At 39.8% G+C, this 72,089-nt stretch overlaps 1 protein-coding gene and 1 long non-coding RNA gene across 5 annotated transcripts; both read left to right on the top strand.

Annotated features, from left to right (window-relative positions):
- The first annotated feature begins 47,563 nt into the window (after positions 1-47,563).
- Positions 47,564-50,920, top strand: LOC127129105 (uncharacterized). 4 transcript variants are annotated; one of them, XR_007806167.1, is made up of 6 exons: positions 47,564-47,913; positions 48,691-48,869; positions 49,240-49,511; positions 49,621-49,952; positions 50,078-50,545; positions 50,642-50,920. It is a non-coding gene; the product is annotated as an uncharacterized LOC127129105 (long non-coding RNA). The 4 variants fall into 4 exon arrangements; XR_007806166.1 differs by having other exon boundaries at positions 49,621-50,342; positions 50,414-50,545; XR_007806164.1 differs by having other exon boundaries at positions 49,621-50,545.
- Positions 50,921-52,498: 1,578 nt separating this feature from the next.
- Positions 52,499-67,271, top strand: LOC127130579 (uncharacterized). Its single transcript, XM_051059560.1, has 2 exons — positions 52,499-52,889; positions 66,955-67,271. The coding sequence occupies exons 1-2, from the start codon at positions 52,529-52,531 to the stop codon at positions 67,269-67,271; spliced, it is 678 nt and encodes a 225-aa protein (XP_050915517.1). The 5' UTR covers positions 52,499-52,528.
- The last annotated feature ends 4,818 nt before the right edge of the window (positions 67,272-72,089 follow it).

The following is a 72,089-nucleotide window of genomic DNA, read 5'->3' as shown; positions in this document are numbered from 1 at the left end:
GAAAACGGTCAAGGTGATGTCAATACATGTATCTAAACCGGAGGCACATGTATCTTATGGGCATAAATCTGGCATTTATGACATGTTTGCACGCGATGGTGGCAGTCAACCTCCACTTTCATCCAATAATAGGCCTCCCTCAAGATCTTTTTAACTGTGGTGTGCCCACTAGATTTCGTCCGAAAGGAGCCTTCATGTATTTCAATTATGATTTGGTCTACTTCATGTCTATCCACGCATCTGAGCAGGACTGGGTCGTAATTCCTCTTGTAAAGAACATTTCGTGTTAAGAAGAACTTAGCCGAGAACCTTCATAGGTATTTATTATCTGTGATGGATGCATTCTTTGGATATTCTTGTGTGGGCTGCAAGCTAAAAATCTCACTTAAGTGTATGTGGCCCATATCTTATGATATGCCAAAATCACTTAAGCATGTGGTACCTTACCATATTTCGTATTCTACTTAAGTACACCGTACCTTATGATGTTCTACAATTCACTTAAGTTCATTGTACCTTATGGTGTTCCTTAGTTACTCTATCTCTCATCGATCCGTCCTTTTGTGTGTGACCTTGTAGGTTTTCGCGACATTAGCAGTTATATTAAATCACGTATTTAACATAATAAATAGTGACCGGTATCTAGCAACACATCACTGCTACCCAAGACACGAAAATGTCATGTGATATGACAAATCCTTTTTTGATAATACTTATGTGTATAATTACCCTTTTTCCCTTATGTCTATATTGAACACAAGGCATAGACTGTGTCATCCTTGTCCAGTTCAATATTGGGCCCGTAGACATTTATCCTGTTACGCAGGATGGCCAAATTCCATCTAGGTCACTCATGTCCCTTAGCATGCTTCGTGAAGTACCCATCAACTGTCTTTATGGTCATCCAGTTACGGACAATGTTTGATCAACAATAAGGCACTCGACTCTACATCTAGGGTACATAGTGGTTTCGGGTCAAAGGATGGTTTACACTATTATCACCATGAGAATAAATAATGACACTTAGCATAACATTCTATATAGTATTCTCATAGCGGGTCAATCCAGTATAAATATTACTCTCAATATTCATACTTATGTTTAAGACATGATAACTCCTTATCCATGATCCATGAGATGTGATCATCAATCTATATACATAATAGTCTTAATGCTTTAATGTTATCGCACTTCACAACAAATCTAGACTATGAATACTTTAAGAATAGTGTCCTTATGTTTAATGGGATCTCATGATTAAGTCACACTTGATACATTAAACGGACTAGCTATTCTATGGACTTTATTAAACAAGCATAATAAAGAAAAATTCTTTTATTATTAATAAATAATTTGATACAAGTACCAAAAGTATTGGCCTCTAGGGCTTACACCAATAATCTCCCACTAACACTAGAGCCAATCATGCATACCCCTAATGCCCATAGATCTAGTATGACCATCATGCTTCTGCTGCACAAGAGGCTTTGTCAGTGGGTCAACAATATTGTCAAGTGTAGGTACTCTGCATATTTTCACATCTCCTATATCGATTATCTCTCGAATGAGGTGATAACGCCTAAGTATGTGTTTGGATCGTTGGTGAGAGCTAGGTTCTTTAGCTTATGCGATAGCACCATTGTTATCACAATAGAGACCAATGGGATCCATAATGCTAGGAACTATGTCATGTTCACTAATGAACTTTTTGATCCAAATAGCTTCCTTTTCTGCACTTGAGGCAGCAATATACTCGGCCTCAGTTGTAGAATCAACAACTGTATTTTGCTTTGAACTTTTCCAGCTCACAGCGCCACCGTTTAAGCAAAAACACATAACCAGATTGCGATCTAAAGTCATACTTATCTGTCTGGAAGCTAGCATCGGTGTATCCAATTACAACAAGCTCTTCCTGACCTCCATATATCAAGAATGAGTCCTTAGTCCTTCTCAAATACTTAAGGATATTCTTGACAGCTGCCCAATGAGCATCGTCGGGATCAGATTGGTACCTACTCGTTGCACTTAAAGCATACAAGACATCTAGTCGAGTACATAACATGGCATACATGATAGATCCTATTGTAGATGCATATGGAATCTTATTCATGCGATCCCTTTCTTCCTTAGTTGAAGGGGATTGTTTTTTTGATAGACACAAGCCATATTGCATATGTATGAATCCTTTCTTGGAATCATGCATATTAAAGCGTCTCAGCACTTTGTCTATGTATGTACTCTGACTTAGGCCAAGAAGTTTTTGTGATCTATCTTTATAGATCCTGATTCCTAGTATATAGGTTGCTTCACCTAGGTCCTTCATAGAAAATCATTTCCTCAACCAAGACTTTACTTGTTGCAGGGTAGAGATATTGTTTCCAATGAGTAACATGTCATCTACATATAATACCAGGAAAACGATCATGCTCCCACTAACCTTCTTGTAGACACAAGGCTCATCTTCGTTCTTGATGAATCCATATTATTTTCCTGTTTCATCAAAACGAAGATTCCAGCTTCTGGAAGCTTGCTTCAATCCATAGACTGATCTTTGTAACTTACATATCTTTCGAGCTTCTTTTGGTATGTCAAATCCTTCAGGCTATGTCATGTACACATCCTCAAGAAGATTCCCATTAAGGAAAGAAGTTTTAACATCCATCTTCCATATTTCATAATCATGATATGCAGTGACAATAAGTAAAATCCGAACAGATTTAAGCATTGCAACTGGTGAAAAGGTTTCATCACGGTCAACCCCGTGAATTTGTTTATATCCTTTTGCAACCATTCTTACCTTATAGGTATGTACCTTACCGTCCATGTCAGTCTTCTTTTTGAAGATCCACTTGCATCCTATAGGGTTAACTCCTACAAGAGGCTCTACCAAGGTCCAAACTTGGTTTGTGTACGTGGAATCCATTTCAGATTTCATGGCTTCTAGCCACTCCTCAGACTCGGGACCAGTTATGGCCTCTTTGTAGGTCATAGGCTCATCTTGATCCATGAGTAATACATCACCTTGATCAGTTATGAGATATCCACATCTCTCAGGTATGTGACATATCCTGCTTGACCTACGTTGGTCTTGTTCTACTTGAGCGGGTTGCTCTTCCACGACTACTTATGTTTCCTGCTCTAATTCCTCCATAGGTGTATCAATGCTTTGTGATTATTGAATTTCTTCAAGCTCTACTTTCCTCCCACTGATTCCTTTGGAAATAAAATCCTTTTCTAGGAAAACTCCAGTTCGAGCGACAAACACTTTGCCCTCAGAAGGATTGTAGAAGTAATACCCTCTTGTTTCTTTAGGATACCCCACAAATAGGCATTTGTCAGATTTGGGCTCAAGCTTAGTTGAAATTTGTCGTTTCACATAAACTTCACAACCCCAAATCTTCATGTAAGACATATGTGGTTTCTTACCATTCCATATCTCATATGGTGTCTTCTCAACCTTTTTGGATGGAACACGGTTAAATGTGTAAGTTGTTGTCAATAGTGCATGTCCCCAAAATGAGTTTAGAAGATCGGCGTGACTCATCATGGATCGGACCATGTCTAACAAGGTTCCATTTCTTCTCTCAGATACACCGTTCCATTGGGGTGTTCCAAGAGGAGTAAGTTGGGATAGGATCCAACACTCTTTCAGATGGTCATCAAACTCTAGGCTTAAATACTCACAACCTCGATCTGATCAAAGATTTTTAATATTCTTACCTAGTTGGTTTTGTACTTCATTCTTGAACTCCTTGAACTTTTCAAAGGACTCTGATTTGTGTTTCATTAAATACACATAACCATATCTACTGAAATCATCAGTAAACGTGATGAAGTACTGAAAACCTCCTCTGGATGGAATGTTCAGTGGTCCATATACATTAGTATGTATGAGGGCCAAAAGATCATTAGCATTTTCACTTTTTCCTGTGAATGGAGACTTTGTCATCTTTCCAATTAAACAAGATCTACATGTCTCATATGATTCACAATCAAAAGAGTCCAAGAGTCTATGTTTATGGAGTTTGGAAATGCTTTCTCATTTATGTGGCCTAATTGACAATGCCAAAGGTAAGTTGGATTTAACTCATTAGATTTCATCCTTTTAGTATTAATGTTATAAATAGGCATTTCAAGATCAAGGACATATAATCCATTGTTCATATGTGCAATAGCATAGAATATATCATTCAAATAAATGGAGCAACAATTTTTCTTTATTATAAATGAAAAACCAAACTTGTCTAAACAATAAATAGAAATAATATTCCTGCTAATTACAGGTACATAATAACAGTTCTCTAACTGAATTTTTAAACAACTACGTAAAGTCAATACATAAGTTCCTACGGCTAAAGCAACAACCTTTGCTCCATTGCCAACTCGTAGGTCAACTTCATCTTTTTCCAAATCTCTACTCCTTTTTAGCCCCTGCACATTAGTACAAATGTGAGAACCGCATCCAGTATCTAATACCCGTGATGCAGAAGTAGATAGATTAATTTCAATAACAAAAATAGATGAAGTTGAAGTCTCTACTCCATTCTTTTTATCTTCCAGGTACTTTAGGCAGTTTCTCTTCCAGTGTCTGGTCTTACCGCAATGGAAGCAGGTGCCTTCCTTTGCTATACCTCCACTAGGCTTCAATGCAGGAGCAGTGGGTTTGGGTTTGGCAACTTCCTTGCCTTTCCCTTTATCAACCTGCTTAGTGGGTCTTTTTGTTCTGTCCCTTCCCATTTCTGAGCATCAGAATGGACTTCCTTTTTTACTTCAGATTCTGCTCAATAGTTCTTAACATGGCAAGCAGTTCAGGAAGAGATTTGTCCATATCATATTCAAATTGAGGACAAATTGACTGAATCTATCTGGCAACGATTACAAGATCAAATCAGTCGCTAGTTCCTTTCCGAGGGGAAAACCCAACCTCTCAAGGTTCTTCACATACCCAATCATCTTGAACACATGGGGACCTACAGGGGCTCCCTCATCTAACTTGCCTTGAAAAAGGGCTTTTGAAACTTCAAACCTTTCATTCCTTGCTTTCTCTTGATAGAGCATCTTCAAGTGTTCGATCATATTGAACACTGCCATGTTCTCATATTACTTTTGCAACTCTGAGTTCATGGTAGCTAGCATGAGGCAAGCAGTTTCATTGGCATCATTGACATGCTTCTTATAAGCATCTCTTTCTGCCTTAGATACAGAACTAGGAGGTTCGTCTTCAGGAACAAATTTCTCCAAGACATACAACTTTCTATCATGTTTGAGGACAATCCTCATATTTCGGTGCCAATACAGAAAATTTGTCCCAAACAATTTTTCCTTGTCAAGGATTGATCGTAAAATGTTGTTAGAGGTGTTTGTTGTCATGGTAATCTATATGAAAATAATGAAAATATAAGTATCAATAACATATTTAATTAGGCCTTTAATTAAATATGCTCCCACTATTTTACTCAAAACAAATGACCCTCATCATTTGATTCGAAAAATCCCGTTGGAAGATTTTCTAGTGGGTCGAGATCCATATTTCACTTTGTTTTAAGTCCGCGTAGGCGGATTACACAAAACTAGGTTATTTAGGTAGGAACTCCTTCCAATTGTATCTAATACAACTCTCAAATATTTTAGTTGGGTGAATAACTCCTTATTCCAATCCATCACATGGATCATTTCTAACTCTTTCTTTTAAACATATGTAATCTTATTATAATTTGTTTAGTTAAGTTTGACCCATTGTTTTAGCAATTGGATATTACAATTATCCCCTTGCACCTTATTAATATAGAATATGCACCTCGCATAGGCGGAACCTACATTATTCGATACTAGTCTCGATGAGTGCTAAAACTTGGAAAACATAAACTTAATATTTAATTTGAGGGAATTTGCAATTATTTTGATCTCACCGGCTTATTTATCATATAAATCGTCTCTCACATGCATCAATATACATTCACATGCATCAACATACATAATGAAACAGTTATAGCCCCTAGCACAATTGTTCTCCCAAGCCAATGAGAGAACCTAAGCTAACCTAATAACGATCTAAGCTTCTCCAAGCAAGACCTTCAAGGTTGTCCTACTTTGATATTGTATTCTTCTTTTTCTTCATAACATTACATTACATAAAAGAAACTATCTTTACATACGAGGGAGTGAGATGAGAAAAGAATTTACATTAAGAGATTAAAAGAGAGGCACGACACGCAAGTCGTATTTAAAAATCCCAAAATAAAATAAAGGAAAACTAAGGTCATAACCGATCACCACAAGACAATAATAATAAACACATTATTATTATTAATTTAAATTCTGTTAATTAATTAAAACCAAATTAAATTTCGGCGATCGATCACACTACGCAGAGTTAGCCAGGGGTTCCGTATAACTCTTGCACAGTCATGAACCCTAATGCACCAATTTCAAACCGTCAAACACACCTCGATTGTTAATTTAGTATGATTGATCAACACGTCATTGCTTCACCATACTAATGTCGGATCAAGAAGCGAATGATCATTGATAGTTCAAAGGAAAACAACCATTAAGTGTTTGAATGAACGAAACAGAAACAATATATCATATATACTGTATTTTGCATCAGGATAACTTATATCATATATATAACTTGATCGATCTCAATTGCGTAACCTATGGGCGATCGATGTATCACCATACTAACGTCAGATTCCTAAGCATAGTCAACATCAATCATCCAAATCGTACACACATGATGCCAAATTTAATGACTAATTTATTCTTTGATTCATTTTGTCTTTTAATCGTATTAATACAGAAAAAAATAGAAAATAAACAGCTTAGGATCTGATACCACTTAAGGAAAAGAGCGATCCAAAACGCAGCGGAATTTTAAAAAAAAGTATCCTTTAGTGATCCTTATGAATGGGCATGATCAATGATAAAATCGATACCTCTTATGGCGATTGAAATCTTTGATGCAGATCTACGGAGCGATCACGGAAGTTGAATGGTGACAACGCCTCTACTCAGTCCACACGAACGAATTCCTTAAATCTCATTGCTAGATGCTACGAATGAAGGCTTTGAGTGAGAGAGAGAGAGAGAGAGAGAGAGAGAGAGAGAGAAACAAAATTGCAACTGCATAAATGCTTCTGCATAAGGGTTCTATTTATAGAACCACTTGTGTGGGCTGCAAGCTAAAAATCCCACTTAAGTGTATGTGGCCCATATCTTATGATATGCCAAAATCACTTAAGTGTGTGGTACCTTACCATATTTCGTATTCTACTTAAGTACACCGTACCTTACGATGTTCTAAAATTCACTTAAGTGCACCGTACCTTACGGTGTTCCTTAGTTACTCTATCTGTCATCAATTTGTCCTTTTATGTGTGACCCTGTAGGTTTTCTCGACTTTACCAATTATATTAAATCACGTATTTAACATAATAAACAGTGAACGGTATCTTGTGACACATCACTGCTACCCAAGACACGAAAATATCATGTGATATGACAAATCCTTTTGTGATAATACTTATGTGTATAATTATCCTTTTTCCCTTATGTCTATATTGAACACAAGGTATAAACCGTGTCATCCTTGTCCAGTTCAATATTGGGCCCGTAGACATTTATCCTGTTACGCAGGATGGGAAAATTCCATCTAGGTCACTCATGTCCCTCAACATGCTTCATGGAGTACCCATCAACTATCTTTATGGTCATCCAATTACGGACAATGTTTGATCAGCAATAAGGAACTCGACTCTACATCTAGGGTATATAGTGGTTTCAAGTCAAAGGGAGGTATACACCATTATCACCATGAGAATAACTTATGACACTTACCATTACATTTTATATAGTATTATTATAGCGGGTTAATCCAGTATAAATATTACTCTCAATATTCATACTTATGTTTAAGACTTGATAACTCCTTATCCATGATCCATGAGATGTGATCATGAGTCTATATACATAATAGTCTTAATGCTTTAATGTTAACCCACTTCACAACAAAGCTCGACTACAGATACTTTAAGAATAGTGTCCTTATGTTTAATGGGATCTCATGATTAAGTTACACTTGATACATTAAACGGACTAGTTATTCTAGGGACTTTATTAAACAAACATAATAAAGAAAAAGCATTTTATTATTAATAAATAATTCGATACAAGTACCAAAAGCATTGGCTTCTAGGGCTTACACCAATAGTTATTATGGATAAATGGTGCTTAATTCTTCCACTTAACCTTAACCATGGATGCCAGAGTGGCTAAGCCATCTGCGAGTTGATTTTCCCCTCGAGGAATATGGTGGAATGTAATCTAATCAAAATATGGGATTAGCTTTAAGACATGCTCCTTATACAAGATCAACTTGTGATCCCGAACTTCCCAATCTCCCCTAACTTGACTGATTACCAAGGCTGGATCTCCATAGAATTCAAGGATCTTTATCTTAAATCAATGGTTGCTTCTATATCGAAGATGCATGCTTCATACTCTAACATATTGTTAGTGCATTCAAAGCACACCCTTGCAGTAAATGGTAGACGAAAACCGGTGGGAGAGGTGATAATTGCCCTAATTCCATTTCCTTGGGCATTGGAAGCACCTTCGAACACGATCGTCCATCATGATCCTAGCTTGGGTCCTTCCTCAGGGAATGGAATGTTATAATCTCTAATGAATGTAATGTATTCATCAGGGAAGTCGAAACTTATATATTGGTAATCCTCCATGGGATGATGGGCTAGATAATCAGATAACAAAACTACCTTTGATGGCTTTCTGCGTGCCATGCTGAATGTCATATTCTGTTAGTGCCATCTTGCAACGGGAAACTCTTCCTGTGAGAGCAGGCTTTTCAAAAATGTACTTGATCGGATCCATGTTGGAGATCATGAGAGTTGTATGTATCAACATATATTGCCTTAAGCATTTGGAAGCTTAATCCAGTGCACAACATGTCTTCTCGAGCAGTGAATACCTACTTTCGTAGTCTGAGGTAAAGGTGTCGTCATTGTATCTACTTTTTATAGTAGTGGTTGTTATTGTTGAATATGTATGAGACACATTTGCTATGTTTTTGTATGTTTTTGTTAAGATTGGTTTGATGTTTATGTTGTTGTTATTTTTGAATGTATATGAGACACATTTGTTATGTTATTATATGTTTTTGTTAAGATTGGTTTAATCTTTAAGTTGTTGTATTTTTAACATAGATGGACTTTTCATTTAGTGAAGATATCATACAAATGAAACTCGTACTAATGAATCTCAAACAATAGAAAGAAGAACAAATGGATGAAACTGTAGTCGGATATTGAGTTTACTGATGATGATAAGTTGAAGAACAAATGGATCACTTATGCTGGTGAGCATTGGAGGGGCTTCAAGTCACAACTCACGGGTGACTATATTACGAATCCTAAGGATTATCTTGAGCATCCAATTGTAAAAATATAATTATATTGGAAAGAAGGTTTGGGAAAAGTTTGTGAAGTCTCGCAGTTTTGGTTATTTCTTGGTTAGTAGTAATCTTATAATTTTATGCTTATGCTTTATAGATATTGTCACATCTCGAATAATATGACCTCGTGAGCGCATTGCATGCTCGCGTAACAAAGACATTGCCAAATATTATTTATCCCTAAGGAAAGGGAAAATAACGATAAAATCCTAAGAGAAAAGAAAAGGATAAGATGGACATCACAATAAAATATGGGTTCGGAAGTCGGTTATGTAAGGTGAAGAAGGTATTAGCACCCCTCACATCTGTTGTACTCAACAAGAACCTCCTATAGCTTTAGGGTTCAGGGTTTTCTAAAGGTATGTCTGCCAGTGTTTTATTTAAGATATTTTAAAAAAGATATTATTTACAAAGAGAAAAGGGAAAAAATATGTTTAATTAGTGTGCTCGTCAAGGTTCTGAAACCTCGTGCCTACGTATTCTCAAAGTGAAATGAGAAAATCAGAGCATGTTAGTTCGTAAAAAATAATGTTTGTTGGTTGATTTTATAGGATGAGGTTTAAGTCAAGGTCTTGCATTTAAACATTGGCTTGTATTCTCGCACGATGAAGGTTTAAACGCTCATTTGTATTTTGTGTCGAAATGACTTAACCTGATCTTTTATGAAAAAGTTTGAATAAGCACACAAGGGCATAAAAGACATTTTAATGGGTTGTGTTAATTTTAGGTGTTTTGAATTTGGGTAATTGATCAATGCAGTGTGCGCCAACCAATCATTTACTCAAGGATGTGGCTGATGTGCATTCACCTATCCTATTATTTGCAAAAAGAATTGAACTAATTTGATTTATAAAAGAAGTATGATTTATGCATAAGGTTATGAACAATTTACAAGTGAATGATTGAGGACTATTATTCTAAGCGGTTATGTACAAGTTTCGTCTTTGATTAATTAAATATTTTTCACTTTTATTTTTCATGATATTTGTTTTTTGGGAATTTAATTAAATATCTTAAAGAAAATTAAAAGATTTTTTTTTGTATTTTTTTTATAATTACTAATAGCAAAACTAAAAAAATGAAATATCAATAACTGAAAAAATAAAATAAATAAAAAGGAAAAGTGAAACTAGGGATGCAGTTTGTGTTGAATAGGCAAAGTAGGGGGTGTGTATGCAAAATCAAGAATGCCCAAGACCATCACTAAAAAAACTTAGCAATGATAATAATAATAATGAAAAAAAATAAAAATAAAAAACATCAAGGAAAGTTGGCGCCGCCATCCTTTTTTTTCCAAATTCTCTCACTTTTTTTTAAATCTCCACTTAATTCATGACACATGGCCACTCTTAATTGAAATGATAAAAAAATAAAAACAAAATAGCATCATATTAAAAATTGAAAGAAAAAAAAAACAAAAGTCAGTAAAACAAAAGAAGTAAAAAAACAAATCTCTCATATCTCTCTCTCTTATTTATTTTTACATAACAACAATAGAATAAATAAATAAATAAATAATTTCTATTTTTTTTTAAATGGAGGTTTTAATGAGATATTTATATGGTTGTTAAAGACTAAGGTGTTGTTGTTGGCGAGATTTTGAATTAGAATTGATTATGGTGTAAGGTTGGTGATGAATGTTAAAATTATGATGGTGTAGAGTTTGTGTTGGATTTGTATCAAGATGGTTGAATTTGTGAAGGTTTTGATATGGAGATTTTGATTGGTGTGTATGAGTTTTTTTTTTAAAATTGGTGTATTTTTTGGGTGTTGAATCAAGATAGAAAATAGGGTTTTTTATGTGTTAGAAATTGTGTGTAATTGTGTGAGAATTACTTTTTAAATGGGAGATAATGTATGAGAGGTTTTTTAGGGGAATTTTAATGTCAAAATGTGTGAAAAATGTTGGTATATTTATAGTGCAAATTAGGTTAAATTGAAATGAAAATATAATCAAATGTAATCAAACAATTAACAAGACCAAAATCAATAAACATGGGTTTCAAACCCTCTACTTTGCATTTGACATCCTTGCCTAAGTACCAACTAAAATGACAGACACTTTTGATTTTTTTTACATAATAAAAATAAAATAAAAGACATATAGGAAAAGTTTAGGATATGACAGATACAACCACGCAAATTATTATTTTAATTATTTTTATAACATGTTAAAAGTGAATCATGAAAGCTAAACAAGGTAAAAAAAATACCCCCATAGGTTATGTTGTGAGGTTTATAGGAAACTTGATAAAAAATTGATTAACAAAAAAGACAACAAATGGGAGATGAGGACTCCATGAGTTGTGATCGTTGCCTATATCCACCATCGTGACATAAGAACTGGAATATGGCTCAAAAAATACAAACTTGAGAGTTTACTTCACATGCCTCACGAGTTGTCGTTGAGAAAATTGCTAGTAGGATTTGTTGTGCCTATGATTTATTATGTGTAACTTAAATCTCTTTGGTAATAATATATCTTATTCATGTTGTGTAGGATTTGTTGATTGATTTTCCTAGTAAAGGTACTTTTGTTCCATAACCACGACATGATATATTAGTAGAAGCAATTGGAATAAAGGAGCATGGTTGTCGTGTACGTGGTGTTAGAGAAGGCATCAGCCTGAGATTGTGGTTTGGTATATTGAGAAAAAGGACACACATGAAAAAGAAAGAGATGAACAAGTTTGTTTAGAAGAAGTTAGCAAGTTGTAAGACCCCAATTTTGGCCCTAAGATCCCTCATGGCCCATATCATATCATATCATGGCCTCAAGGATCATTGCATACCCTAGCTTCCCTCCTAGTGGGTGGGATACCTTGTGAGTGTGGTTCTTGATCACCAAGCATGTATTGCATTTGTATATCATTGCTTTTCATTTGTTTACTAACCAAAAGTACAAAAATATTGTCATCTAACCATGTTACTTGCAGATGAAGCTAACTAGGTCAAAACAGTCAAATCAGGCATTGAGCAATGGATGGTGGCCATTCTTGAAGAATTTGGACACCATGATCATTCATAAAGAGTTCATTTAAGTTGTGATATCATTTGGAACCAAGATCTCAAGAGAAAGAGGCTTGGAATTCATCAGAACATGGCTCAGTCAACCAAAACCCTAGAAAAGTCAACTGTGGTCAACTGTGCATTTAATCAGGAATTGGAAAGTGTGAGATGGTTTGAAGTGTCTCATTCATGTCCATATGCATTTGGCATTTCAAAGATCAAGGTTGAAGGAATTGAAGTCAGACAAAAAGTTTCCAAAAATGGAAATGACCTGTAATTCTCACCTGCCAAAAATGGAAAGTTTTTCTCCTCAAAATTACTTCATCATACAAGATTCAAATCAAAATTTGTCCAACATGAAAGTTGAAGATCTTGTTCTTACCTTTCCAAAAAGTCCAAGAACATGAAATTCCCATGTGTGGTTGGCAAGATATGGTCCAATCATTTTCAGAAAATGCCTAAATTCAAAGTGGCATAACTTTCACATGGAATGGCCAAATTGGATGGTTCTTCTTTGAGCAAACCACATTTGATGTGTACTATCCAAATCCATCATCACATTTCACCAAAAGCCTTCACATAAAAAGGTCATTTTTCAAGTGGACAATTTAGAAATTGGTGGGAAAAAAGGTCAAATTTCAAAATACAAGGAGTTTTCACATGAAACCAATTCCAATCATTTCCAAATGAGATTTATGGTTTGCCTCAAGTGAGAAACTACTGTTACATTGGTTCAAGATGCATAAGGGCAAAATTGGCCAAAATGGCATAATGTGCACATTCACTAATCATCAAATTTTGCTTAATCATGATTAAAGGATGGATTAAGAGCATGTATAAAAGCCTAATTCTAACAGAATTGAAGGGATCGATAATCACAATTCGGATCAAATCACAAACATTCTCAAATTCTCTCACTTTTCTCCATTTTCACAAAAACTCTTTTGCATCAATTCATCAAGAATTCACCAATTTTTTTTGCTAGTTCTTTGTTGAATCATCATTGGCAGGTAATTTGGAAGGACTGTTGAGCAAGATTGAGGAAGAAAACCGTGCCAATTCTCACTGTGAAACCTTGAGCTCTTCAATGGCAATTGGCAAATTCTTCATGTTCGTGCATTGTTGAGCTGAGAAATCATCACCAATCATCTTCCTGAGCAATATACTACATCTGTTTTTACAATTCGAGGCAAAACGAGCAAGGATTCCACACTGCACATCAAGAAGGTGAGATTTTCGCATCCTCTAATTGTTAGAATTGACATGTGGTTTAGATAGATCCTTGAACATAGAGTAATTTGGTGTTTGAATCGCGTGATTTCGTCCATTATTCATCAAGATATTTGGAATCAAAGATTGCATGTCAAAACATTTTTTGATCGTATCTCTTTGTGTGTGAACTTCTGGACATTTTCATTACCATATCCATGATCTACGTGGAAAGACGGAGAGAACCATATATGGCATGCGCGTTTTGGTTGAAATTTGTTCATGTTCATCAAGAACATGAAGAACAATGATGAAGCTCGTGAAATTCTGGAAAAAGAGGCTGTTTGATCCTGTATTCCTTGGCCTCGCGTTTGAATTCCGTTTACCGCTCAAACCGACCAATAGCAACGCGCCATGCAGTTTAAGGAAACTGCAGCGTTTTAGTCCCTGGTTCAAGTAATTACGAAAATGCCACTGCGCTTAATTAAATTCATTTTAAACTTAAATAAATATTTCACTTCTTAATCAATCTTCCAAAAATCATATTTAATTCATCCCTAATCCAAATTGGATGGGAATTTTTTTGTTAATCTCCAAATTTCCTCTAGTTTTTTTTAGGCATGGTAATTAAAGTTGTGCCTGGTGAATTTTTGGTTTTGTCTAATGATCTTTGACATGTGTGCATTGTATGTATGTTTTGCCATATTGATCATAAAATAATCATGCTTGCTCCAAAATGAATGAAATTTCACATGCTTGTTCTTGACTCATGCCTGGTGATTTTGATGTATAGTTTGTTATTTTTGAGTCCCTGGTTAGAGAGATATGATGTGATCTTCATGAGTGTGACAGTATGTGTCACACTATGTTATGCTGTGTTCATGATTTTATTTTTCATGCTTATGCTGTGCCTATGGCTCTGAATTTTTGCATGTGATATCATATGCATGTTTAGTTTCACCATGATGTTTTGTAGGATTTGTTGATCCATTTCCTATTTGATTGGTATTTTTGTTTGCTGTTTAGTCTTTTTAGGGCTTTGCTTGAGTAGTCAACTTCCATGACTTGTAAAATTCTCATACCTTATCATATGAAGATGAAATTTAATGGAATGTTTCTTAACATGTTTAGCTTCACTGTGGCTTTGGTCCCATTCATTTCCCATTTGTTCTCACTGTTTTACAATTGCTTGAAGCTAGTACATAAATTGTGACCTAGTTTGGGTTGGTTTTTGCATACCATGACTTTCTGAGTTTCATTGACCTACTTCCTCTTGTCAAAATAGCATGAAATTTGATATGATGCTCATTGAATGTGTTCTGTTTAGACTGGAATTTTTGTGGAATTTATTGAGCTGTTTTGGTATTTGTTTGGATGTGATCATGCTGTTTGCTCATATGTGCTTCCATCTTGCCTACTTTGACCTAAATTGTGCATGAAATGAATTTGGTGCATTGTTTTGCTATGAGACCAATTAGACTTTCTTCTTAATTGATTAATCTTGGTTTTGATCATTTTTTACTTGCTGTTTTAAATTTTTTACCTCCTTTTGACCCTAGGCTTGGCCTAGTGGTCTTGTTACTCATGTTTGAGCTTGCTTTTCAGGTTGAAGAAGCATTTGCTTTAAGGAGATTAATGCAAGTTATATGAGTTGTTTCATTTGATGTTAACTAACTTGTCTTGTTTTTGTAGGGCTTGGCTCACTTGAGCTTTGAGCTTTCTGCTTTACATTGTTTGATTGTACATTGTCTGCTGCTTCTTATGTTGTTGTTTAGATTTTGTGATTGGGATGCTGATTATATTTGATTGATTTCAGGTATCCTTAGTTGCTCAGTTCTCTTAAGAACTTGCATTGCTTTGCTTGCTAAGCATTAGCATTGAGGTAGACTCTCTTGTCTCCATGTAGTCTGGAAGACCTGGCTTGTTACTTAGCCAGGCAACTGTCTGAAGTCCTCCTTAAGAGGCGATGTTTGTGCTTGTTTATGTTTGTCCTAAGCAGGAAAAGTCCTTCTGAATAAGGCAATTGGTAGAACCCAAGAGATATGTAACCTATCTCCTACTATTCTGTGAGTCTCTCACCTTGCTCACACCACATGTGTTGATGCATAGTGAGTAAAAGCCCAAGATCTATCGAGTCAATAATCTGTGGAGAGAGTTCTTACTTTCTGAACTCCCACATCTTCTTTCATCCAATGCTCTCCCTGACCAGGGATAAGAGCAATGAGGCACACCCCTCATGCCCCTTCATCTGCTTCACCTTAGCCCCTCAATGGCAAGGTTAAGAGCACCCTTAACCCTATTACAGTTGGCTTCAATGCCTTACCCTTTGTATGAGCCTGATTGTTTGGTTATAGAGTGTGCTAAATGACTTTGTTTGATTGATTGTTCAATTCATTTGTACATGTTGGCTTGCATGCTTGGTGCATTTATCATTATTATTTGCCCATTAGTGCATGATCACTTCATTTGTCCTTGTGACATATCTATGTTGTTTGCCCATGGAGGACAATTGTAAGACCATCCTTTGGCCATTGTTCCTATGATATGGAAGTGAGTCTAAGACCATCCCATTAGCTACTCATCTTCTTTTGTTCGCTTGATGCATTTGTTGTGGTATGTGAGGATGCAATTATAAGTCCCTGTAAGTTGGCATTTGCTTTCCTATGATCGTATGTTGGATATTGGTATAAGCCCAGATAGATTGGCATCCAGTATCCAAGTTTCATTTTGTTTTAGGAGATTGGAATAAGTCCATCTATTGGCTTCCGACATCCTTTGTGAAATTCTGGCGTAGTCAGTGTTCAGATGTTCTACTTCAAGTCATGACATCTGATCTAACTTTGTACATAATACAGCAAGACAGTTATTACACTCTGTACTAATGTGCACACTTTCCCAGTTTCACTACCTCTCCTTCTATGTCATCCTAGAACGGAGGAACACCTAGTTATGTGCACCATAGCCTTTTCTTCTGTTGTTTTCCTACACATTTATCAGCACGATGTCTCAAACCTGTTTTGGACATCATCTGTTACATTGTTCCAGTTTGTTGGTCATGTACTTGTATTTCCTAAATTAAAGGTTGTAACAAGTTAAACTAATCTCCACTTATTAAGGAGCTAACAAATAGATTGTTTGCTAGGTTCATTAATTGTAGCTTAGTTGTTAGTTTCCTAGATTTTAGATCAGGTGGTGGATTCCTGAAGAATAGCCTGAGAAAAATCCTGAAACTGAAAAACTAACCATCCAACAATTCAGCATATGCTGTCAGTAAGGGATGTCACAACATTCCGTTTGACATCCAAGTCCAGAACCATATGCTAAGTCTGTTTAGTTCCTGGAAACAGACTGTGCTAAATTTGTTGTACTGTAAAAGACCAACCAGTCTCTACTTCAGTATCAGCTTACTGGAAGAACTGTCAAGACATCCAGTTTGACAGTTACACACTGATCTTTTGGGCATGTCTGTTATGCTTTTGAAATCCAGACTTCACTACATACTGAACTGAAATCATCAACTTATTATACAGTATGTGCTGGTGTTGATGAATGTCAAAACGTTCTGATTGACATTCCAACAGAAGGCTATGTATCAGGTCTGTTGGTATTTTGTTTGGCAGGCTGAAATACCAGATCAGTTGTGGCAGACATGATTATAACATACAGAAGGAAAACAAACACAGGAAATTGTTAACCCAGTTCAGTCCAACATGACCTACATCTGGGGGCATACCAAGCCAGGAAGAAGATCCACTATTAGTAGTATCAATTCAGAGTTAAACTCACCCGTTTACAACTCATCACTTAATCCCTACCCAATGCAATCTATACCTAGGAACTCCTAGATAGAAACCTCCAGTTTCCATTCCTATCACTACAAATACAATGTAATGTTCAACCACCTTGAACTTGCTTCACAGCTTCATTCAAGAACATAATCACTCTTGCCTACAGGCTTTGAGTTACAAATCTCTCAGCTTTTACCACTGAGAAACACATGGCAACCTTCCCACAGATTGGGAGGTTTACCTTACACACACCCCTAAATTTTCATTCTAAGAGGCTTACAAAAACTAGGTTACAATCAGCTATTTATAACCTAATTACCCAACTGGATTTGGGCCTTCAGAAATCGCAGCAGACTTGTTCTTTGCTGTTACAACTTCAGCAGAAAAATTCTGCTACAAACAAGGTCTTCAAGTTCCTAAACTCTCTCCATATATATCTCCATATTTAGAGCCTATATATATTCTGATTTAGTCTTCAAGACCTTCACAAGGGAGTTAGGATATTCACCAGATATCCTTGCTGATCCCAGAACATATACTGAATTAATTAATTCAGTTTTCTACACATGTGCGATGTCACAGACCTGATGTCGTGACATCGTACATGACATGTTGGTCCAGATGTTGAATTTCTTCAACCCAACATATTAAAACAACAGAGGTGATTCCATTATTTGTTAGCTTAAATTAATGCCAATCCTGAGGTATTAACAATCTCCCCCTTTGGCAAATTTTAGCTAAAACAAATAATCCTCTGTCATTCTCTCCCCCACCATGAACACCAATGATGGTGTACATGAGGAAGAAGGGGTACAGGGCACAGCTGCTTCACAACCCTTCCCCTCAACAGGGAGAGCTCCCTGAAGAGTATGTAATGCTGAGTACATAGATAATGTAACTCAGATCACAAGACACAACTGTCTTCTTAACTCAGATCACAAGACACAAGTGGTATACCCAGTTGGTGGATTTTGTGCCTGATACCAACTTTTGTTTGCTACCACAACCACAGTTAGCTTGCTTCTGGTACATTCTCAACCCCATGACCATATTTCTCTCCCCCTTTTTAGCTAAACATTTGTAAAGGCATCCTTCACAAAACCAGATCCAGGCGCAGCTTGCCCAAACCTTAACATATCCCATGATTCTGAGAATGGAGTGTTTCTCTTATGAGGAGAGAAGTGCTGAGGCATCCTTTAAATAGTCCAGCCCGTGCTTAGGAATTAACGGTAGACATAAATGCTTGGTCAAGATGCATTTATTTTTGCTGAGAACCAGTCAGAGAATCACCAACAGAATCTCAGACTATCTTTGAATACCTTTTATAGCTCTTGACTGTTTCTTTTCCAAAACAGCAGTTCCAGTGCATGGAGACCATTCCATATATGCAGTCAGACACGTTGCACGCGATGTCTTAACATTCCACGCGGCTTTTTCTGCATTCAGCCAGTATTCAACATTTCCCAAGACCCCTGTCATACCTCCAGTAGAGACTTGACCTCTAGCACTGCTATAGTCAACTTTCCACACTTCAGTAGATGGTTACTCCCCCTGTACCACACAACTGTAGCCACCAGGCTTATTCTGATTTATCAGACTTAGCCACATCACCCTCATAACTCCTAATGACTTTAGGAATTAACAGCATTGTCCAGGGCAATGTCATGACATCCGGTCAGACATTCTTATGCTCACTCAGCCTTGACATACATCACAGCATCCTGATAACTAACAGGGTGCCATACCCAGTTATCTGAGATCACATAGACCACAAGCTTGGTGATTACTTGCAGCACACGGACAAACTCCCCCTGTCATGGACAACCTACTCTCTTGGAGGTCACACATGATCATATCCAACACCCCAAAGTTGGATTTTCACATACTTCCTGATTCAAAGAGATTCCAGACCACTTGATGAATGGAAAACATAAGACGCATCTTCATGTCTTCAAGAGCACACCCTCTGTTCAACCCTCTTGGCTGAACACATCCACACTCTGAGTCAATCTCTCTTCTGACCAGAATATGCCCCACTTCACATAATGTTCTAACATTAGTTGGGACATCCTTCACACATAACAGGGAACACCATCTGAAAGTCTTCACGTATCACTGAGTCACCAGCTTGATCCAGAAGAGCCCAGACATAAATTGGGACATATACATTCTCATCCCATTACCAGAGATAATCTCCCATAGGTCGCTCAGAACTCCTACCACAAGCTCCAAGGGATGAATGGAAAGCACCTCCTTTTGTCTTCAACTTACTACTTTTCTGCCCAAAAGTAATTTGTCTCAGACTTTCCTCAAGAGTAATCAGCTACTTTATGTTGATTATCTTGATCCTTCGAACTCACTTCTGAGATAGACCAAATGCCACTGGTTGATTACCTCCTTCATGAATTCTCATATGAAAAGGTCAAATGCTGCTTTTTAACCTCTCCACGTTTATCAGACTTCTCCCAAAGATATTCTGACCTTCCAGGTGAGATTTGAACTTCAAGCCTTTTGAAGTGTCCAATCTGCAGCCCTGCAGACCCTTCTATCTCAAGTTGATGTGCCACTTCACCAACTAAGAATCTGATGTTGAACCAAATGTCACAACATTGTGTTTTGACATCCAGCTGTTGAATTCAGCTCCTTCTTCTGCCACTTGAAAGAGCTTCCTCCCTTCACAGAACAAGAGTTCAATGTTCTCATAGACTTGATTGCGGAACCAAGTTTGAGTAAACAACCTCCATCCTGCAGGTTTGCAGTTAGGTCATCCAAGCTCACACCTTGATGAATCCCTGCTACTTTTCCAAAGACATCAGACACTATGATGTATGAGCCTTCAGAAGGACCAGTTAGAGACTGACCCTTCAGCTATACCCAGGATTCCACTTCCTAAAGTAAAGTTGTTTCCATGAGGTTAAGAATGCTGCCACTTGTTCTTAACTCCACAGTGTGCATTAGCCAATGCACTTCCTCACCTAGATCAGAAATAAACTGATCCAAGTAACCACCATCAAGACTATGATGCCTTCTTCTTCTTGTACACACCAAGGCTGAACATGTTTCTTGCCAGAAAACCTTTTCAGAGATCATACGCTTTTGCTGCCACCAAAGAGATAGATCATAACCCAATGTACTATCCTTCCTGTGATTCTGCACAGGGTCTTGAAGAAGAGATGTTCCAACATCTTTAAGAACATCAGTTAACTTGAGCTCCAAGGATAATCAATTAAATACTTGTACTTGACACAAGTAGACATTGATCTTAAATCCTTTCCCAATTATCCTTTCAGATACTTCCACCATAAGAATACTTTGAAAATACTCTTCTAGTGTCAACATCTTCTGCTTGCAAGCACCTCAACAGTCTTGAGACTCTTTCCAGATTAGATTCACCCTTAGGAATGAGAGAGATGAATCCTTCCTTGCAAATGTGTCACACAACAACTAGAACCCATGTGACACAGGTCAACAGCCAACCAGACCCTAGGCTGACCAGACTTGAGGAGGTTAACCAAAACTCCCCCTCAAATTAACAATCATGGAAACTCCACATCAATATCCATGCATTGTATACAAATGTATCAACATGACATCCACCATCCCTTACCAGTGGCAACTAACTCCTCCAATCATGCCAATCAGACTTCAGCTGACCATAAGTACTAGTGAGACAAACAACACCAGTCAATAGTAGATATGCATTGCCAGAGCATATTACCTCAACCAACCTATGAATCTTCATATTCTCACTCCTAGTAAGAACTGCCACTTCTGAACGTGGTGTTTGAATAACAAGAGTCATGGTTCCAATCCTCTTACATGATATAGCCATCAGGTTACCCCATTATTGACTGCTAACATTCAGGGGACTTGTCTTCCTACACACTATAGTACTTCAGGGAACAGCTATCCAACCCTGATCAACCTGCAGGAATATGCCACACAGCAGGAGATTGCACAATGTCACATCTCAACCAGCTCAACTTCTAGAGATCAGACATCTAAAGATGACCTTCTTGAGCACACACACAGTTGACCCTGCTCTTGTCAACTTAGCACACACAGATGTCTCCTCTTCCAGGTCAGGAGTAGGTTCCAAACAGAATTATCCCTTTGTTTGAACCCTAAAAACATCTGCTCTTCAACCAGTAGCTGCATACTTGTTGAACAACATGTTCTAACATCACATAGAACATTGGTTCCACCTCCTTGGAACAAACCTTCCTTGAAGGTCTTCAAGGTCTTCATATACACTACTCAAGAGAGTAAAAGAATCAGTGATTAAGTGATTCTTACCATCCTGAAGTGAGAACATCATGATGAGTGGACTTGAGGAGACTCAAGTATCTTTGACATCTTCAGTAGATTATGATGAGATCTTGAACACAGCAGCCTTTCATCCACATGAGGGGAAACTACATCAGAGTTTGAGTTTTGCCAGGTATTATGCAGCGGAAATCATAATACAACTCAACCTATGAGCACATACTTCACCAGATTGGCCTCCAAGACCATACCAGGTTTGAATGTGATTTAGTACTGGCACATCTGTCCCACACACAGGCCAATTGCCAACCTCCAGAGACAGGTACACACCATTCCTGTCATGAATAGTCCATCCACCTACTTCAAGGGACCATTCAGGGAATTACAGAACCTTACACAGGTTCTAGCATCAGTACTAACATAACTCCTTGCCAGCTACCAGAAAGTATCACCCATGGATCTCATCCAGAGACAGAACAGGATGCCTGCTCTGATACCAATTGAAATTCTGGCGTAGTAAGTGTTCAGATGTTCTACTTCAAGTCATGACATCTGATCTAACTTTGTACATAATACAGCAAGACAATTATTACACTCTGTACTAATGTGCACACTTTCCCAGTTTCACTACCTCTCCTTCTATGTCATCCTAGAACGGAGGAACGCCTAGTTATGTGCACCATAGCCTTTTCTTCTGTTGTTTTCCTACACATTTATCAGCACGATGTCTCAATCCTGTTTTGGACATCATCTGTTACATTGTTCCAGTTTGTTGGTCATGTACTTGTATTTCCTAAATTAAAGGTTGTAACAAGTTAAACTAATCTCCACTTATTAAGGAGCTAACAAATAGATTGTTTGCTAGGTTCATTAATTGTAGCTTAGTTGTTAGTTTCCTAGATTTTAGATCAGGTGGTGGATTCCTGAAGAATAGCCTGAGAAAAATCCTGAAACAGAAAAACTAACCGTCCAACAATTCAGCATATGCTGTCAGTAAGGGATGTCACAACATTCCGTTTGACATCCAAGTCCAGAACCATATGCTAAGTCTGTTTAGTTCCTGGAAACAGACTGTGCTAAATTTGTTGTACTGTAAAAGACCAACCAGTCTCTACTTCAGTATCAGCTTACTGGAAGAACTGTCAAGACATCCAGTTTGACAGTTACACACTGATTTTTTGGGCATGTCTGTTATGCTTTTGAAATCCAGACTTCACTACATACTGAACTGAAATCATCAGCTTATTATACAGTATGTGCTGGTGTTGATGAATGTCAAAACGTTCTGATTGACATTCCAACAGAAGGTTATGTATCAGGTCTGTTGGTATTTTGTTTGGCAGGCTGAAATACCAGATCAGTTGTGGCAGACATGATTATAACATACAGAAGGAAAACAAACACAGGAAATTGTTAACCCAGTTCAGTCCAACATGACCTACATCTGGGGGCATACCAAGCCAGGAAGAAGATCCACTATTAGTAGTATCAATTCAGAGTTAAACTCACCTGTTTACAACTCATCACTTAATCCCTACCCAATGCAATCTATACCTAGGAACTCCTAGATAGAAACCTCCAGTTTCCATTCCTATCACTACAAATACAATGTAATGTTCAACCACCTTGAACTTGCTTCACAGCTTCATTCAAGAACATAATCACTCTTGCCTACAGGCTTTGAGTTACAAATCTCTCAGCTTTTACCACTGAGAAACACATGGTAACCTTCCCACAGATTGGGAGGTTTACCTTACACACACCCCTAAATTTTCATTCTAAGAGGCTTACAAAAACTAGGTTACAATCAGCTATTTATAACCTAATTACCCAACTGGATTTGGGCCTTCAGAAATCGCAGCAGACTTGTTCTTTGCTGTTACAACTTCAGCAGAAAAATTCTGCTACAAACAAGGTCTTCAAGTTCCTAAACTCTCTCCATATATATCTCCATATTTAGAGCCTATATATATTCTGATTTAGTCTTCAAGACCTCCACAAGGGAGTTAGGATATTCACCAGATATCCTTGCTGATCCCAGAACATATACTGAATTAATTAATTCAGTTTTCTACACATGTGCGATGTCACAGACCTGATGTCGTGACATCGTACATGACATGTTGGTCCAGATGTTGAATTTCTTCAACCCAACATATTAAAACAACAAAGGTGATTCCATTATTTGTTAGCTTAAATTAATGCCAATCCTGAGGTATTAACACTTTGTTTCTTTGTTTAGGAGATTGGTGTAAATCCATCTATTGGTATCCGGTATCCGCTTTGTCCGTGAGATTGGAGTAAGACCATTGAGTGGCATCCGGTATCACTTGTTTGCTTATTTTGTTATTTCTCATTGCCTATTCCAAAGGACGCACTTGAGTCATCCTCTATATGACTTCAAGAGGTGAACCTCTTAGGAAGTTTTACATTCCATCTTCATCCATTCATCCCATTGTGTCCTAAACCTTTTCACACATTGCTTTCAAAAACTTGAAGTATTATTGTGCAAACTTCTCACTTGTTTCAAATTAGAAACCTGGACCCTAAGTCCTTGACTTTTCAAACTCCATTTCATAACACTTCTTTGAATCAATCTTAATCATACTTTGACATTCCTTTTGTGAATAATCATAATCAGTTAACTTCACCCACTCAATTGTTTTGGCTTTGTCCATTGTTAATATGTTTTCATGCATTAGCCATAGGTTTCAATTCTCATTGTGGTTGATGTAAACCTCACCCTATCCTTAGTGAGTCGACTATAAGACTTCCGTACTGAAAGCAGGGTTAACCCCTCTAGTACGTCGAAGCTATCCTCGCATGGTGGATGTTGGTCTTGGTTGAGTGTTCTCCCTTTGATAATGAAAAGCCTTAAGTGTTATTGTTTAAAATTGAACTCACAAACTTTTTTGAAAATCTTTTAGCCGAACTACGGCGTTTTGATCCTTACCTTTGATGGAAGGTACGTAGGCAACGGGTTCATCCGTTCAAACACAAAAACAATAAAACTTGTACATTCTTTTCTCACCATCCCATTCATGTTTGCACAATAGTATTTCGAAACAAATAACAATTTTTATACAATAAGTGTGAAAAGGGCTCCCTAGGAGTACCTAGGACGCAGTGGGTGCCTAACACCTTCCCGTTGCGTAATTTACCCCTTACCCAGATTCTCTGATCTTTTTATTAGTTTTCTACGCGTAAAACTTCTTAGGCTTTTGTTCGCTTTTTAGCCAGTCCTTTGGATAAATAAAAGTGCGGTGGCGACTCTATCTTTGTATGCTTTGCTTATGATTTAATCAATAGATCATATAGTAACGAATATACCGCTACAGAAAAGTGGCGACTCTGCTGGGGAAAAGAATCCTTGGTTGTATTGCCTACTTTTCACCCTTGTTGTGCTATATTGTTATTTGTTATTTGACATATTTTTGTACAATTTGGGATAACTGTATTGATTGTAATGTTTGAATTGCTTGATATACAATTGTTGTTTGCTTTGGTGATCTGTGAGATGAGTTCTATACCCGAACTCGAGTGCACCTTAGGATAGGAGAATGGCATAGTCTTGTTGACTGGTGTGGAGTATTCCATAGCCAGTTGACTTGCGAGTCCATTCACTTGGTGGAGGTCATGTTGGATTAATAATGTCACACAAGTTATTTGTGGTTAGGCATTATTCCTCCAATCATGTGCCTTAGAAGCCAAGGACCTTAGTTTACCAAGCCCATCTTGGCCTATTTTTTAGGACGTAGTGCGGAGGTCGTTCAGATGTAAGTTCTGATGCGATTGTTACGCGATACTACACTCATAAGAGTTTCTCTTGAGAATATTTTTGGAATACGAGTATTCGTTCCTCCGATAATATTCGAAAGATGGAACGATGATTATGGGAACCTCTGAAAGAACATGTCTGGCAGGTTTAAACCCTAGTACACTCCCTTTGGGTGGTCCTTGACCGAGACTCCATGCTCGTGACTCTCAGCAAACCCGTGATTCATGGTTGAGTCGTTCAGACACCGTTAATATCAATGGAACCTGGGTGTTGATCAGGTGTAAAACCTTAATCCACCAAAACGGATGATTGATATTAAGGATGTCCGAGTCGGTTCATGTACCGTTAATATCAATGGAACTTGGGTGTCGATAAGGTGAAAACCTAAATCCACCAAAATGGATGATTGATATTAGGGATACAATGAGCTTTCCCATGACCTTTGTTTGGTGTGCCTTGCTTAATCCTTGAGTGTGATTGTTGCATTCATGCATTCATGCATTCATCCGCATTTCATGTCATCGAAAAAAAAAGAAAATTTTCAAGGAACTTAAAAGGGTTTATTTGCAAAATTTTCAGACATGGAAAGACCAAAAAGGCATACGAAGAAGTACAGTTTCCGACAGCCCGATGTAAAAGAGTTAAGGAATCTGACATCTTATGTATTAGATCCCTTGGGTTTCAAAGCTCGATATGGGAAGCTTCTACCTCTGCTCACTACTCAAGTTGATGAGGGACTGATGAGTACTCTAGCTCAGTTTTATGATCCGCTGTATCACTGCTTCTTATTTCCGGACTTCCAGCTGTTGCCTACCTTGGAAGAGTATTCTCACCTCATAGGGATTCCGATTCTGGATCAGGTGCCTTTCAGTGGCCTAGAGAGTATTCCGTCTGCTCGAGAGATTGCAAGCTTGTTGCATATAGATGAAGCTTTGGTCAAAGCTAATCTGATTACCAAAGGTGGAATTCAGGATTTTCCTTCCGAGTTCCTTGTCGCTCAAGCTACCTTCTATGGAGAAGCCAGGAGTGAAGATGCCTTTGAGGCTCTGTTTGTGCTGCTCATCTATGGTCTAGTGCTGTTTCCCAACTTCGACAAGTTTGTGGACATGAATGCTATTAGGATCTTCTCGGTTCTTAATCCTGTTCCGACTTTGTTGGGCGATGCCAATTTCTCTTTGCACCTAAGGAATATGAAAGGTGGAGGAGTTATTGTCTGCTGTCTACCTTTGCTGTACAAGTGGTTTATTTCGCACTTGCCGCAGACAGTCGCTTTTAAGGAGAACAAGGGATGTCTACGGTGGTCCCAGAGACTCATGTCTCTCACTAATGATGATATCTCTTGGTATGATCGCGTGTATGATACTGTCCAGATCATTGATTATTGTGGTGAGTTCCCGAATGTGCCTCTTCTTGGTACATGTGGTGGGATCAGCTACAACCCCATTCTTGCACGTCGTCAGCTTGGGTTCCCCCTAAAGGATAAACCTCATAACATTCTGTTACAAGGCGTGTTCTTTCAGGAGGGTAAAGATCCCCAAGGCCTGAAAGCCATATTTATCCGCGCTTGGCGCAGTATCCGCAAGAAGCGTAGAAATGAATTGGGTCCGAAGAATTGCATTGCTTTGGAACCATATACTTCTTGGGTCAGACAGAGAGCTGCCACGTACTTGATGCCATACGATTATCCGAGACCTACACCTTTGGATGTGGCTGGGCCTTCAACCCTCCCTATCCAACGTGTAGAGGAGTTGAGAGAAGAAGACCTTTCGCGTGCTTGGATCCGCGAAAGAGAGGAATTACTTCAGCAGATTAAGGAGAAGGATGCTCTGATAGAGTTTCTCGAGCATCAGGTGATCGACGATCCGAACGACACCTGGACTTCTCTACTTCCTCAGTCTTCCAAGTTTTGGAAGAGGAAATATGATCAGCTTGCTAAGGCAAAAGCAGGTATGGAAGCAGCCTACGAGAGAGAGATCAAGAAGTTGTGTGTTTCTCGTCTTCCGGCATCCCGAGCTCCTAGGGATCCATAGGATGTTGTTCTCCTTTTCTCTTTGTAATAATCAAAAATGCTGTACTTCTTTGTTCGAATATATTGAATGAGATATTTTCCATGTGAAATTTAAAATGCTTTAAATATTCGAAATATTGCAAATAACACCCTAAGGGTTCCTTGAGAATAAAACAAAAGCATATGCACTAGCATTTCATGCATCATATTGCATAAGCAGGTACCTTGTTTCTGGCCTTCTTGTCCTAACTCTGTTCTTCATTTATTTTGAAGACAAGATGACTCACCGGTATTACACTCGAGATAATTCTGCAAGAGTAATGGATTAGCTAGAGCAAGAGAACCGTGAATTGAAAGAAGAGGTCGCCAGACTTGGCGCTTTGATGGAGCAACTCCTTGCTGCTCAGAATCAACCTGCTCAACCGCCAGCAACTCCTGTCCAGAGGACTGTGATCTCAGAGGTCGTTGCTTCGACCGTGCCTACCAGTGCTCCTTATGTGCCCAACGCTATGCCAGCCGGGTTCCCGTGGGGTATGCCTCCAGGTTTCATGCCTGACATTCCAGCCCCGACTTTTGTTCACATGCCGGTATCTAGCCCGGTCCCTTTTGCTGCTCCTCCTGTCGTGCATACCGTGCCAAGGGTAGACGACCCCATCTATCATTCTGAGCCATCTGAGGGCCCGGACGTTAACGAGAAGATGGACGCTATGAACGACCAATTCCTTGAGCTGAGGAAGGAATTGAAGACCCTCAGAGGTAAAGATCTATTCGGCAAGTCTGCTGCCGAGCTCTGCTTTGTTCCCGGTGTGAAGATACCGATCAAATTCAAAGTACCTGACTTTGAAAAATACAAAGGGAACACTTGTCCTCTTGCTCACCTGGTCATGTACGCCAGGAAGATGTCCACTCAGACTGATAATGATCAGCTTTTGATCCACTACTTCCAAGACAGTCTATCTGGTGCTGCGCTCCGTTGGTATATGAGTTTGGATAGTGCCAACATCAGATCCTTCAACGACCTTGGCGAAGCCTTCGTCAAGCAGTATAAGTACAACGTCGATATGGCGCCTGACCGAGATCAACTCAGGTCCATGTCGCAAAAGGATAAAGAAACTTTTAAGGAGTACGCCCAGAGATGGCGAGAGCTGACAGCTCAGATTACTCCACCACTCGAGGAGAAAGAAATGACTAAGATTTTCCTGAAGACTCTTAGCTCATTCTATTATGAGCGGATGGTAGCCAGTGCTCCCTCTGACTTCACCGAGATGGTGAACATGGGGATGCGACTTGAAGAGGGTGTCCGTGAAGGACGTCTAGCAAAAGATGAAGGCTCTTCTAGCAAAAGGTATGGCTCATTTGCTAAGAAGAAGGATGGGGAAGCACATGCTGTGCAGTCCCATAAATCGAGGAAACCTCCTGTTCAGAGGAAGCCTACACGGCGCAACAACAATCAGCACCAGGTGGCTCACATAGCACCTGTCTTCAAAGACAATGCTCAGCAGCAGCAATATCAGCCACAACAGCAATATCAACAGCAGTATCAGCAACCTCAGTATCAACAACAACAACGTCCACAGCAACAGGCTTACCAGCCTCGTGGAAGCACGACCAATCAGGCTAATTTGAGTTATGACCGGAAAAAGATCAGCTTCGATCCTATCCCGATGTCATATGTAGAGCTTTACCCCTCCTTGGTGGAGAGGAAATTGGTAACTCCCAGGGATCCTCATGCTATTCCTGCCAATCCACAATGGTGGTATAAACCAGATCAGCACTGCGTTTATCATTCCGGAGCTCCGGGCCATAATATAGAAAACTGTTATCCACTCAAGACTAAGGTTTAGGACCTTATGAGATGTGGGATCTTGAGCTTCGAAGATTCGGGCCCAAACGTCACCAAGAACCCATTGCCTGCGCATGGGAAATCTGTGAATATGGTCCAGGGATGCCCTGGGAAATATAAAGTCAAATATGTGAGTCATATTCGACAATCGTTGGTGGAACTACATCGGTTGCTGTGCCAATATAGCTATATGGAGCATGATCACGATAAGTGTCGTATCTGTTCAGTTAACCGCTTGGGTTGCAATTAGGTACGAAGAGAGCTGCAAGAATTGCTAGACGAAGGTACCATTGAGATTCTACAGAATCGCAATGTCGACGAAGACGAACCTGAGGTTAATGTTATATCTCCAGTGTTCAAGTTACCCGAGCCTGTTGTTATTCGCTACGATAGCAGCAAGCCGAAGACTTCTCCTTCCCTTGTGATTAAACCTGCAGGCCCTGTGCCTTATTCATCTGACCGAGCTGTGTCGTTCAGGTATAACCCTGTTGCTGTGCAAGATGGGGTAGAAGTGCCTATGCCTTCAACTGCTATAACCAATATCGCTGATGTGAGCGGTCTGACCCGGAGTGGTCGAGTGTTCTCTGCGCCTCCTAAGGCTCCAATTGCTTCTGAATCTGCTGAGCGTCCAGTTGGGACTGCAGTTAATATTCAGAATCCGGCACTTGATGTTGCCAGACCCTCCTCCATACAAAAAACTCTTACTTCTTCAGTTGGCCCGAGTGGCATTGTGAACGAAGAATCTGATGAGATGCTGAGGCTCATCAAGAAAAGCGAGTATAATGTTGTAGACCAGCTTCTACAAACGCCATCCAAGATCTTCATACTATCCTTGTTGTTGCATTCAGAACCCCATAGGGAGGCTCTGCAGAAAGTCTTGGATCTGGCGTACGTCGATCATGACGTCACAATTGAGCAATTTGACAGTATAGTTGCAAACATCACTGCTTGCAACACTTTGAGTTTTAGTGACGCTGATCTCCCTGAGGAGGGAAGAGACCACAACATGGCTTTACACATCTCTCTGAATTGTAAATCTGATGCTATGTCCAACGTGCTGGTGGACACTGGATCATCCCTTAATGTATTGCCAAAATCCACACTCTCTCGATTGTCGTATCAAGGTCCTCCTATGAGGCAGAGTGGGGTTGTTGTGAAAGCATTTGATGGGTCGCGCAAGACCGGGATTGGGGAAGTTGATCTCCCTATCAAGATAGGACCAAAAGGAGAAGTGATGACATTGTTGGCTCATATATACAATGATGTTTTCATTCAATTAATGCATTGTTAAACATTTGTTTTTCCTTTGTTTTCACTTTTTGCTTTTTTGCATGAAATCAGTGATCACAAAAAACCCATAAAAACAAGAATAAAAGCAATCCTTTTCATCTGCATAATGATTTGCTTGCTTAAATTCTAAAGTTTTTCATTAACCCAAATCATTATGCAGGTTGATCTTAAAACCCATTGAACATAATGATCCAACGCCATCTCCCAATTTTGAATTCCCTGTATTTAAGGCAGAGGAAGATGATGTTGAAGGGATTCCTGATGAGATTACCCGTCTCCTTGAGCACGAAGAGAAGATCATTCAGCCGCATCTCGAAGACTTAGAAACAGTCAACTTCGGGTCTGAGGATTATGTTCGTCTGGTGAAGATTGGGGCACTTCTTGAAGGGTCTGTCAAGAAAGATCTGATCAGTTTGCTACGAGAATATTCAGATATCTTTGCGTGGTCATATGAAGACATGCCGGGTCTAGATACAGATATTGTGCAACATTTCCTGCCTTTGAAGCCTGAGTGTGTGCCTATGAAGCAGAAGCTCAGAAGAACTCATCCAGATATGGCAGTGAAGATCAAAGAGGAAGTTCAGAAGCAAATTGATGCGGGGTTTCTGGTGACTTCTACATATCCTCAATGGGTGGCCAATATTGTGCCTGTTCCTAAGAAGGACGGAAAAGTCCGTATGTGCGTTGATTATAGAGATTTGAACAAAGCTAGTCCGAAAGATGATTTTCCTCTACCACACATTGACATGTTGGTAGACAATACAGCTAAATTCAAAGTCTTTTCCTTTATGGACGGATTTTCCGGTTATAATCAAATCAAGATGGCACCAGAGGATATGGAGAAGACAACATTCATCACACCTTGGGGAACATTCTGTTATCGAGTGATGCCCTTCGGTTTGAAGAACGCCGGAGCCACGTATCAACGAGCTATGACTACCTTGTTTCATGATATGATGCACAAGGAGATAGAGGTCTATGTTGATGATATGATTGCTAAGTCCCGAACGGAAGTTGAACATATTGAGCATTTGTTGAAGCTTTTTCAGCGTTTGAGAAAGTTTAGACTTCGCCTGAATCCGAACAAATGTACTTTTGGAGTCCGTTCCGGCAAGTTGTTGGGTTTTGTGGTAAGCGAAAGAGGTATTGAAGTTGATCCCGCAAAGGTCAAAGCAATACAAGAGATGCCCGCACCCAAAACCGAGAAGCAAGTCTGAGGTTTTCTTGGCCGCTTGAATTATATTTCCAGATTTATATCCCACATGACTGCCACATGTGCGCCGATATTCAAGCTCCTCCGGAAAGATCAATCTCATGATTGGACCGAGGATTTCCAGAAGGCTTTTGACAGTATCAAAGAGTATCTATCTGAACCTTCGATCTTGTCTCCGCCTGTGGAAGGAAGACCTCTGATTATGTATCTGACTGTTCTTGAAGACTCGATGGGTTGTGTACTCGGTCAGCAAGATGAATCAGGGAAGAAGGAATTTGCTATCTACTACCTCAGTAAGAAGTTTACTGATTGTGAGTCTCGGTACTCTATGCTTGAGAAGACGTGTTGTGCTTTGGCTTGGGCTGCTAAGCGTTTGCGCCAGTACATGATAAATCATACAACTTGGTTGATATCCAGAATGGATCCAATTAAGTATATCTTCGAGAAGCCTGCTTTAACTGGGAGGATTGCCCGTTGGCAGATGTTGTTGTCTGAGTATGATATTGAGTATCGAGCTCAGAAAGCTATCAAAGGTAGTATCTTGGCTGACCATTTAGCGCACCAGCCAATTGAAGACCATCAGTCTGTTCAGTATGACTTCCCTGATGAGGAGATTCTGTATTTGAAGATGAAAGATTGTGATGAGCCTACACTTGATGAAGGTCCAGAACCTGGTTCCAGATGGACGATGGTGTTTGCGGCGCTGTTAATCAATATGGAAATGGAATTGGGGCAGTGATCATTACTCCTCAAGGTTCGCACATTTCGTTTACAGCAAGGCTAACTTTCAAATGCACGAATAATATGGCGGAGTATGAAGCCTGTATTATGGGACTTGAAGAATGTATTGATTTGAGAATCAAGCATCTTGATGTCTATGGTGATTCGGCCCTGGTTGTCAATCAGATTAAGGGTGAACGGGAGACGAATCAGCCAAGTCTCACTCCGTACAAAGATTATGCAAGAAGGATTTCAACATTCTTCACAGAAGTTGAATTTCATCATATTCCTCGAGAGGATAATCGGATGGCAGACGCTCTTGCTACGCTTGCTTCCATGATTGTAGTCAGACGGTGGAATGATGTCCCCAATATTACTGTGATGCGCTTGGATAGACCAGCTCACATATTTGCAATCGAAGAAGTCAAAGATGACAAGCCTTGGTATTTTGATATCAAGAATTTCCTCCAGAACCAGGTCTACCCGCCTGGGGCATCTGTGAAAGATAGGAAAACTTTGAGAAGGTTGTCAGGCAGTTTCTACCTCAGTGGTGAAGTGCTGTATAAAAGAAATTTTGACATGGTTTTGCTCAGATGCGTGGATAGACACGAAGCAAACCTGTTGATGACTGAGGTCCATGAGGGTTCATTTGGTACTCATTCCAATGGACATGCCATGGCTAAGAAAATGTTGAGAGCAGGCTACTATTGGCTGACAATGGAGTCTGACTGTTGCAAATATGTGAAGAAATGTCACAAGTGTCAAATTTATGTGGATAAGATTCATATTCCTCCGACACTTCTGAATGTGATTTCATCACCATGGCCCTTCTCCATGTGGGGAATCGACATGATCGGCATGATTGAGCCGAAAGCGTCCAACGGACACCGATTTATTCTCGTAGCAATTGATTACTTCACCAAATGGGTTGAAGTCGCTTCGTATGCGAATGTGACTAGACAGGTGGTTGTGAAGTTTATCAAGAACCAGCTGATTTGCCGTTATGGTGTGCCAGAGAGGATCATTACTGATAATGGATCTAATCTGAATAACAAGATGATGGATGAGTTGTGCGCTGAATTCAAGATTGCACACCATAATTCCTCTCCCTACAGACCCAAGATGAATGGGGATGTTGAAGCTGCTAATAAGAATATCAAGAAGATCATCCAGAAGATGACTGTCACGTACAAAGATTGGCATGAGATGCTGCCATTTGCTTTGCATGGTTATCGTACGTCTGTACGCACTTCAACAGGGGCAACCCCTTTCTCTCTTGTTTATGGCATGGAAGCTGTTCTCCCAGTAGAGGTGGAGATCCCATCAATGTGAGTCTTGATGGAAGCCAAGTTGACTGAGGCTGAATGGATTCAGAGTCGTTATGACCAGTTGAATTTGATTGAAGAGAAGCGATTGACTGCCATGTCTCATGGTCAGTTATATCAGCAGAGAATGAAGAAAGCATTCGATAAGAAGGTCAAGCCTCGTGTGTTCAGAGAAGGTGACCTTGTGCTCAAGAAAGTTTTGTCTTTCGCGCCCGATTCCAGGGGCAAGTGAACTCCAAACTACGAGGGTCCATATGTTGTTAAGAGAGCCTTTTCAGGCGGTGCTTTGATGCTTACAACAATGGATGGGGAGGATTTCACTCGTCCTGTGAATTCAGATGCAGTCAAGAAATACTTTGCCTAAAAAGAAAAAAGTATACGCAAATGAAAAACAGAATAGCTCGCTAAGTTGAAAACCCGAAAGGGGGGCTTAGGCAAAAATGAGCGTCTCGGTGGAGAACCCGCAAGGGTAATCCAGGAAAAAATTGGAGACTTGAAAAAAAAGAATATTTGCATCCCGCTAGATTGAGTACCTCACCCTGGGGCAATCTAGGCAAAAAAGAATTAGGGATTCGGCAAGTAACTGCATCCTGACAAGACTTTCTGTTCACCAGTCGTCATTTCGTCAGAAGATTCTCGATTCGTCGTCAACTGAAGCTTCGAATACATCGAGATTCAAATTGGTAGAGAAAGGATCATTATGTTCAATGTAGCTCTCTTCCAATATATATCACTGATTTCAAATTTGTACAGATCCATGGAGTCTTGCCATTTGCAGGCTACCATTCCATCAAATGAATTTGAGCTTTTATCCAATTATTTTCACTCTTATTTGTTTCAATTCAACAAGTGTTTTGCATGTATTAATTGATAAAATGTCATTGTTTTAAACAAATAAATTTTCCAAAATTGTTGTTTTAAACAAAGTGAATATTCACAATGATGAAAGGATACTTAAAGATATCTCAGCGCTCCCGAGGGTGGCATGATCTCCAACAGGTAAGACATTCGTTCATATTCCTGGCTTGGCTGTATCCTTCTTCTCCAGATTTTGTTGTTGGGGTTGTTCCCCAAGCAGAGACTGTTGTTAGGGTTGTTCCCTAAGTAGAGCTTCTGTTGAGATTTTGATTCCCAGAGCAGAATGGTTGTTGAAGACTCAGTTTCTTCTCCAGCAGTAGTCCCTCAGCATGGACGGTCTCCTTTTGAAAGATTTGGTGGTTAGTGGTCTGATGCCCTAATACCCCATCACCCCATAGTGCAGTTGCCAGCGGAGTTGTCTGTTGCCTCAGCACGATCGCTGTCCTTTTTGAAAGACTCGGTAAGTCAGTGGTTTGAGACCCGGTACTTTACCCTTTCCCCGGCAGTCGTCCGCGGAGTTGTTGCTATTCTTTCCATCAGAGTGCTTATTTTCTCTTCAGCAGAGCAGGATTTATTTTCCTATACAGTGGTTGGTTGGGTTGACATCCCAGTATTTCATCCATCTTTTCCTCAGCGTAGTCTGCAGAATATTTGGTTGTGGCAGTTTCGCCTGTTGAACGCTCCTTCAACCCCCAGTAGGGTCGGTTATTGGCTCTAGCGTCCAGAGAATGGATTGATTTCTTGACTATTTGCGATCCCTAGTAGAGTGGCTTATATTGTAGGATCTACTTGTGTGATCAGTTTTCTATGTATATTCTCCCCGAGTAGAGTGGCTTGTGGCAGAATCTACTTGTGTGGTACATTCTCCCTCAGTGGATTGTTCCCCAGCGGAGTTATGTGGAGTTGCTTCTCAGCAGTTCGGGCTTGTGCAATGCACATTTTATGTTTCTCAGTTGACACTGGGATCCCCTGCAGATATCTTGGGATTTCTCTTGTTCTCCAACAGATTGGTCTTTGTGGCTGTTTTGCATGTTGTGACCTTCTGTACCCCTAGTTGGGTTGTTTGCTGATTCATCATTCAGAGTTTTGGTGTTTCCTGATATCTCTGATCCTCTGCCTCTCCAGCAGTGCCCGCAGATCTTTGCTGCTTAGCATGTGGATCTCCAGCAGAATTGGCTTTCCAGTTGGTTGTTCCCCTGGAAGTATAGTATCGGGCGTTGATTCCTGGACCTGTTGTGTTAGAAATGTCTGTTTTGTCAGCATTCATCAAGCATAAATCCCGCATATTCATGCATGTTCATAAACATTCAGATACTCATGTTGCATTGTTTGTCATATATCTTTTGTTTGTTGTTCCCTGCTATGGTGATACAGATCTCCTTATAGATCTCCCCTAGCAGATGTCGGGTGTTAAATCTCTCCATATAGAGTCAACCCCATCAGCAGAAAGAGTCTGTCCTTTCCTGCCAGTTCCCGACTGAGATACATCCTCGTGGATGACAGTTTCTTCCGTTTCCTCCCAACATATATATTGGGATGGAGTTTCCTAATTGAGTTATATCCTCATTAGGACGTGTCTTGCTTCAGTCTGTCTTTTCGGAATATTCCCGATTTGGCGTTTGTCAGTTGTTCTTGTGCTCCTCAGTGGGTTGTTCCCCAGCGGAGTTTTCGGGCCTCTACCCTTATACCGGTAGTTGTAAGTCCTATTTTCCTTGCCCTTTTGACGGAATTGGAGGTTATATACCTTTTATTCCTCGGCAGGAGTTGTTGGTCTTCTACCTAGTAGTGGGTAGTCGTAAATCCTGTTCTTCTTACTCTCCAGCAGAGTTTGTGGTTTGTTATAAACCCTATTTTGTTTCTCGTGCGGATTCGTGATATATTTCCATCCCCACCAGAGTTTGGCCTTCTGCCTACAAACCAGCAGTCGTAAGTCCTACCTTTGTGGTTTTCTATCCAATTTCTTTTGGTAGATGTAAGTCCCTCTTTGTGGTTATCTTCATTCAATACTTTGATGATTGCTTTTCCTTTGCTTGGGTAAGTTGCTCAGATAAGCACTTATATCCCCAGCAAGTCTTTTGTGGATAATTGCCGTTTGCTAGCAATTTTATCCTTAGCTGAGTCTTTGGTTTCTTACCCAGTAGTCGGTATTGTTAAACCTCTTGTTTCCTCAGCCAGATTTTCGGTCTTCTACGCCGTATTCGGTAGATGTAAACCCTAATCTCTCCTTTGGGGTTATCTTCATTCAATATTCGATGTTGGTATTCCTCCTTGCTTTCGGGTAGTTGCTCTTGAGTAAGCACTTGTATCCCATCAGTCTTCTGGATCATTGCCGGATGCTTGCAATGTTATCCTTTTTTGAAGTCGCCAGTGGGTCTTTTCACCGTTTGCTAGTGATTTGTTCCCCGGATCATTGATTATATATCAATGCATCCCCAGCTTTTGCGGGTAATTGCCGGATGCTTGCAATTTATCCCCAGTGAGTCTTCTTTCATTTGCCCTCTTATTGGTAATGTCTGTTGTTCCCTTTGATTGGTCATCATTATATACCTAGTTTGGTATCCCGATACCTTTATTTTCGGTTGATTTATCCTTTATTAACCCTTATACCGGTTGTGGATAATCTTCCATGCGAGTATGTTATTCACGGTCTGCCGGTAATGAATAATATATCTCATGCACTCTTCAGTCGAAGCCTTTTCGTGTTTCCCTTGTCGAGTAAGATTCGTTATTTCCCTTTGCGGAGTCGAATATTCTTTGTTGATGGATAATTGCCGGATGCTTGCAATTTATCCCTTTGAGTTGTCTTTCGTTTACCCGGATGCTTGGTATCGATTGTCTCTCTTTTCGATTAGTCGCCTATTATATACTTCGGTATCTCTAGTGTCTTTTCCCTTTCGAGTATATTATTCACGGTCTGCCGGTAATGAATAATATGTCTCATGCGCTCTTTGGTTGGAATCCTTTGTTGATTTTCCCCAGTCGAGTAAGATTCGTATTCTTTGTAGAATCGAATATCCATCCTTTAACCAGTCTGTGTTTCGGATGATGAGTGTTTTGGCATATATACCAATTCACGTTTCGGTAGATCACCTATTATATGCTTCGGTATCTCTGGTGTTTCTTACCATGCGAGTTTATTATCTACGTTCTGACGGTAATAGATAATATATCTCATGCGAGTATTCTTATCCACGGTCTGCCGGTAATGGATATTATATCTCATGTACTCTTTGGGTTTGCGTCCCCAGTTGAGTAGGATTCATTTTCCCGTTGTGGATTCGGATGTCCATCCTGTAAGTCGATTTGCTTTTTCAAGCCCTCCCTTCGGATGATGAGTGTTTTGGCATATATACCAATTCACGTTTCGGTCGGTCACCTATTATATACCTCGGTATCCCTGGTGTTCCTTCCTTTCTACTCCCTATTATGACCTCGGTCCCTTGTGGAGTCAGATTCTCCTGAGTTTATGTACCTTTTCAAGTCTTTCTCAGATGTTTGGTTGATTGATATCTCTCGCCCTTATACCGGTCTTAGATATTCATTCTTCCTGAGTTTGTTGCCCTTATACCGGTAACACCTCGTTTCTTTGGTGCTTCCCCAATGGAACTTCCTGTTGCTTCTCCCCAGGAGTCAGCTTGTGTCTTTCCAATGGATGTTCTCCTTTGGAATTCCTTTCCCCAGTGTGAGCCCTTCACTTCCCCCAGTGAGGTCTCCAGTCTGATTTCTGTTATTCCCTAATCTGAGTCGTGTCTTGTTCACGCTATGTCAGTTTTGTCTTTCCCCAACTCCAAGACGTGGCCTGCTCACGCATTTTTCTTTTACTATCCCCAATAAGAGTCCCTACAAGATTATTGTTAGAGTCTCTGTTCCTGGTGAGTGTATTACTCTGATGGATCGTCTTTTCTTCTGTGTGAATCATATTCCCCACAGAATTGCTCTTTTGCATGCATACATTTGCATCATGAGGTCTCTTAGGGATCAAAATTTGTCTCATTACTGTTATTTAAGCTCATTCTACCGCGTCGAGATGAAGATTTCTAAACTTCGCTTCTCCGGTTAGAATGACCTTAAATAGGGGCATCTGTAAGACCCCAATTTTGGCCCTAAGATCCCTCATGGCCCATATCATATCATATCATGGCCTCAAGGATCATTGCATACCCTAGCTTCCCTCCTAGTGGGTGGGATACCTTGTGAGTGTGGTTCTTGATCACCAAGCATGTATTACATTTGTATATCATTGCTTTTCATTTGTTTACTAACCAAAAGTACAAAAATATTGTCATCTAACCATGTTACTTGCAGATGAAGCTAACTAGGTCAAAACACTCAAATCAGGCATTGAGCAATGGATGGTGGCCATTCTTGAAGAATTTGGACACCATGATCATTCATAAAGAGTTCATTTAAGTTGTGATATCATTTGGAACCAAGATCTCAAGAGAAAGAGGCTTGGAATTCATCAGAACATGGCTCAGTCAACCAAAACCCTAGAAAAGTCAACTGTGGTCAACTGTGCATTTAATCAGGAATTGGAAAGTGTGAGATGGTTTGAAGTGTCTCATTCATGTCCATATGAGCCTCATTTGGCATTTCAAAGATCAAGGTTGAAGGAATTGAAGTCAGACAAAAAGTTTCCAAAAATGGAAATGCCCTGTAACTCTCACCTACCAAAAATGGAAAGTTTTTCTCCTCAAAATTACTTCATCATACAAGTTTCAAATCAAAATTTGTCCAACATGAAAGTTGAAGATCTTGTTCTTACCTTTCCAAAAAGTCCAAGAACATGAAATTCCCATGTGTGGTTGGCAAGATATGGTCCAATCATTTTCAGAAAATGCCTAAATTCAAAGTGGCATAACTTTCACATGGAATGGCTAAATTGGATGGTTCTTCTTTGAGCAAACCACATTTGATGTGTACTATCCAAATCCATCATCACATTTCACCAAATGCCTTCACATAAAAAGGTCATTTTTCAAGTGGACAATTTAGAAATTGGTGGGAAAAAAGGCCAAATTTCAAAATACAAGGAGTTTTCACATGAAACCAATTCCAATCATTTCCAAATGAGATTTATGGTTTGCCTCAAGTGAGAAACTACTGTTACATTGGTTCAAGATGCATAAGGGCAAAATTGGCCAAAATGGCATAATGTGCACATTCACTAATCATCCAATTTTGCTTAATCATGATTAAAGGATGGATTAAGAGCATGTATAAAAGCCTAATTCTAACAGAATTGAAGGGATCGATAATCACAATTCGGATCAAATCACAAAAATTCTCAAATTCTCTCACTTTTCTCCATTTTCACAAAAACTCTTTTGCATCAATTCATCAAGAATTCACCAATTTTTTTTGCTAGTTCTTTGTTGAATCATCATTGGCAGGTAATTTGGGAGGACTGTTGAGCAAGATTGAGGAAGAAAACCGTGCCAATTCTCACTGTGCAACCTTGAGCTCTTCAATGGCAATTGGCAAATTCTTCATGTTCGTGCATTGTTGAGCTGAGAAATCATCACCAATCGTCTTCCTGAGCAATATACTACATCTGTTTTTACAATTCGAGGCAAAATGAGCAAGGATTCCACACTGCACATCAAGAAGGTGAGATTTTCGCATCCTCTAATTGTTAGAATTGACATGTGGTTTAGATAGATCCTTGAACATAGAGTAATTTGGTGTTTGAATCGCGTGATTTCGTCCATTATTCATCAAGATATTTGGAATCAAAGATTGCATGTCAAAACATTTTTTGATCGTATCTCTTTGTGTGTGAACTTCTGGACATTTTCATTACCATATCCATGATCTACGTGGAAAGACGGAGAGAACCATATATGGCATGCGCGTTTTGGTTGAAATTTGTTCATGTTCATCAAGAACATGAAGAACAATGATGAAGCTCGTGAAATTCTGGAAAAAGAGGCTGTTTGATCCTGTATTCCTTGGCCTCGCGTTTGAATTCCGTTTACCGCTCAAACCGACCAATAGCAACGCGCCATGCAGTTTAATGAAACTGCAGCGTTTTAGTCCCTGGTTCAAGTAATTACGAAAATGCCACTGCGCTTAATTAAATTCATTTTAAACTTAAATAAATATTTCACTTCTTAATCAATCTTCCAAAAATCATATTTAATTCATCCCTAATCCAAATTGGATGGGAATTTTTTTGTTAATCTCCAAATTTCCTCTAGTTTTTTTTAGGCATGGTAATTAAAGTTGTGCCTGGTGAATTTTTGGTTTTGTCTAATGATCTTTGACATGTGTGCATTGTATGTATGTTTTGCCATATTGATCATAAAATAATCATGCTTGCTCCAAAATGAATGAAATTTCACATGCTTGTTCTTGACTCATGCCTGGTGATTTTGATGTATATTTTGTTATTTTTGAGTCCCTGGTTAGAGAGATATGATGTGATCTTCATGAGTGTGACAGTATGTGTCACACTATGTTATGCTGTGTTCATGATTTTATTTTTCATGCTTATGCTGTGCCTATGGCTCTGAATTTTTGCATGTGATATCATATGCATGTTTAGTTTCACCATGATGTTTTGTAGGATTTGTTGATCCATTTCCTATTTGATTGGTATTTTTGTTTGCTGTTTAGTCTTTTTAGGGCTTTGCTTGAGTAGTCAACTTCCATGACTTGTAAAATTCTCATACCTTATCATATGAAGATGAAGTTTGATGGAGTGTTTCTTAACATGTTTAGCTTCACTGTGGCTTTGGTCCCATTCATTTCCCATTTGTTCTCACTGTTTTACAATTGCTTGAAGCTAATACATAAATTGTGACCTAGTTTGGGTTGGTTTTTGCATACCATGACTTTCTGAATTTCATTGACCTACTTCCTCTTATCCAAATAGCATGAAATTTGATATGATGCTCATTGAATGTGTTCTGTTTAGACTGGAAATTTTTTGGAATTTATTGAGCTGTTTTGGTATTTGTTTGGATGTGATCATGCTGTTTGCTCATATGTGCTTCCATCTTGCCTACTTTGACCTAAATTGTGCATGAAATGAATTTGGTGCATTGTTTTGCTATGAGACCAATTAGACTTTCTTCTTAATTGATTAATCTTGGTTTTGATCATTTTTTATTTGCTGTTTTAAATTTTTTACCTCCTTTTGACCCTAGGCTTGGCCTAGTGGTCTTGTTACTCATGTTTGAGCTTGCTTTTCAGGTTGAAGAAGCATTTGCTTTAAGGAGATTAATGCAAGTTGTATGAGTTGTTTCATTTGATGTTAACTAACTTGTCTTGTTTTTGTAGGGCTTGGCTCACTTGAGCTTTGAGCTTTGTGCTTTACATTGTTTGATTGTACATTGTCTGCTGCTTCTTATGTTGTTGTTTAGATTTTGTGATTGGGATGCTGATTATATTTGATTGATTTCAGGTACCCTTAGTTGCTCAGTTCTCTTAAGAACTTGCATTGCTTTGCTTGCTAAGCATTAGCATTGAGGTAGACTCTCTTGTCTCCATGTAGTCTGGAAGACCTGGCTTGTTACTTAGCCAGGCAACTGTCTGAAGTCCTCCTTAAGAGGCGATGTTTGTGCTTGTTTATGTTTGTCCTAAGCAGGAAAAGTCCTTCTGAATAAGGCAATTGGTAGAACCCAAGAGATATGTAACCTATTTCCTACTATTCTGTGAGTCTCTCACCTTGCTCACACCACATGTGTTGATGCATAGTGAGTAAAAGCCCAAGATCTATCGAGTCAATAATCTGTGGAGAGAATTCCTACTTTCTGAACTCCCACATCTTCTTTCATCCAATGCTCTCCCTGCCCAGGGATAAGAGCAATGAGGCACACCCCTCATGCCCCTTCATCTGCTTCACCTTAGCCCCTCAATGGCAAGGTTAAGAGCTTCCTTAACCCTATTACAGTTGGCTTCAATGCCTTACCCTTTGTATGAGCCTGATTGTTTGGTTATAGAGTGTGCTAAATGACTTTGTTTGATTGATTGTTCAATTCATTTGTACATGTTGGCTTGCATGCTTGGTGCATTTATCATTATTATTTGCCCATTAGTGCATGATCACTTCATTTGTTCTTGTGACATATCTATGTTGTTTGCCCATGGAGGACAATTGTAAGACCATCCTTTGGCCATTGTTCCTATGATATGGAAGTGAGTCTAAGACCATCCCATTGGCTACTCATCTTCTTTTGTTCGCTTGATGCATTTGTTGTGGTATGTGAGGATGCAATTATAAGTCCCTGTAAGTTGGCATTTGCTTTCCTATGATCGTATGTTGGATATTGGTATAAGCCCGGATAGATTGGCATCCGGTATCCAAGTTTCATTTTGTTTTAGGAGATTGGAATAAGTCCATCTATTGGCTTCCGACATCCTTTGTTTCTTTGTTTAGGAGATTGGTGTAAATCCATCTATTGGTATCCGATATCCGCTTTGTCCGTGAGATTGGAGTAAGACCATTGAGTGGCATCCGGTATCACTTGTTTGCTTATTTTGTTATTGCTCATTGCCTATTCTAAAGGACGCACTTGAGTCATCCTCTATATGACTTCAAGAGGTGAACCTCTTAGGAAGTTTTACATTCCATCTTCATCCATTCATCCCATTGTGTCCTAGACCTTTTCACACATTGCTTTCAAAAACTTGAAGTATTATTGTGCAAACTTCTCACTTGTTTCAAATTAGAAACCTGGACCCTAAGTCCTTGACTTTTCAAACTCCATTTCATAACACTTCTTTGAATCAATCTTAATCATACTTTGACATTCCTTTTGTGAATAATCATAATCAGTTAACTTCACCCACTCAATTGTTTTGGCTTTGTCCATTGTTAATATGTTTTCATGCATTAGCCATAGGTTTCAATTCTCATTGTGGTTGATGTAAACCTCACCCTATCCTTAGTGAGTCGACTATAAGACTTCCGTACTGAAAGCAGGGTTAACCCCTCTAGTACGTCGAAGCTATCCTCGCATGGTGGATGTTGGTCTTGGTTGAGTGTTCTCCCTTTGATAATGAAAAGCCTTAAGTGTTATTGTTTAAAATTGAACTCACAAACTTTTTTGAAAATCTTTTAGCCGAACTACGGCGTTTTGATCCTTACCTTTGATGGAAGGTACGTAGGCAACGGGTTCATCCGTTCAAACACAAAAACAATAAAACTTGTACATTCTTTTCTCACCATCCCATTCATGTTTGCACAATAGTATTTCGAAACAAATAACAATTTTTGTATAATAAGTGTGAAAAGGGCTCCCTAGGAGTACCTAGGACGCAGTGGGTGCCTAACACCTTCCCGTTGCGTAATTTACCCCTTACCCAGACTCTCTGATCTTTTTATTAGTTTTCTACGCGTAAAACGTCTTAGGCTTTTGTTCGCTTTTTAGCCAGTCCTTTGGATAAATAAAAGTGCGGTGGCGACTCTATCTTTGTATGCTTTGCTTATGATTTAATCAATAGATCATATAGTAACGAATACACCGCTACACAAGTGAACGCAAATCACAAAAGAAATAGTCGAAATATTTAGAGGTGTTGTACAATAATAAGTTGGAAGATGTATTAGCATATGAGAGGAAACTTCGCAGGAAAAAGATGGTTGAGATCGTTGCGGTATGCTAAAATAGTGTTTTATCTGGATAAATAGGATTTTAGTGATTTATCTAAAATGTTAAATATATTATGTTGAATCTATTTTTTGTTGTTGTTTTTCTTATGATGCCGAGATTGGGTGGTACCGTCTGAAGCTAGCGGAAATATACCCAAACATATCGCACGCTCGAACATACAACAGAGTCGCCATCGAACTTTATTTATCCCCAAAGGGAAGGGAAAACATCGATAAAACCCGGGGGAAAGAGATATACTGGGTAAGGATGTCGGTTATGCAAGGGGAAGGTATTAACACCCCAAACATCCATGGGAACCGTTTTGGCAAGTAAATGTGTGGATGCATGTATGTATGCAAAAAGATTTGATATGGGAATTCAACATTATTATTATTATTTTTTGTAAAGGAAACAATTCCAAGGAATCCGCGAGTTCATTTAACACAAGCAATTATAAAGCGAATAAAGAGAGATAGTTTATGAAGCCAATAATCGAGAAACTCTTTTATTCCATGTCAATAAAACAGAATACAAATACATCGAGGAAATGCCCATCCGCTACAAGAAGATCACATCAATCGTATCAGACCTCAATCTAGTGAATTACAAGCGACTAGAAGCAATTGGATAACAACTAGTAAGCCTGAGATTTGGGAGACAGGTCGGCGCCCCACCTTCCCAACATCGCACTCCCTTCTGGTGGGGGGTCGTGATCTGGCTTGCTTGTAATGTTGTTCACGATTATCTTCCCTCGGTTGGAGGGGGTCTTTAGGATGCTTGTTCAACTGTATATTATTGTCTTTCAAGTTCCCATGTGATTGCTCCTTCAGCTCTTGGATCTCTTTTTAGCCTCTGATTCAGCTCATACTGGTTTTGGCGAAGGGTGAATTATAGCTGTTTGTTGCGGCTTCTTTCATCCTTAAACTCCTTCTTACAAGCTTCTAGAAGGCTTTGAAGTTTCTTCATTTGCTCCATGTGTTCTAGTTCTGCTTTACCAACTCGGTATTGGGCTTCGACTAACCGCTTCTTTTTGGTCGTCAGACTGGCATAAGTTCCTTTAAGGGTGTCATCCACTTTGAGTCTTTTGAAAACCTCTGTCTGTACCTCATCATCGGCTTGACGAACTCAGTCTCTCTTCTGATTCAGATTAAATTTCAAGGTCTCTTTCTCCAATGAGATCTTAGCAAGCTTAGATTTGAGATCGACATTTTCTTTTTCTAGAGTCTTGATAACCTTCTTCAATTTGTCCACCTCAAAATTTGGCTGGTTCTCTAGCTCAGGAGATTGGAGGTTCATGGATGGTTCGGGCGGAAACGACAAGAAGACCTCACTAACTCTGCTCTTGACCCAACTGGTGTTGGTTTCCTTGGCGAAAAGAAATGGATTAGAGGCAAGAAGAAATGGATGATTGAGATTGAAGCGGTTAGAATGGAATGATTAAGAATTGAATAGAATGAGGAATAGATAGACTTGATAGTTACTGGATGATGAGAATCACACTAACTTTAAAGTGGAGAGAAAAGAGTCTTTGTAGTTGCTTCTTGCATGGAAGATGAAGACTTTATCAATCGTTAGATTCTAATCGTACTAAAGTCTATGAATAGAGGTGAATACGATGAGCGCTAGGTCATACGTCTCATACCCAAAGATACTCAGAATGGGGTAGGAATACTCCAATCCCACTCCTTCTCCATTACTTAAGGCTCGTATCGTACAACTTGATTCATGATTGATAAGGTGTTGAAGTGGTCCTTGCTTTTGTTGTTTTTGCTTTTGTGAAGAGAGACTTGTAAATTTTATGATTAGAATTGGGATAAAGTCTATGAACAGAGGTGAATACGATGAGTGTTGGGTCATACGTCCCATACCCAAAGATACTCAGAATGGGGGTAGGAATACTCCAGTCCCACTCATTCTCTATTGCTTAAGGCTCGTGTCACACTCTTTTAACTTTGACTTAACAAGTGTTGAAAACGCCACCTTTGATGTGCTTGAATAATCCGCTGCTTGGTATAACTGAGGATGCCTTGATTGAAGATCTTGTCTTGAGGCCTTGAGCTCCACAGCTTGGAAGAAAAGTCTTATTAAGTGACCAAGGGTCTTTTGGTCACTCAAATTAGACTGGGGGATTATACAAGTTCAAAGGATTTAATTAATCAAAATCGCTTTTGATCAATTTAATCGGGGGTTTGGTTTTAGTTTTGGGGGGGACCTAATTTTGGATCTAGTTGAAGTTAGTACTTGTTAGAAACTATCCTGAGGGATCATGCATTAGAACTTGATCGAATATTCTAAATTAGATTAGAAATCCTAAGGGAGCATGTCAAAGTTGATCAAAGTCAGGATTAAAATTCTATGTTAAGTCCTACAATTATTAGGAAATGATTGAATTCTAATCCTAAGGGGAGCATGCAAATTTCAACACAAAAGATCAAAATAAGCCCATGAGGGGCAAAATGGTCATTTCCCAAAATATACCTAATTTTATTCATGGTCTAAAGGATTTACTTCTAATTAAAACCTAAAAATTGATTGAGTTCTAAAATCTATGCTAACCAAATGTTTATAAATTTATTCAATTCTAAAGTCAAGTAAAGCCTAATTTTAATCTAATTAAAATTCCTAAGTAACTTCTAATGAAAGAACTAATTAATTCTAATGGAAGTAATCAAATATTGTGCTAACCAAATTCTACAATCAGGACTTAATGCCCCATGGTAAAAATTAATCTAATTAGTCTAAGGTTATTCTAAAAATTCAATTAAAAAAACAAAAGAAAAATGTAATTAAAAAAGGGTATGAATTGAAACTGGGAGTGTAATCAGAATTGGATTAATGGGCTTCATCCTGAGCCCAAGGCTGTTTTTGGCACAGGGAGTAAAGTTCCAATAAAAAGGCATAAGGAACAAAAACGAGCATGGGCCACATCTGGGCCCGAGGCCACTTCCTTCTTTCTCACAGATGGGGGTGTAGTAGTGAAAGGTAAGTGAATCAATGAAAACATTAATGGGCCTGATGAAGCCCGTTTTCATTTCTTTTAAAAAGAATAGGGGGTGTATCAAGAACGTTTGGTGCATGGAAAGCAAATTCTCATGGGCCCTAACACTAAAGCCCACTTCTCACTTCTGTTGACTTGTCTAAGTCAACAGACCCAAAACAAATTTCAAAACGCACGCTAATTTCTTCTAAGGGATCACCATTCGTCCGCCTTGAAGCACTGCGATGATGTCTGTCGCCGACACCGACAATGGCCTAACCCTAGGAAGTTACCACCAATGGACACCCTAAGATGAGATAAACACGGATATGGGGATAGGATTGGGAGATGGTCTTTGTGGTGGTCGATTCGAGCAGATAAAGGGAAGAACCCTAATTATCTACTAGTTTAATTACATGGCTCATGGTGTGAATCAAACCTTATTACCATGGGGCTTCTACTTCCTATCATAGATACTACACCTTGGCGTGCTCAGAGTAAGAAAAGGACACGAAATGGAAAATGACATACCGGAGAAGATGATCGGAGAATTCGCCGGTAAGTTCCCTGGATCTGGTTCCTTCATCTTCTTCTTCCTTTGTCTTCTTCTTCCTTTCTTTGGCTCAGAACAATGGAAGTGATGAACATTATGGATTAGATCAGGCAAAGTTGGAGCTTCAATGTGAAGCTTCAAATGCTTTTGGAAGAGAATAGAGCTCTGGTGAGGGTGAGGGAATAGGTTGTAGAGAGATTCAATTCGTGCAAATGGCCAAGGGTCCTCAAATGATGATGATAAATCTGATTAAATAGGCATTAGGTTTGGATTGAGATAGCTTTGGAATTAGGATTAGATTCAGGTTAGGAGTTAGTTGGACTCAACTCACTGAGTCAATTATAAAAACTCAGTTAGTTAGAACCGACTTAGTTAGTTAAGTTGGTTAATGTGAATGAATTGAGACTTTTGACTGGCTCTGCAGGTTGTTACTTAAATGGATATGAACTCCAAAGGATTTAGTAATGACTGGTTGAACAGGTTGCACTTAAGTGGTATTGGTCCATTCGTTTAAATGATGATTGGTTGGGCCTGTTATGTCGTGTTAGTGTTGCTGTTATGCATTGCAGTTTGTAATTCACTTTGGATGATACTTAGCCCTTTTCTGTATCGAGTTTTATTAGTCTTTACAATTAGGTTCGATAGGTTAGGATTTATCTTGGTCTATGGTGGATACTTTGCTGTGAATGATTCTAGTTTTGTCAATTTCATGCTTGGTTTCAATGCACCTTGGCCTTGTTAGATTTGTTGATTGGTTTGTATTATGATATGTTCCATTGCAGGTTTGTTGTGTTGCCTCAGCATAGATGTTCAAATGGAGGTGCAGGTTACCACTTTTGGTTGATGCATGATGCTTGACACTTCCAGCTTGGCATTCAGATGGAGGCAAAACAGGGAAACTTGGTTGATTGATCAAGATGGATTGCTTCCCTTATGCTGCAAAAGTTTTGATTTGGGGATGGTGAGTTGAATTGTTATGCTCCTCTTAAGTTTGTGTTCATTGCTAGGTTGTCTTTGATTGTTGTAGATTTTTTTTGGGATGTTGCAGCATTAGGTTGTTGCATGATTGACTTCCAACTTGCCTGCTGCAGATTTGTTGTGGTTTGTTTGATGGTGTTGTTGTACCATCGCTTGTTAGTCTTGTATTCATGTCTGACAATGTCAAGCTGGATTTAGAGTTTGTATGGTGTGCAGAATGGTTTGTAGGACATGGTAGGTTAGCTCATGATATGTTTGGTATTGTAGGTCCATGACTAGTGTGTATGGCTTGATGCATTTGTGACTTGGTCTGAGTGTTTCATGTTAATGTTGCCAAGTTTTGTATGTTGTAGGTGGGATGCTAGGCAGGTATGGCCCATGGCAAGCATGCATTGGCTCATGGTGCAACAGAATTGTGGCTTGGCACCTGGAATATTCTGCTTGAAGGTTTTTGTCAGTTGTATGGTCATGTTGCATTTGCTAGGTTGTTGGACTTGATGATTGTAGGTTGCAATGTTTGTGGTTAGGTTCTGTAGAATTTGGATGTTTTATGAACTTCATGTTGTACTGTAGGTCATATTAGTTGCAGATGGTTTTTACATGGTTGGCAGGCTGCAGGTTCATGGTAAGTGATGATGGCTTGCCATGATGCTTGTTAGTTTACTATGGTATGCCAATGTTTGAATCAATTTTGTATGGCTACTTCTTATGCATTGCATACTTGGGTTTTGCAGGATACATGAATTCTGCACTTGGCATGGTGGTGTTGTATTAATTTAAACTTTTTTATTCCAGTTTAGCTTTAAACACTTGGTAATGGAATTGATTCACTTGGCTTGTATTACATGCTTCTGTTGACCTTGATGTGCAACCCTGGTTTCCTGTGATTCTGCACCAGGTAATTATAGTTTTAACCCTGCATTTCCCTTTTGCTTTGGTTTGCTAATGTCTTCAAAATGGTTGCAACACGATGCTTGTGATGAGTTATTTTAGATGTGCAGTATGTGATGGATCATGTCGTTGCAAGATGCAATTTCAATCCTAGCTTGGACTAATGTATTTGCAGGTTCATAAATTGGTGTTGGTTTGTGGTGAATGGTTGTAGTTTGGAAGCAATTTACTGTGCTCATGATATGTTGTAGTAGGTAGCATTGTAAGCTGCTAACTTGTGTTCTCTGCCACTTGACTCAGATGCTGCAACATGGGTTTTTCTACAGTAGTGGTGCATTGTTCTTGAGATGCTTACTGCTAGATTAATATCATGACATGCCTCAGGTTCAAACTATGTTGAAACCTCCCATTATGCATATGGTGTATGCCTGGCCCTGGTTGCAGTCTGTTGCCATGTTGTGTTTAGCTTTAGTCCTATTAGTGCAGTTATTTGCAATGCCATCTGCAGGTTTGGGTTGGTTGACTTGCAGATAGGTTGTTGTCTGCACTGGTGTAGGTTCAGATGGTATGCATGACTAGCTCAAAATATGTCTTGGCATGCTTCCATGAATGAAAATGGTTGTGCTTTCATAACAGGTTTTGGCTTGGGCATTGGCAACTAACACATGGCTTTACTTCATGGCTTGGCTTTTATGTTGGTCATGATTTGGTTGGTGCAAATTAGGCAAGATAGAAATTAATGGTCAAATCAAACTCCAAAGGTTTAAGGTAAGGCAATGATATGTAGCAGGTTTTGTGTGAGAATGTCATGGCTTCCATTCCTGTTCTGTGCTGAATCTAAATCCAATGCAGTGTTAATTGCAGGTTTATCAAGGCATGTGGATTGGCATAGTAGCAAGGTGAGGATATGGTCATGGTTTCAAGGCAATGTTGCATATCATGAAAAACAAACAAAACATGATGCAAATGATGGCTTTTATTCATGGACACCTTGGTCATGACATTGAAATGGGAGATTAGGATGAAGTAAATAGGATTAGGTTTAGGGGATGTGAGTTAAATTTGTTCAAAGTTGACCAAAAAGTCAATTGTTGACCAAGGTCAACACTTTGGTCAAAGTTGCCAAAATTTATGAAATTTCATGTAATGGACATCTTATTGCTTTGTAATGGAATTTGAAGTCTTTTTTTTGAATGAAATGGATTTTGTATGGAATTGAATCTTCAATATAATGGATTAGAATTGGTTAGGAAATGGTCTTGAATGAATGTGACTTAATCTTGAATGGTCATGATTGAAATGAACTAAGCATATGACTTTGGGTGAACATGAATGACTAGGATAAACCCATGACTAAAGATCCATGAACCCAACACTAGGTATTGAAATGCCATGAAGTAGACTTAGATGGCCTCAACATGAATGAACCAAATACAAGGAATTATGATGGGCAATGGCCAAGCACACAATGGATGATGAATTGGGTGGAACTAGGGTTTGGAGACCATCTAGATGAAGAATCAAGTTGTAAGATACCTTTAAACCAAATCCTCCTTGGTTGGGGTTATTTGAGGCATGTTGAAGCTTTGAATCAATCAAGATGCTTCACAAACAAACCCAAAGCTTCATGACCAAATCTTTAAGCATTAGGGTTAGAGAGCTTTGGGGATTGCCTGGATATTTCTCTATTGAACCCATACCTCCATCATCAAGAGATTAGGGTTTTGGAGGCCCCTGAGCCTTGGTGTAAGTCCAAGTCACACCTTTCAAGTTAATACACAAGCAAACCCTAGCTTCACATGCCAGGCATTTGGAATCCATGGTAATCCATTGAAGGAATGAATGGTGCTTATGCATGAGTTATTAATGTATGCAACTAAACCCTAGCCAACTGGTTGGATGGAGATATGGAAAAAATGGGGAGGCAAATTTAGGGGTACAACAGCTTCCCCTATTTAATCTTCTTGGACCTGAATACAAGAATTACGGAAGCTTTTCAGGTATTCAAGGTAGAAGAGGATTAAATACCTATGTGCCCGAAATTTGCTGGACCAGGTGATTGGGTTTATTACCAGTGTGGAGAAGATGTTTTATACAGTGTGTCATACCCCGATTTTGGTCCTAAATTTTTATGTTTGTTTGGCATGCTTGGCCTAACCTTATTTTGGTTTTATATGAGGATTGGTTTTGATCCAAAGTCATGGTGTTGTGATTATGGATACATCTATGGTCTGGGTCATCTGAACAACCAAGTTTCTTGTGTTTCTAGCCACTTGCCAGTCAAGTTATTGGTTCATGAATACTATGTCAAAACCCTGACCTTATGGTCTCATTTCATGGCCTTGTTCATGTGCATTATCAATCAAGTTATTTTTCAAAAGTCAAGCACTCAAGTCATAAACAAAACAATTTGGAAACCAGCTTCAAACCATTTGTTAATCCATTTCAATCTATTTCATGTCATTGTAAACCATTACACGTGAGTCCATACAAGAAAATACAAAATTTGGCATTTTTGACCAACTGTTGACTTTGGTCAATAGTTGACTTTTTGGTCAACTTTGACCAAAGTCAACCCTAAATTTCATCCTAACCAATAAATCATATGTCCATTTACAAAGAAACTACAAAGAAAATTGATTTTTGACCATTTTGTTGACTTTGGTCAACAGTTGACTTTTTGGTCAACTTTGACCAAAGTTAACCTTCCTATTTTTGACCCCTCATGCTTCCAATTGTTGTAAACAAGACATGGTGCTGAAACGAGGCGGTAAGGTTTGCCACTGTGTATATCCCATAAAGCTAGACATTCTTCTTTTGAATGTCTCTCAGAGTCCTGATTGGGATAAATTTCTTGAAGAATTAGCTACCCAGCTAGGATTGCAAAATAATACCCAGATTGACCTGATAAACTTTTATGTAATCAACTTTTCAACATTGAATATCTCAATGGATATTACTCCACATAAAGGCATCAGTTTCTCTGCCAATGAAGCTTCTAAAATAAACTCTTTACTTTCAATGCATAAGGTGCGCCTAGACCCTGGATTAGTAGGTGGGTACAAACTTCTCAACATAATCTGGTTTGAACCTCCACCTCCAACTCAAGCACCTACTTTAACTGCTTCTCCAAAGAAAGCACCTTTGTATCATTCACCTACGGCTACATCATTGAGTTCTTCAAATAAGGGAGGGCATTCAAATCTATTTTTGTTCTTGGAATTGCTATTGGCATGCTTTTTCATTGCAGTTGTATCTATATTAATATTCTGCTTGTGCACGCTGCTGTCAAAGAAAAAAAAACACCCCCCATTGAAACTGAAAAGCCAAGGACAGAGAATGTTGTTTCAGCTGGGAGTTCTATTCCCTGCACAACCGGAACACGACCATACACCAAGTTAAACCTTCAGAACTATTTTCCAACTTAAGCCTACATGTTTTTTACATTACACCTCAATAAAATAGCATACATGGTAGCTTACCTGGTAGGAGGATTCAACATGGTTCACACAGGTGCACTACGAACAACAACCGGTCATTAAGATTCCTGCACCATCCATGAAGGATCAGTAGCCTGTAAGACCAACTAGCACACTGCCATAAACCTCCAACAGAAACATAGCCATGATGCACCATAATCTAAAACATGAGCTAATGGCTAGGTTTACCTTGATCATAACCACATGGCATTTAATTTCAACCAATCCAATTGGTATTTAAACCTGCAGTCACCAGCACCATTCTCCATTGGGAACATATGTTGCTAACTCAAGCCATCTGCCCTGCGTGTCTTGCCACCCCATGACCGTGCCAACATGTATCAAGCCATCCTGCATCAAACTTGAGCCACAATTCACAATAGGAGACAACAAGGCCATGACTTCGCCCTGAGCCAATCTTGATTCGTGCTGCTACATGCATCAAACAACAACACTAGAAGTCAATGAACCTACCTGCTACAACAAGGCTACAATGCAATCAGCATGCAAACACTGCTATAAAATCTTGGAAATTCAGCAACATTGAGACTTAACTGAACATGTTCACAAGTTAGTAACATCAACATTCTCCCTACCATGCCCATGCATACATCAGGCCAAGAATTGATGGTAATGGCTCATGGAGGTTGCAACCTGGAAATACCTGCAGAAACAATCCAACAGGACCAAACTCAGTCATGACCATCAAGGGATATCGTATATAGACTGGTTGGCATTATGCTAACAAGTTGTATCAAGAAGCATCATGTAGTGGAAACATGCTACCAAGGCTTGATTACCATAATCCTCGTGCTCCATTCCACAATGCACCCACTCTTTCCATCATCACCAAACAACATGACCACCAGATCTGCAATAAAAGAATAGAGACAAGTGATTTGCAAGGCATTGGAAACCTAAACCTGTTGACTAGCTGGAAGCAACAATTAACCAAACTTCTCAACCAAGTCATAACCAACAAGAAACACATCCCCATTCTTCATGGCCTTGTTGCACCAAGCCAAAGGGACAAGCAAGTTGGTCTTGCTGAAAGTCCTGCATCTGTCCAAGCCAAACCACAAGGAATCCTGTAACAAGCAGCGCATGAGAATATTGAGCTAAGTCACAAGAATATTGTGTAAGTTATCCTGCACATTTCCAAACCAAACTATTGATTATTGCAGACTACAAGCACTCCCTATGGGCCTGCTAGAAAGAACCAACCTGTGTTAGGCCAAAAGCATGGTTAATCCAACATTAAATAGGGCTTAGGACCAAGATAAAATGAAAAGCCAGACCAAGGTTGAATACATGGATAAGGTGTGCTGCAGAATTGAGCAACAAAGAGTGTAAGGTACATCAATCTAGTTACACCATGAGGCAAGTTGTGACATGTTACCAACACCATCAATCCAACACCATATACTACACAAAACCATGGAAAACTAGTTAAGGACTAGTGAATGAAGGCTGCAGCTTAGATCCTGTAGCAACAAACCAACATTACCACATGATCCTAACACCAGTTGCTACTCCACATAGCCACCAAATAATAAGCTGTAGCAGCACCACAGGAATGTGCTCATGGAAAGTGCAACCAAATTCCCTGCTCACAGTACACCACATCACCTAGCCAAAGCCTCCAACCTGCCATCAAACAACAAACTGCAGCAAGCAATGCAACCAATACATATCTAGCAAGGCATCAAAACAGCTCATGCCACACATAGAATGCTAAGTCATGAAATCAACCAAAAGCATTGGCCTTAGGCTTGCAAACAAAACCAACTCACCATGAAACTACTAAAATTCAAGGAAAAATCACAAACCATCCTTCAGATGTTGAAATCAAACCAAGCCCTCCATTTTCACTGCAGTAAAAAGGATTAATTAGCCAACAGTAAAATGCAAAAATCAGAAAAATTCCCAATTTGGAATAGAGATGAAATTCAAAGAAGAAAGCGAAGGTTCAGATTACCACTTTCGAACCTAGCACCAAAGAAGTCAAACCAAGTTCTGAGCATCAAAAAAGTGTTTCGCAGGATGCTCTTTTGAACACAAGGGCACCAATTTGAAACCCTAGCTGCAGAAATATAAAAGGGAGAATGAATCAGTGAAGAGGGAGGACCTGGAGGCGAAAACAGAGAAAAATAACCCTAATCCAAAAAGAGGCAAACAACAGAAGAGGAGTTGGAGGCGAAAATCTGAAAGAGAGAAAAACCTAGAACCCCAAAATCGTACCTGGAGGCCAGTTTTCTTCGCATCCATCACCACCACCGCAGTGACGCTCTGTAAGAACCTTTCTTTCCTACTCTTTTTCTTTCTCTTTATGCATGTTGTTTGATTGTTTTTGTGAGAGCTGAGAGTGTTTGAAAGGGGTTTCGTTGAGAGCAAGAGTGAGATTGAGAGAAATGTGATGTTTGGGGTGAGTGAGATTGTGAGTGTTGATGAACGAGTGAAGGAGTGAGTTTGGGAAAGTTGGGTTCGTGAGGTGGGGAAGACGATGGCGATGAAGACGAATTGCTGTTGTTTCCATTTTCTTTCTTTTTTTTTTCCTTTTTTTTAATTCTTTTTTTTTATTTAGTTTAATTTGTTTTAACACAAAAACCAGAAAAATGTTTATATGTTCATAATCCTTTTTTTATTTTATTTTTTTTAGCTCGGTTCGTATATTTAAGGTAGTGTTTCAGTAGCATATAATCTTAAGTGGTCTGGTGAAGAGGAGTGATTTCATGGTCTTGAGTGGGGTGGGTTCAATACCCGGGTTTGTTGCTTTGGTTTTCCAACATTTTTTATCTTTCCTAGCCTTACCATTTAACTAACATATTTCTATCATTTATTCATTTTTTTATTGTTTTACTTTTAATATGATTTATGTGATTATTCATTTTTTTTAGGGTTTATGTGAATTATTACATTTGCGTTTGTTCATTTCATTTGTACAAATTATTTGCCTTTATGTGTGGGTTATGTTACAATCATGATAAATCATCACAATCTCATTGATAAAAAAAAAGAACCATTCAAGACCATTTTTTTAAAAATTAAAGATCATATTTTCTCGATTCAATGTCGAGCCCATTTTCACACCCTTGTAAGTCGATTGCTTTTTAAGCATCGCCATCAACCTCACATAGCTTACTCTTGGGCTTTCTTACAATGAGCCGGTTCCTTTGCACTTACACTCATACATTGCATTATTTATTGTTTGGACCCGATTTAATTATTCCAATACTTTTAATCCCCATTCATAACAAATGTATCCCTCTCCCATGAAATGTGTAATATTCTTTCATTCTTTATTCATCTGTTAATACAAGAAATAAAATGAACATTCGATAACCATTTCAAAGCAAGATCAAAACCTCGATCCAACGTCGAGTAATCATTTTTCAAAACCTAACAGAACCAGCACGTATTCATCCACCCTTTTGTAAGTCGATTGCTTTATGCATCGCCATCAACCTTGTAAGTCGATTGCTTTATGCATCGCCATCAACCTTGTAAGTCGATCGCTTCATGCATCGCCATCTACCTTTATCCCTAACACTTCTCCTTGCTCCATTCGTCGATTCTTGTCCCGATTAGGTAGCACCCATTAGATAGAACCTTTTGTATGGTAACATAGGTAGGATTCCCATATCCTCTTGTATGATAACATAGGTATGATTCCCATATCGTTTTGTATGATAACATAGGTAGGATTCCCATATCCTTTTGTATGATAACGTAGGTAGGATTCCCTTATTCTTTGCATGCTAACATTAGGTAGATATCCCCATTTGTAAATCCTAAACACTTAAGTACACATTGCATGACAACTCTAGGGCAGAGCTTCCCCATTTCTTTTAGACCTTTCCGAGCGTCTCCGATCTTGTGGCATGTAGTCCGTTCTATTGCAAAGAGGTAACTGCCTAAGACTCGATTCAGCGAGCTGCGACACCTACTGCTAGGACGTGAACACATTGCCCACTCTCCTTTGACACAACTGGTGTCCTCCATTTGTAAGTCCATGTTCAGATGGCAATCCCTATGCAGCCGAACTACGGCAACTCTGATTCTCATGTTCAGATGAGATACGTAGGCACAAGATGCGATGTCTTGCCGAGTTTGACTAACAACTAACAACTAATCCTTGTTTGCTTTCGCCCTCGTTGCGATCCTTTCTCTCGCCCTCGTTGCGATCGAGACCTTCCTTTTCTCTTGCCCTAGTTGCAATCGAGACCCTTATTCCCGTAGTTAAGTTGAACTACGTTTTGCTCTGATTCTCATTCCCGATGAGATACGTAGGCATAAGGCGTGATGCCTTAGCGAGCACACTTATCCTTAACCCATAGGTAGCCGAGCTACGAAGACTCTGATTCTCATATTCAAATGAGATACGTATGCAGTGGATGCGACATCCGTGCGAGTCATTTTCTTTGACCCTCTCTTTTAGTAAATAAGTACATTAGATAAACACACACCCTTTAGACAAGAACAACAAGAGTGGATCCCGTAGAGTACTACGGATGCGTAGGGGTGCTAATACCTTCCCTTCGCATAACCGACTCCCGAACCCAAGATTTGGTTGCGAGACCTTGTCTTTTCCTTTCCTTTCTCCAGGTTTACTTCGAGCGTTTCCTTTCCCTCCTTTGGGATAAATAACGCACGGTGGCGACTCTTCTGTCATTTCTTCTTCGCCGGTTGTTTTTTTCGCACACCGTATTTTTCGGGTTGCGACAGCTGGCGACTCTGCTGGGGATCGGTTTCCCTAAGCGAGTCCCTCCTAGCTTTTGTAGATTTCTTGTTTGTTGGGTGTTTATGCTTTTGTACAGTCATTTACTTTCCGCATTTACCTGCTCTATCTTATTGCATTCATGTACATATGTTTGTTGTATCTGTGGGTTGTTTGTTTGTTGGGTTGGGACTGTTCTATGAGAGATAAGCCCTTTACCCAGGCTTGAGTGTACACATAGGTGTTAGAGTGGATAGTCATGAGGCTTGCGTGGCATGTTGCTATGTTAAGTCGTTCATGAGACCCACATTCCAGACGAGGTTTCTGTTGGATATATTTTGTCCTATGGGTGTTCCATAACGACAGATATTCCTTTAGAAATTGTCGACTCTGGTGACCATTTCCCGAGAACTCAGTCGAGGCCTCTCCTCCGAGACGTGATTATGTTAGCTCTGGTGGGCACATTCTCGCTGCTCAATCCGAGGACCCCGAGACTGGGAACTTGCTTTAGGATATCTTGTTGAGGGGAGTCAGCAGAGGTCTTTTATCCCGTAATAATGCCAAACCTTTAGTGGTAAACGTATTATTCTCGACTGAAGGGCTAAAGCTGACAAACTTCTGTTCTTAGAACCTACCATTAAGGGGCGGGCTAAATTCAGGAAACCTTAACCTCTGACCAACCCGGTTTTCTGGAGCAGAAATCTGATCTTATATTATATTCTTCAGTGGGTTTTCTCTTCAGACAGTGCAACCCGACAGATGTTCAAGCAGATACAACGATCCTGATTTCCATGCCACTGCATTGCATTCACATCATTGCATCACATCATTCTGCATTCATATCATTTAACACATGTTTATCTATTTCTAGGGGTTTACATCTTCTTCTTGATTCTAGTCGGGGTTTTCTCCTTACACTGTTTATCAAATGTGAGACCGGAATCAAGGGGGTAGAATACCCTTTGGAATTGATAAACATGTCAGTGCATTTGCATATTCCATAACATGTCACAATGCTGGGGCAGTCTCTTCAACTCTGCATCAGAAGATCAAGTTTCCAGTCAATGGAAGAATTGTCACCGTCTGTGGTGAGGAGGACATACTGGCCTTTGAGTCAGTTCAGATCAAGGATGCAGCTCCAGTGGAAGGGGTTAAAGCAGGAGCCCCTATCTCATCTTTCAAGCAGGCGCAAGCCTTGGTGTATTCAGGTATTGCTCCCGGTTGGGGACGTCTGTTGGAGTTACCAATGAAAGACGACAAGTTCGGGATTGGGTATCAACCAGCGCTGACTTCTACAACTTCAGCACTTCAGACTCGTCAGGGGCCGATTACTTTCTCCAGTGCTGGCGTCATCCAATATGGCCAGATCTCGGCGATCAACGATGAAAATGGAGATAGTGATTGCGACATCGACAACTGGGTGCGTCCGAGGATCCCGGGTGAAGTCATCAACAATTGGTCTTCCGAGGAAATTGTCCAAGTCACTCTTCTAGAGGAGTAATTTTTCTTTGTTTATTCATGCATGTCCAAGTCTTACGTTCCGCCCAGGGCGTAATGACTCATTGTAGGGCTCATCTATGTGAATACCTGCATTGTTTATCATAAATGAAGGACGTCTTTTGCATTCAAATATTTTGTTCACTGTCTTTCTATTTTTGCAGTTTTCAAAATTTCAAAAGAATAAAAATATTTGGCAATGTTTTGTTTAGTTTTCACTCACTGTTCACACTCATAAGCACATACCATCACTCATGCAGATGCACATCACCGGATCCTATTGATAACAGTTCTGCTATGGCTCGCTTCGACTTCGAAAACCCAATCTTCCAAGCTGAAGAAGAGGGTGATGAAGACTGTGAACTCCCTGAAGAACTTGCCAGGCTGTTAAAGCAGGAGGAAAGGGTCATTCAACCGCATCAAGAGTCTACTGAAGTGGTTAATCTTGGCACCGAGGACGTCAAGAAAGAAATCAAGATAGGGTCTGCTTTGGAAGATGATGTAAAGAAGGGGTTGATTGAACTGTTGCAAGAGTATGTTGACGTCTTCGCTTGGTCTTATCAGGATATGCCAGGGCTTGACACAGACATCGTAGTACACCGCTTGCCTCTCAAAGAAGGTTGTCCTCCGGTCAAGCAGAAGCTCAGAAGAACAAGACCAGAGATGGCTGTCAAGATAAAAGAAGAAGTGCAAAAACATTTGGATGCAGGGTTTCTAGCGGTTACCAATTATCCGCCATGGGTCGCAAACATCGTCCCAGTACCTAAGAAGGATGGAAAGCTACGGATGTGTGTCGACTACCGGGATCTGAACAGAGCTAGCCCTAAAGATGATTTCCCATTACCTCACATCGACGTTTTGGTGGATAACATTGCTCAGTTCTCGGTATTTTCCTTCATGGATGGCTTTTCTGGTTATAACCAAATCAAGATGGCGCCAAAAGACATGGAGAAGACAACTTTCATAACCCCATGGGGCACCTTTTGCTACAAGGTGATGCCGTTTGGTCTGAAAAACGCTGGGGCAACCTATCAACGAGCTATGGTGACTCTATTCCATGATATGATTCATCATGAAATCGAGGTTTATGTGGACGATATGATTGCCAAATCTCAGACAGAAGAAGAACATTTGGTGAATCTGCAGAAACTGTTTGAGCGGTTAAGGAAATTCAAGTTGAGGCTTAATCCGAACAAGTGCACTTTCGGGGTGAGATCTGGAAAATTGCTAGGTTTTATTGTTAGCGGAAAAGGGATTGAGGTGGATCCTGACAAGGTAAAAGCGATATAGGAAATGCCTGAGCCGAGGACAGAGAAGCAAGTCCGTGGTTTCTTAGGGAGGTTGAACTACATTGCAAGGTTCATCTCTCACCTAACAGCCACGTGTGAGCCAATTTTCAAATTGTTGAGGAAAGATCAGGCTATCAGGTGGAACGACGATTGTCAAAGGGCTTTTGAAAAGATAAAAGAGTATTTGCAGAATCCTCCTATCCTCATGCCTCCAGTCCCAGGGAGGCCGCTGATTATGTACTTGACAGTACTCGACAATTCCATGGGTTGTGTTCTCGGTCAACACGACGAGACAGGTAGAAAAGAGCATGCCATCTACTACCTGAGTAAAAAATTCACAGACTGCGAGTCGAGATACTCAATGCTTGAGAAGACATGTTGTGCACTTGCATGGGCTGCTAAGCGATTGAGACAATATATGCTGACTCACACAACCTTACTGATCTCCAAGATGGATCCAGTCAAGTACATATTCGAGAAGCCAGCTCTCACCGAAAGGGTTGCTCGTTGGCAAATGATACTGACAGAGTATGATATCCAGTATACATCCCAGAAAGCCATCAAGGGGAGTATTCTGTCAGACTATCTTGCTCAACAACCGATTGAAGACTATGAGCCGATGAAGTTTGATTTTCCAGATGAAGATATCATGTTCCTCAAGATGAAAGACTGTGAAGAGCCAGTTGTTGGGGAGGGACCTGATCCAGATGAAAAGTGGATTTTGACGTTTAATGGGGCCGTCAACGCCAAAGGAAGTGGAATTGGCGCTGTCATTACTACTCCGAAAGGTGCCCACATGCCTTTCACCGCTTGTATGACTTTCGAGTGCACCAATAATGAAGCTGAGTATGAGGCCTGTATCTTGGGTATTGAGCAAGCCATTGATTTGAGAATCAAGACTCTGGACATCTTCGGAGATTCAGCTCTAGTGATCAATCAAGTAAATGGTGATTGGAATACTCTCCAGCCCACTCTGGTCCCCTACAGAGATTACACGAGAAGACTGTTGACTTTATTCACAACAGTAAAGTTGTATCATATACCTCGTGATGAGAACCAGATGGAAGATGCTCTTGCTACTTTATCCTCCATGATCAAGGTGTTTCGGTGGAACCATGTTCCTAGTATCGATGTTATGCGCCTTGATAGGGCCGCGTATGTGTTTGCCGCTGAACTAATGGTTGATGACAAGCCCTGGTATCACGACATCAAGTGCTTTCTGAAGAATCAAGAGTACCCTGCAGGGGCATCCAACAATGACAGAAAGACCTTGAGAAGATTGGCAGGCAGTTTCTTCTTGAACAAAGACGATGTGCTGTATAAGAGGAACTTCGACATGGTTTTGCTTAGATGTGTGGACAGACACGAGGCGGACATGTTAATGCAGGAAGTTCATGAAGGTTCCTTCGGTACTCATGCCGGCGGGCATGCAATGGCTAAGAAATTGTTGAGAGCGGGTTATTACTGGATGACCATGGAATCAGATTGTTTCAAGTATGCTCGGAAGTATCATAAATGCCAGATTTATGCTGATAAGGTGCATGTACCGCCGAATCCTCTGAATGTGATGTCTTTTCCGTGGCTGTTTGCTATGTGGGGCATTGACATGATTGGAAAAATTGAGCCGATTGCTTCCAATGGGCATCGCTTCATCCTTGTTGCCATCGACTATTTCACCAAGTGGGTCGAAGCAGCGTCGTTCGCGAATGTCACCAGACATGTGGTTGCCCGTTTCATTAAGAAGGAAATCATTTGTCGCTATGGGATTCCCGAGAGAATCATTACTGATAATGGTTCCAATCTCAATAACAAAATGATGAAGGAGTTGTGCCAGAACTTCAACATTCAGCATCACAATTCTTCCCCTTATCGTCCTAAGATGAACGGTGCTGTTGAGGCAGCAAATAAGAACATAAAGAAGATTGTGCAGAAGATGGTCGTCACGTACAGAGATTGGCATGAGATGCTACCCTTCGCCTTGCATGGGTACCGCACTTCAGTACGTACATCGACCGGGGCAACCCCTTACTCCCTTGTGTATGGTATGGAAGCAGTCCTACATGTTGAAGTGGAGATTCCTTCTCTAAGAGTCCTGTTGGATGTCAAGTTAGATGAAGCTGAATGGATTCGGACAAGGTTCAACGAGTTGAGTCTTATCGAAGAGAAGCGAATGGCAGCCATTTGTCATGGGCAGTTGTACCAGAGTCGGATGAAGAGAGCCTTTGATCAGAAAGTGCGTCCTCGTTGTTTCCAAGTCGGAGATTTAGTGTTGAAAAGGATCCTTCCTCCTCAGACAGATCACAGGGGCAAGTGGACTCCTAACTATGAGGGACCGTATATCGTCACCAAGGTTTTTGATGGTGAGGCCTTAATGCTGGCAACTATGGATAGTGAAGACTTCACTTCCCCGGTAAACTCAGACGCAGTTAAAAAATACTTCGCATAAAATAGACCCGCTGGACGATAAAAAAAATAGTCCAGGCAAAAATGGGCATCCCGACGAACCAAGAAAAGGAAAGAGGTTTGGGCAAAAATTAGGGATTTAAAAAATTGAAAAGATCGTACACCCGATAAGTTGAAAACCTGAAAAGGCAACTTAGGCAAAAATGGGTATCCCGGTGGATTGAAAACCCGAAAAGGGCGATCCAGGCAAAAGTTAGGGATTAAGTGAATGACTGCGTCCTGAGTTAGTTCTGAATCTCATCTCATGTCGATGACTAGAAACTTTCAAAAGGGGTAGGAAACAGTCCAATCACCTTTTCAGAAGGCTGATCATCTGGAAGATCGTGAAGACGAGCGGGTCATAGCAGAATTGGAACCCGATAGAAATCCATTTCACATTGCCATTAAATTATTTTCTATTTTTATCTTTTTTGCGATTACCTCTTCCTAGGGATTGCTTCCTGATGTAAATGCCTATTCAGAGGCCATTCAATCAATAAAATCATGTTATTCATTACATCTCTGTGTTCATTTTCATTTTACTGTTTTGTTTGCAAAAATGACGTCCGAATTTTTGATAAACATTGCATCATGAAACATAAGAGCTTTACAGGTACATGCTCAATGAACATTTAAAATTGCTGTAAATTGTAAGTACTTTGAATCATCTACACTCGGGGCATTTCCTTAAGATTCCCGGCAGTTTCTCACTACTGTACTCCCCAAGCGGTTGTTTCAAACTATACACTCCCTAGTAAAGTTAACAGTGCCAGACTGTATATCCCCAACGGAGTTAACAGTGTCAGACTGTATATCCCCAACGGAGTTAACAGTGTCAGACTGTATATCCCCAGCGGAGTTGACAGTACCAGACTGTATCTTCCCAGCAGAAGCAACTGCTCCTCAGAGTTCGATGCCAGATCGAGGATTTCAATCCCAGATCGATGATCTCTTTCCTGGAAGCATAACCTCGGTACCGTATCGGTGTTTGCTCCCCCCTACTGAGTCATCTCTCGTAGATTATGGTTGCCAGAACCACTATCGCTTTCCCCAACAACAGGTTTGTAGCGCCGTTCTCTCCCCAGTCAGAGTCTCGGTATTTCGGTATCGCCAGAACACCGCGCGGCCGGTCATTTCCCCACATAGTTCATTATGCTGTGCATCTCCAATAGTAGTGCCGGGGTCCAGAAGATTGTGATCATTTCCACAAAAGGATTCCTTGCTTCAGCTTGGCATTTCCCCCAGCATTGCGCATCCCTGCATGTAGAATCATATTGCATTGCATCCTCCCAAATCGCTTAGCATTTCCATTTTCATGGAGCATTACGCCATCGCAAAATTCAAACATACGCATGTAAGCATAAAACATTCTCGGTATCCCAAGTGATAAGCCAGAAGTTTGTTTCCAGTGCTCAGACTGAAGTTTGTTCATGACTTATTATCCCCAGCATGGGTCGTCGGCCCACGTGCCGCCTCAATTATTATTGTTCCCTATTTCTGCCGATGCTGACAGGCACAAGTTTTTTCCGTTATTCAGACCGAAGTGGCATTCAGGCCAATTTTCCGGTATCCAGACCGAAGTGGCATTCAGGCCAGTTTTTCCGGTATCTAGACCGAAGTGGCTTTCAGGCCAGTTTTTTCCGGTTTTCAGACCGAAGTGGCATTCAGGCCAGTTTTTTCCGGTATTCAGACCGAAGTGGCATTCAGGCCAGTGTTTTCCGGTATTCAGACCGAAGTGGCATTCAGGCCAGTTTTTTCCGGTATTCAGACCGAAGTGGCATTCAGGCCAGTTTTTTCCGATATTCAGATCGAAGAAGTTTCCGACATTCAGGTCGATGCAACTTGTGGCATTCAGGCCAGTTCCCGGTATCCAGACCGAAGTGGCATTCAGGCCAGTTCCCGGTATCCAGACCGAAGTGGCATTCAGGCCAGTTTTTTCCGATATTCAGATCGAAGAAGTTTCCGAAATTCAGGTCGATGCAACTTGTGGCATTCAGACCAGTTCCCGGTATCCAGATCGAAGTGGCATTCAGGCCAGTTTCCGGTATCCAGACCGAAGTGGCATTCAAGCCAGTTTTTTCCGGTATTCAGACCGAAGTGGCATTCAGGCCAGTTTTTTCGGGTATTCAGACCGAAGTGGCATTCAGGCCAGTTTTTTCCGGTATTCAGACCGAAGTGGCATTCAGGCCAGTTTTTTCCGATATTCAGATCGAAGAAGTTTCCGACAATCAGGTCGAAGTACTTGTGGCATTCAGGCCAATTGTTTCCGATATTCAGATCGAAGAAGTTTCCGACATTCAGGTCGATGCAACTTGTGGCATTCAGGCCAGTTTCCGGTATCCAGACCGAAGTGGCATTCAGGCCAGTTTTCCGATTTCCAAATCGAAGTGGTGTTCAGACCCGATTTCCGGTGATCAGACCAACATTGATACTCTCATATTCCGATGCTTAGTGTTCAGACTAATGTGTGGCGTTCAGGCCATGGGTATTCCTGTGTTACCATTTATTTTGGTATCCAGGTCAACTTTCTATTTCGGTACTCAGGCCGATTTTCACCGTACCAGACGGATTCTTCTTTTGAGATTGCTTCTTTGCCGATTCGGACAGGCATGGTTAATTATTTCATAGGGATTCAGGATCAAAATCCGGGTCTTCTTAGTATTTAACCATCTCCCACTATGATCATATGAAGAATATCCTGCTTCATATTCTCTAGTTGAAGACGTTTAAATAGGGGCAGCTGTCATACCCCGATTTTGGTCCTAAATTTTTATGTTTGTTTGGCATGCTTGGCCTAACCTTATTTTGGTTTTATATAAGGATTGGTTTTGATCCAAAGTCATGGTGTTGTGATTGTGGATACATCTATGGTCTGGGTCATCTGAACAACCAAGTTTCTTGTGTTTCTAGCCACTTGCCAGTCAAGTTATTGGTTCATGGATACTATGTCAAAACCCTGACCTTATGGTCTCATTTCATGGCCTTGTTCATGTGCATTATCAGTCAAGTTATTTTTCAAAAGTCAAGCACTCAAGTCATAAACAAAACAATTTGGAAACCAGCTTCAAACCATTTGTTAATCCATTTCAATCTATTTCATGTCATTGTAAACCATTACACGTGAGTCCATACAAGAAAATACAAAATTTGGCATTTTTGACCAACTGTTGACTTTGGTCAACAGTTGACTTTTTGATCAACTTTGACCAAAGTCAACCCTAAATTTCATCCTAACCAATAAATCATATGTCCATTTACAAAGAAACTACAAAGAAAATTGATTTTTGACCATTTTGTTGACTTTGGTCAACAGTTGACTTTTTGGTCAACTTTGACCAAAGTTAACCTTCCTATTTTTGACCCCTCATGCTTCCAATTGTTGTAAACAAGACATGGTGCTGAAACGAGGCGGTAAGGTTTGCCACTGTGTATATCCCATAAAGCTAGACATTCTTCTTTTGAATGTCTCTCAGAGTCCTGATTGGGATAAATTTCTTGAAGAATTAGCTACCCAGCTAGGATTGCAAAATAATACCCAGATTGACCTAATAAACTTTTATGTAATCAACTTTTCAACATTGAATATCTCAATGGATATTACTCCACATAAAGGCATCAGTTTCTCTGCCAATGAAGCTTCTAAAATAAACTTTTTACTTTCAATGCATAAGGTGCGCCTAGACCCTTGATTAGTAGGTGGGTACAAACTTCTCAACATAATCTGGTTTGAACCTCCACCTCTAACTCAAGCACCTACTTTAACTGCTTCGCCAGAGAAAGCACCTTTGTATCATTCACCTACGGCTACATCATTGAGTTCTTCAAATAAGGGAGGGCATTCAAATCTATTTCTTGTTCTTGGAATTGCTATTGGCATGCTTTTTCATTGCAGTTGTATCTATATTAATATTCTGCTTGTGCACGCTGCTGTCAAAGAAAAAAAAACACCCCCCATTGAAATTGAAAAGCCAAGGACAGAGAATGTTGTTTCAGCTGGGAGTTTTGTTCCCTGCACAACCGGAACACGACCATACACCAAGTTAAACCTTCAGAACTATTTTCCAACTTAAGCCTACATGTTTTTTACATTACACCTCAATAAAATAGCATACATGGTAGCTTACCTGGTAGGAGGATTCAACATGGTTCACACAGGTGCACTACGAACAACAATCGGTCATTAAGATTCCTGCAGCATCCATGAAGGATCAGTAGCCTGTAAGACCAACTAGCACACTGCCATAAACCTCCAACAGAAACATAGCCATGATGCACCATAATCTAAAACATGAGCTAATGGCTAGGTTTACCTTGATCATAACCACATGGCATTTAATTTAAACCAATCCAATTGGTATTTAAACCTGCAGTCACCAGCACCATTCTCCATTGGGAACATATGTTGCTAACTCAAGCCATCTGCCTTGCGTGTCTTGCCACCCCATGACTGTGCCAACATGTATCAAGCCATCCTGCATCAAACTTGAGCCACAATTCACAATAGGAGACAACAAGGCCATGACTTCGCCCTGAGCCAATCTTGATTCGTGCTGCTACATGCATCAAACAACAACACTAGAAGTCAATGAACCTACCTGCTACAACAAGGCTACAATGCAATCAGCATGCAAACACTGCTATAAAATCTTGGAAATTCAGCAACATTGAGACTTAACTGAACATGTTCACAAGTTAGTAACATCAACATTCTCCCTACCATGCCCATGCATACATCAGGCCAAGAATTGATGGTAATGGCTCATGGAGGTTGCAACCTGGAAATACCTGCAGAAACAATCCAACAGGACCAAACTCAGCCATGACCATCAAGGGATATCGTATATAGACTGGTTGGCATTATGCTAACAAGTTGTATCAAGAAGCATCATGTAGTGGAAACATGCTACCAAGGCTTGATTACCATAATCCTCGTGCTCCATTCCACAATGCACCCACTCTTTCCATCATCACCAAACAACATGACCACCAGATCTGCAATAAAAGAATAGAGACAAGTGATTTGCAAGGCATTGGAAACCTAAACCTGTTGACTAGCTGGAAGCAACAATTAACCAAACTTCTCAACCAAGTCATAACCAACAAGAAACACATCCCCATTCTTCATGGCCTTGTTGCACCAAGCCAAAGGGACAAGCAAGTTGGTCTTGCTGAAAGTCCTGCATCTGTCCAAGCCAAACCACAAGGAATCCTGTAACAAGCAGCGCATGAGAATATTGAGCTAAGTCACAAGAATATTGTGTAAGTTATCCTGCACATTACCAAACCAAACTATTGATTATTGCAGACTACAAGCACTCCCTATGGGCCTGCTAGAAAGAACCAACCTGTGTTAGGCCAAAAGCATGGTTAATCCAACATTAAATAGGGCTTAGGACCAAGATAAAATGAAAAGCCAGACCAAGGTTGAATACATGGATAAGGTGTGCTGCGGAATTGAGCAACAAAGAGTGTAAGGTACATCAATCTAGTTACACCATGAGGCAAGTTGTGACATGTTACCAACACCATCAATCCAACACCATATACTACACAAAACCATGGAAACACTAGTTAAGGACTAGTGAATGAAGGCTGCAGCTTAGATCCTGTAGCAACAAACCAACATTACCACATGATCCTAACACCAGTTGCTACTCCACATAGCCACCAAATAATAAGCTGTAGCAGCACCACAGGAATGTGCTCATGGAAAGTGCAACCAAATTCCCTGCTCACAGTACACCACATCACCTAGCCAAAGCCTCCAACCTGCCATCAAACAACAAACTGCAGCAAGCAATGCAACCAATACATATCTAGCAAGGCATCAAAACAGCTCATGCCACACATAGAATGCTAAGTCATGAAATCAACCAAAAGCATTGGCCTTAGGCTTGCAAACAAAACCAACTCACCATGAAACTACTAAAATTCAAGGAAAAATCACAAACCATCCTTCAGATGTTGAAATCAAACCAAGCCCTCCATTTTCACTGCAGTAAAAAGGATTAATTAGCCAACAGTAAAATGCAAAAATCAGAAAAATTCCCATTTTGGAATAGAGATGAAATTCAAAGAAGAAAGTGAAGGTTCAGATTACCACTTTCGAACCTAGCACCAAAGAAGTCAAACCAAGTTCTGAGCATCAAAAAAGTGTTTCGCAGGATGCTCTTTTGAACACAAGGGCACCAATTTGAAACCCTAGCTGCAGAAATATAAAAGGGAGAATGAATCAGTGAAGAGGGAGGACCTGGAGGCGAAAACAGAGAAAAATAACCCTAATCCAAAAAGAGGCAAACAACAGAAGAGGAGTTGGAGGCGAAAATCTGAAAGAGAGAAAAACCTAGAACCCCAAAATCGTACCTGGAGGCCAGTTTTCTTCGCATCCATCACCACCACCGCAGCGACGCTCTGTAAGAACCTTTCTTTCCTACACTTTTTCTTTCTCTTTATGCCTGTTGTTTGATTGTTTTTGTGAGAGCTGAGAGTGTTTGAAAGGGGTTTCGTTGAGAGCAAGAGTGAGATTGAGAGAAATGTGAAGTTTGGGGTGAGTGAGATTGTGAGTGTTGATGAACGAGTGAAGGAGTGAGTTTGGGAAAGTTGGGTTCGTGAGGTGGGGAAGACGATGGCGATGAAGACGAATTGCTGTTGTTTCCATTTTCTTTTCTTTTTTTTTCCTTTTTTTAATTCTTTTTTTTATTTATTTAGTTTAATTTGTTTTAACACAAAAACCAGAAAAATGTTTATATGTTCTTAATCCTTTTTTTATTTTATTTTTTTTTAGCTCGGTTCATATATTTAAGGTAGTGTTTCAATAGCATATAATCTTAAGTGGTCTGGTGAAGAGGAGTGATTTCATGGTCTTGACTGGGGTGGGTTCAATACCCGGGTTTGTTGCTTTGGTTTTCCAACATTTTTGATCTTTCCTAGCCTTACCATTTAACTAACATATTTCTATCATTTATTCATTTTTTTATTGTTTTACTTTTAATATGATTTATGTGATTATTCATTTTTTTTAGGGTTTATGTGAATTATTACATTTGCGTTTGTTCATTTCATTTGTACAAATTATTTGCCTTTATGTGTGGGTTATGTTACAATCATGATAAATCATCACAATCTCATTGATAAAAAAAAGAACCATTCAAGACCATTTTTTAAAAAATTAAAGATCATATTTTCTCGATTCAATGTCGAGCCCATTTTCACACCCTTGTAAGTCGATTGCTTTTTAAGCATCGCCATCAACCTCACATAGCTTACTCTTGGGCTTTCTTACAATGAGCCGGTTCCTTTGCACTTACACTCATACATTGCATTATTTATTGTTTGGACCCGATTTAATTATTCCAATACTTTGAATCCCCATTCATAACAAATGTATCCCTCTCCCATGAAATGTGTAATATTCTTTCATTCTTTATTCATCTGTTAATACAAGAAATAAAATGAACATTCGATAACCATTTCAAAGCAAGATCAAAACCTCGATCCAACGTCGAGTAATCATTTTTCAAAACCTAACAGAACCAGCACGTATTCATCCACCCTTTTGTAAGTCGATTGCTTTATGCATCGCCATCAACCTTGTAAGTCGATTGCTTTATGCATCACAATCAACCTTGTAAGTCGATTGCTTCATGCATCGCCATCTACCCTTATCCCTAACACTTCTCCTTGCTCCATTCGTCGATTCTTGTCCCGATTAGGTAGCACCCATTAGATAGAACCTTTTGTATGGTAACATAGGTAGGATTCCCATATCCTTTTGTATGATAACATAGGTAGGATTCCCATATCCTTTTGTATGATAACATAGGTAGGATTCCCATATCCTTTTGTATGATAACGTAGGTAGGATTCCCTTATTCTTTGCATGCTAACATTAGGTAGATATCCCCATTTGTAAATCCTAAACACTTAAGTACACATTGCATGACAACTCTAGGGCAGAGCTTCCCCATTTCTTTTAGACCTTTCCGAGCGTCTCCGATCTTGTGGCATGTAGTCCGTTCTATTGCAAAGAGGTAACTGCCTAAGACTCGATTCAGCGAGCTGCGACACCTACTGCTAGGACGTGAACACATTGCCCACTCTCCTTTGACACAACTGGTGTCCTCCATTTGTAAGTCCATGTTCAGATGGCAATCCCTATGTAGCCAAACTACGGCAACTCTGATTCTCATGTTCAGATGAGATACGTAGGCACAAGATGCGATGTCTTGCCGAGTTTGACTAACAACTAACAACTAATCCTTGTTTGCTTTCGCCCTCGTTGCGATCCTTTCTCTCGCCCTCGTTGCGATCGAGACCTTCCCTTTCTCTTGCCCTAGTTGCAATCGAGACCCTTGTTCCCGTAGTTAAGTTGAACTACGTTTTGCTCTGATTCTCATTCCCGATGAGATACGTAGGCATAAGGCGCGATGCCTTAGCGAGCACACTTATCCTTAACCCATAGGTAGCCGAGCTACGAAGACTCTGATTCTCATATTCAGATGAGATACGTATGCAGTGGATGCGACATCCGTGCGAGTCATTTTCTTTGACCCTCTCTTTTAGTAAATAAGTACATTAGATAAACACACACCCTTTAGACAAGAACAACAAGAGTGGATCCCGTAGAGTACTACGGATGCGTAGGGGTGCTAATACCTTCCCTTCGCATAACCGACTCCCGAACCCAAGATTTGGTTGCGAGACCTTGTCTTTTCCTTTCCTTTCTCCAGGTTTACTTCGAGCGTTTCCTTTCCCTCCTTTGGGATAAATAACGCACGGTGGCGACTCTTCTGTCATTTCTTCTTCGCCGGTTGTTTTTTTCGCACACCGTATTTTTCAGGTTGCGACACAGTGCATGATGTATGCTTATTTTTTTATGATACATGTTT

Source organism: Lathyrus oleraceus, chromosome 3, assembly GCF_024323335.1.
Source record: "Lathyrus oleraceus cultivar Zhongwan6 chromosome 3, CAAS_Psat_ZW6_1.0, whole genome shotgun sequence".
Lineage (NCBI taxonomy): Eukaryota > Viridiplantae > Streptophyta > Magnoliopsida > Fabales > Fabaceae > Lathyrus > Lathyrus oleraceus.
Note: the sequence above shows the minus strand (reverse complement) of the source record. Positions and strands in the feature narration are given on the sequence as shown.

Bases quoted from the DNA above. Each gene is read 5' to 3' on its own strand.
- LOC127130579 (XM_051059560.1), top strand. From the start codon at position 52,529: ATGGTGCTGAAACGAGGCGGTAAGGTTTGCCACTGTGTATATCCCATA. The intron at 52,890-66,954 runs CTACTTTAACTG...TAACTCAAGCAC, and splicing joins TCCACCTCCAACTCAAGCAC to CTACTTTAACTGCTTCGCCA.